The sequence below is a fragment of the Nicotiana sylvestris genome, chromosome 2 (genome assembly GCF_000393655.2).
Source record: "Nicotiana sylvestris chromosome 2, ASM39365v2, whole genome shotgun sequence".
NCBI classification, from domain to species: domain Eukaryota; kingdom Viridiplantae; phylum Streptophyta; class Magnoliopsida; order Solanales; family Solanaceae; genus Nicotiana; species Nicotiana sylvestris.
This window is the reverse complement of record NC_091058.1, coordinates 99,518,330-99,590,418: the sequence shown is the minus strand read 5'-3', so window position 1 is coordinate 99,590,418 and position 72,089 is coordinate 99,518,330. Positions and strand designations below refer to the sequence as shown.

Below are 72,089 nucleotides of genomic sequence, written 5' to 3'. Positions count from 1 at the left end.
AGTAATCCTATTTCCACCAGTCAAACTATCCCGGTTATCGAGAACAGAAGAAGGCTAGGAGGGAAAACTTCACCACATTGAAAATGTTAATGCAGTTGAGAAGGATATGGATTGCAGTGCAATAATTGAGGAGGAGAAGGAAGAAGGCCTCACCATTCATACTGTGGAGAAGGGAGATGTTCTCAGGAATCGGACTGCCACACCATCCCGGGCCCACTGAGTCCCTTGTTTTGGATATTTTCAAAATTTAATCAATGCATTGCTATTTATTATTCATTATTATCTTTCACATTTTTTTTCTAAAGCATTATTATTACTTTTCCTAATGAACCGATGACTGTGACATGTAATAACAATAGTTATCAGTCTAAAATTCATATAGCACCGTATGAGGCTTTGTATGGTAGGCGATGTCGATCCTTAATGGGTTGGTTCGAGCAGTTCGAGGCCAGGTTATTGGATACAGACTTGGTTCAGGATCCCTTTGAAGTGTTGTGGCAACTTGGGGAGGTTGCTTATGAGCTTGTCTTACCTCCCATCCTAGTAGGAGTTCATCCAATATTTTATGTTTCAATTCTTTGGAGGTAATCATGATGATCCATCTCATGCGTTGGATTTCAGCTCAGTCCAGTTGGACAAGGATCTATCTTATGTTGAGGAGCTAGTGGCTATTTTGGATAGGCAGGTTCGAAAGCTGAGGTCAAAGAACATTGCATCAGTTAAGGTTCAGTGGCAGGGTCAGCCGGTCGAGGAGGTGACTTGGGAGACCAAGAAGGATATGTACAGCCGTTATCCTCATCTTTTCACCACTTCAGGTATGTCTCTATGCTCGTTCGAGGATGAACGATTGTTTTAAGATAGGGAGGATGTAATGACCCGGCCAGTCATTTTGAGAGTTAGTGCCCCGATCCCCTATTAACTGTTTCCCCCGTATCTATTTCTGCTGTTGTGACTTGCTAGGAGGTTTCGTTTTGGTTTCTAGAGTGTTTTGGGACACTTAGTCCCTAAATGGGAGTTTAAGCCTTAGAATTTAGACCGTAGTCGAAACTGTGGAAGAACGACTCCGGAATGGAGTTTCGACGGTTCCATTAGCTCTGTTTGGTGATTTTGGGTTTAGGGTCATGTCCGAGTTGTATTTTGGAGGCCCGTAGCTCATTTAGGCTTGAAATGGCGAAAGTCAAATTTTTAGAGTTTGGGCCGGTAGTGAAATTTTTTATATCAGGGTCGGAATCCGATTTTGGAAGTTGGAACAGGTCTATAGGGTTAAATATGACTTGTGTGCAAAATGTAAGGTCAAACGATTGTGGTTTGGTTGGTTTCGGCATCGGTTGTCGAATTTTGAAGTTTCAAGTTCATTATGTTTGGATTGGAGGGTGATATGTGTTTTTAGCGTTGTTTGATATGATTTGAGGGATCGACTAAGTTTATATGGTGTTTTAGGATTGGTTAATATGTTTGGGTGAGGTCCCGGGGGCCTCAGGTGTGTTTGGGATGCTCAACGGGTTGAAATTATGACTTAGGCTATTGCTGAAGTTTCAGGCATCTGGTGTTTTCGCACCTGCGGTGGGGAGACCGTAGGTACGGGCTCGCAAATGCAAAAAAACATGCGCAGAAGCGGATTTGGACAGCCCAGGCTGGGATCACAGGTGCGAGGATATTTTCGTATATGCGATGCCTGCAGATGCGCTAGGGTGTTCGCAGAAGCGGTCAAGGACCGCAGAAGCGGGGGACTTTCCACAGGTGCGCACGCGCAGGTGCGGCCACCTTATTACAGATACGGTCCTTTGAGGACTTAAGTGATTTTCGCACCTGCAATGGATTTTCCCCAGGTGCGGGACTGTAGATGCGGTTGAAGGCTCAGAGAAACGAGTTCGCTGGGCGGAAAAGAGAGAGCTTCAAGGCTTTGAATTCATTCTCCATTTTTGGACTTGGGAGCTCGCAAATTGGTGATTCTTTGAGGGATTTTCAGAGAGAGCTTTGGGGTAACGATTCCTAACTCGTTTTTAGTTGTATGTCATTAATCTAAAGTTGTTTTCTCCATTTAATTTCGGATTTGTGAAAAGTTGGGAAAATTGGGGAAAAGTTCCCCAATTGAATTTCTGAGTTTTGATTGTGATTTACACATTGGATTTGGATAATTTCTGTACGAGTGAAATCGTGAGTGAATGAGTATTCAAATTTGATAACTTTTACACGATTCTGAGACGTAGGCCCGGGGAGGCTTTTTGGGTGATATTTCCAATTTCTTGCCTTAGCTTTGATTTTATTAGTTAGATTAGTTTTTTGTAGCTATATTTATGTAATGTAATTTATTTGTCTAGATTTGGGTCATCCAGAGCCGGATATTCGTGGAAAGAGCATTATGATAGATTGATTTGAGCTTCGTTCGAGGTAAGTGACTTGCCTAACCTTTGTGGGGGAACTCCCCTCAGGATTTGATATTGTTTGATATGTGAGCGCCGCGTACGTGAGGTGACAAGTATGTACACATGCTATTTGTTGTAAATCTCCATTTTTTTCTCACTAAGTCATAACCTGTTTTTCTCCTTATTTGAACTATACTAGCATATGTTACTATCCTGTTTAGGTTAGAATAGCATGCCGACGTATTTTAACTGCTATTTAAATGCCGTGCAGCATGTTTAGTGAAGTTTCCTGCCTTCCTTGACTTGCACTTAGTCTAAACTGTAGGTTCTCTTACTGTAACTGTTCTTCCTATTGTTTGAACTGCATATTTACTTTGGGACTATGGAACGGTATTCAGAGAGATCCCTATGTACTGCATATTTACTTTGGGACTACGGAAAGGAGTTCTGGGAGATCCCCCTATATTGCATATTTACTTTGGGACTATTGAACGGTATTCCGGGAGATCCCCTGTTCTGCATATTTACTTTGGGACTACAGAACGGTATTCCGGGAGATCCCACTGCACATTTACGTTTGGGACTACAAGACGGTATCTCGGAAGATCCCCTATTGTTATCACTATATTATGAGCTGTTCTCTTTCATTGATTCTATCTCTATTAGATTTCCATATTTATTTTTACTCCGATATTTCATTCTGTCTTATTTCATTATATTTATACCAGTAGGGCCCTGATCTAATCTTGTTACTACTCGACCGAAGTTAGGCTTGGCCCTTACTGGGTACTGTTGTGGTGTACTCATGCCCTTTCCTGCACATGTTTTTTGTGTGCAGATCTAGGTTCATCTTACTAGCCTCATCACTAGTTGCAATCGTTGCTGCTTATTGGAGACTTCAAGGTACATCTGCCAGCGCCCGCAGATCATTGAAGTCCCCTTCTATCCCCCTAGGTTCATTTTTTCCTTCTTTCTGTAGAGATAATGTATAGAATAATTAAGACTTCCTAATATCTTGTGACTTACGGCATTCCGGGTTTTGGAAAATTGTTTGGTACATTTCATAGGTGATAATTGTATATGCTGACTGGCATTCAATTGCTTATTAGATATTTGTTATTGTTAGTAGTTAATGTTCATGCTTTTATTTAATTTCCACAAAGTATTAGGCTTACCTAATCTTAGAGACTAGGTGTCGTCACGATAACTCGCGGAAGGAGAAATTGGGTCGTGACAATAATGACCTAAATTGAATCTTTTGCAATCATGGGTAATTCATAAGGCTTATTTTGAATTATTTAGTTGGTAATTTGCTAGATATTGTTGGTTCGGAGGCTTGTTTGAAAGGCAAAGTTGTGGTTGAGCTTTGAGTGATCTTTGGAGCAAGGTAAGTATTGAGTCTAACCTTGACTTGAGGGAATTGGGAACTCTCGAACTATGTGCTATGTGAATTTCATGTGAGCGCCATATATGCGAGGTGACGAGTGCTTATACGTCGCCGAATTACTTGTTTTCCCTGATTTTCCTCCATTCTTTAATTATCTCCTTCCCTATCTTAAATGTTATATGCCCTAAATGCTTTTCATGCTTATTTGCTACCTGTTAATCAATGTCCTCTCCTGTTAATGATGTTAGATCTCTTCATAGTTTCATGATTCCCTGCTATTTGCTTAAACCGACTTACTTGCATCTTCTAATTGTCAATTTCTGAACTGGTCTCGCTGTGTAGTATTACTCATATAGATTCCTATGTGTATAAGGTTTCCCTTTTAGGTTCAGTTTGGTATTATTGTTCGTAAAGGTTTTCGTGGTTTGAATTGTTAATTTGATTGTGCACATTGAGTATTTGGTACTGATATGGTAGGATCGGGTTGCACACTGCAACAGATGAAATAAGGGTGGATTGATAGAATAAGGGTGAATTTGTACTGTACGGTAGGATCGGGTTGCACGCTGCAACAGGTGGAATAAGGGTGGATTGATATAGTGAAATAAGGGTGAATATATGATACTGATATTGATATATGGTGAGATCGGATTGATACTGTTATTGATGTTATTATGGTAAAATAATGAAGGATTTGTGTTGTACGGTGGGATCGGGTTGCGCGCCGAAACAACCTATGTGTTTTTATTCCTTCAGCTGTGTTGGTTTTCGGTATTTTCATTTGTAACTCTAAGAATTGGTAATTCTGAATGACATTGGATTATTTCTTGAGGCTGTAGCTATTATTTTCAGTTGACTATTTTATGTTATTCCGTATTTCCATTTCTGTCTTTATTATATACCGCGTACAGGTTGTAGTGTAGGTCACTTGCCTTAGCCTCGTCATTACTTCGTCGAGGTTAGGCTTGGGACATACAAAGTACATGGGGTCAATTGTACGCATACTACACTCTGTATTTCTTATGCAGATTTTGGAGTCGTCCCAACGGCGGTTATTAGCGAACTCGAGTCGGACTGTTTGTGGAAATTTGAGGTACAACTGCTCATTGCCCCCAGCTCCTGGAGTCCCCTTCTCTTTTTTATTTAGTTGTGTACTTTCTTTCGGACAACTTTATGTTATTTCAGACCCTTGTATGTACTATTCTAGTAGCTCGTGCACTTGTGATACAGGGTTCAGGGATTTTAGTAGATGTTTGGTTGTTTTAGCTTCCGCATTTTACTTTGGATTTCTCCAATCTTTTTCAGTTCTTCTCTTTATTTAATTTACATTGTTAAAAATGGATAAACTGTTCTAACGTTGTCTTGCCTAGCAAGTGAAATGTTAGGCTCCATCACGATCCTGATAGTGGGAATCCGGGTCGTGACAACAATATACTTACAAAATTATAGTAAAGTTATAGTATAATTGTATGTAAATTGTATTCTGTTGTAGTTATATATATATATATATATATATATATATATATATATATGAAAGTTTGAAAAATAGTTATGTAATGTATGAATCATTGTATGAAATTTGTAGTTAAGTTAAAAATACTATCTTTTTACATAAAGTTGTTGTTATGTATCAAAATTATATTAAGAGAGGAAATTTTGATTGGAACTTCAGAGAGGAAGAAGAACACACCACTTACAAAATATATAGAAATCATATACAAAAGACATATTGTATAAAAATTATATTTAAGTTATATGATGTTGTAGTTGTATTTAACCATGTAGAAATAATGTAAGAAAGTTGTTTACTATATAATTTGTTGTATGAATTTTCTTTTACTATGTATGTTGTTCTAGATGTTCAGATTTGAATTAAATTTGTATCAAATTTGTTCTTTATCTGTATGTTGATGTACCCTACATTGTTCTTTTCTCAATTTATTTACTAAGGAAAGAAAGGTAGATAATTAATTCCAAATCGCCTTATGTGCACTAATTCATATTTGTTTGAACTGAAAAACTTGAATATTGATAGGACCTGAATGATTGGGTGGAGAAATTTCGAGTTTCACATTAAAAGGGCCATCATCGCACTTTGGAAAAACTAAGTTTTATGTGAGATTTGAATTTTGTGTGAGAAATTAACTAGATAGCTTAGATTCTTGTTAGAAATACTAATACAAAATTGAATCTTAAGTTTGGAGGCAATTAAATTTAATTTGACTTATGGAGCTACATCAACATGCTCACTTACGAGCTTCTGCCAAGGATGGTTAGAGGATTGCTTCAGCTAGATAGAATGGAGATGGCTTCTTTCAGATGTAGACAACTAAAGGCCTCATAGATTCAATTTGATCCCCCCCCCCCCCACCAATTAGTTTCTTTGAAGAGATAGTTTACTCTCATATTACTACTACTTCTATAGATAATAAAGTATAGTAGAGATTGGCATGTCAGTCTCTAAAAACTAATAGGGGAGTTTTGCCCAACTCTGTCATGATTTTGGCAAAGACATCACTAAAACCACCGCCTTTTGATAAAATAAAAATAAAACCATTTGAGTTGCAACAAAATTATAATCTTCATCACAATTTCTCAAGACTCAATATGTTCGGCATCAAATGTACAAGGTGGTGGGGATGTTAAACAACTGGAAGGAGTTTTATTAAAAGAGGAGTGGAGAGAAAATAGGAAAAAAATATAACTAAATACCCTAATGTAATGCCCTAATAATAGATTGTATATAGTTTGTAAGTAATCCTTGTTTAGAGTAGGTAATATATAAAATTAGAATAAATTTGGTAATAAAGTTTTAAATATGTATAGGAAAGAAAAAATCCCTTTCCAAAAAACAGAAATATGCAAAAGGGAAATTTTGAGCTCTTGAAAATTTCAAAATTTGATTTTGAAAATTTTCAAAAAGTTGAAATATTTTTGTAACAATGTCTCAAACAAATATTTTTAAAAAAGTCACTTAGTTAGAATTAAACATTTGTAAAAATCTACTTTTGGCCTAAGTTCAAACTATTATTTGCTCAATGCTAGCTGCCGATTATTAATTATACTGGCTTGATTAATTTATGACAATAATTATAAATTGTTAAATATATAAGTTAATTTGTGCCAATAATTATTAGTTTGTAAAATTTGTGAAAAAATAGGTGGAAAATTTGCGAAGAGAACTCGAATTATGTTTGGAAAGATCTTGTCACACCCCTTTTTTAACAAACCTCGCTAAACTCTCTTAAAATAATAAAAGATTTAGTAAAAGCTTGAAAAAGGTTTTCAATTTGGAAAGTGATAAAATTGTGTGTTCAAAAGGATTAACTCAGAGTCGCCACCTAACATTTGATTTCGGTGTGTCAGGTCACTGTTTTTTCCAAAAGTAATACTTTTCCTTTCAAAACACTTTGAACTCTAAAACTAAGTCTACACCAGAGATTTGGGTAAGAGGATTCATTTGACTCGGGGAGAAGGTGTTAGGCACTCCCCGAATCCCGTGAAGATCACGGTTGCGTACTCGATCTAGTTGGCTTTTAAAATGTTCGAATTGAGGCGAAATAACAAAAAATGGAAAATAAACACAAAAGAGGCTCGAGATCGTCCCCACCTAAAATAAAAAAAAGAAAATGAAAATAAAATAAAATACTACAAGTTTCTACTTTTGGCCTCCATTTACATTCACTTTGGGGCATACCCCGGATAAAAATATATACAAAGTCAATGGGGCATTCCCCAGATAAATTTAACTAAGGGAATGACCTCTCGCTTCAAAACTACAAAATCCTAAGGCTTCCCTACCCAAGTGTTGCCGGTCTAAACATACCACTAGCGGATAATAGAATGAAATAATGTAACAAATGTACTACTAAAATCTCAATTCTGTTACTTTTAACTTCCAACTCTAGATCCCATATTCATTTCACTATTCTTGGCCAATATTTCTTTTCCAGAGTTTACCAATCCACTGCCCATTAATCCAACTTAAACCAATAGTTCATGAGTTGATTCACTTATCATAAATTATACTCTATTCACAGTAATTAATTAAAATGAATAATTTGACTAAACTTATATCAACCGAGAACATTACGCCATCATCATGCAATTAGCATAGCACATGAAAAATAATAGCACACACAATAAAAAGAAGGAAACGAGAGGAACCTCAAAAGGAGTTAGGAAATTTTCTTCGACACTTGAAAATGGTACAAAACCTTTAAGCCAAAATCGAGCGAATCGCATCACGAACAAGATGAAAACAACAATAGGAACTCGGACAGTAACCTTGACGTACGACTGAACGGAACTCCAATCGGACTTCGAACTACCTCAAACAAATTTCATTTTTGGAAAGCGAAGTCTGGAATCTGGCTATTCTCTGCTATCCGATTTCTGGAGAGGAAGGAGTCTTAGGGTGGACTTAGAGGTTCAGGGGATGGAGGCCATCTTTTCCGACGAGGTTTTGGAGAGATTGGCGGGCGATGGCTGGTTGATTCCGGCTGGTTCGATGAGGAACGACTGCTGGTGCTGGAGGAGTTAGGGTCATTGGGTTAGGTCTTGGTCGTGTTCTAAGGTTGAAGAAGGAGACGGGCATTGATGGAGTTTCTCTTGTAGTCTTGTCTAGTTGAAGAAGAAGAAGAAGCAAGCAGCCATGGATGTCCTCCAAGTTCTGCCGCTGCTGCTGGTTGCTCAAAATAAAAGGGGTCGTTTTTTTGCTGGAAAAAAAAAAGAACGATGGGGTCCAAGATGAAGGCTATGGTTTCTATAATTGGGTATTTTTATATGAAGGTGGGAAGGGATGATGGACATTGGATTAGAAGGAAATAGATGGCTAGGATTAAATCTTGCACATAAATGAGCTAATGGGTTGGGAAGAATGGGCTAAGAATAATTGGGTTTAAGTTAAAAGAAATGGACTCACAACCTTTGGGCCTACAAATTTTCTTGTTGGACAAAGACAAACTCAAAAATTCTACCAAAATATTAATTAAACTTAGTTAAGTAAATAAACAAATTTTTAAAATGAAACTACTTTTTTTGTATTTTTAAATGTTATAATAATAAAGTAAAAAGTAAAGAAAATAGGCTAATGTCATGATAAAATTAAGATACCATGAATAAAAATATACTAATTGATCTTAAACTAAAGATAAAAATATAAAAAAGCGATAAACACGATAAATAAACTATTTTATGTTTTTTATGTCTTAGGACTAAAAGTAAAAAGATTAAAATTATATTAAAATAAAGTCAAGTAAATATTTTTAAAATATTAAAATACTAAAACTAACTTTAAAATTTGCGCAGGTCAAAAATTACGTGCTTACAGTTGCCCCTCTTTGCTTGGAAACACGAAGAGTTTTCGGAGCAAAGAACAATAAGCAACGTAATCGATTTATGACCCGACGCTTATTCAAAAGAAAATAAAGGTGGCTAAAAAGATTGTGACCGAGCCCTGGTATCTGAGCTGCCTACATATCCTTGGCTATAAAGGAATCAGGCCACGTGTAGTTCAGAAGTGAGAAGGATGATGGAGTACCGAGGTGGAGAGTCGAGTGAAGTGCCGTCGAGGTTCCGGTCCGCGGTTCCTGCCATTACATCAAAAATTAAAGGAAAAATTACAGCAAAGTGAAAGAAAAATACAAGATCCTATCTACTTCTTGTATTGAATCTTCCTTGAATCTCTATTTGATCTTCAACATGAGACTGAAAAGTGGACCCTGTTCTTCAGGCGGGCTCCTGATGCTTCTTAAATTTGTGAATTGAAGTAAGTTTGAAATGAATTCTCTTGTTCTCCAGGTGGGCGCCTGATTACCAACAACTTGAACTGTATTTCCTCGTTATCCAGGTGGGTGCCTGATTACCAACAACTTGAACTGTATTCCCTCGTTATCCAGGTGGGCGCCTGACTACCAAAAACTTGAATTGTATTCCCTCGTTATCCAGGTGGGTGCCTGATTACCAACAACTTGAACTGTATTCCCTCGTTATCCAGGTAGGCGCTTGACTACCAAAAACTTGAATTGTATTCCCTCGTTATCCAGGTGGGCGCCTGATTGCTAAAACTTGAAACTATGTTCCCTTGTTATCCAGGTGGGCGCCTGATTGCCAAAACAGTCAAAACAAAAGAAATTTTCTACCCCAGTTTGGGATCTGGGCATATTTATGATTGTTAATCGGATCATGTTACCTACAGAGCTCTAAGAATTTAAAAGCTAAATCCCATTATCCAGGAGGGCCCTGAAAACTTCGAATTAAATCTCATCTTAAGAGTGATAACTTTAAAGCTAAATTATATTTTCTAAAGGGAGAAGTTACGCTATAATTTAAAATTAAATCTCATTATCCAGGAGGGTCCTGAAAGTTTTAAATTAAATCACATTATCCAGGAGGTCCTGAGAATTTAAAAACTAAATTCTATTATCCAGGAGGCTCATGAAATTTTAAAAACTAAATCCCATTATCCAGGAGGGTCTTGAGAATTTAAAACTAAATCCCATTATCTAGGAGGGTCCTGAAAATTTAAAAACTAAATCCCATTATCCATGAGGGTCCTGAAAATTTAAAAACTAAATCACATTATCCAGGAAGGTCCTGAGAATTTTAAAAACTAAATCCCATTATCTAGGAGGGTCCTGAGAATTTAAAACAAAATCTCATTGTCCAGGAGGGTCCTGAAAATTTTAATATTAAATCTCATTATCTAGGAGGGTCCTAAAAATTTTAAAAACTAAATCCCATTATCCAGGAGGGTCCTGAAAATTTTAAATTAAATCCCATTATCCAGGAGGGTCCTGAGAATTTAAAAACTAAATTCCATTGTCTGAGGGTCCTGAAAATTTAAAAATTAAATCTCATTATCTAGGAGGGTCCTGAGACTTTAAAAACTAAATCTCATTATCCAGGAGGGTCCTGAAAATTTAAAAACTAAATCCCATTATCAAGGAGGGTCCTGAAAATTTAAAAACTAAATCCTATTATCCAGGAGGGTCCTGAAAATTTTAAATTAAATCTCATTATCCAGGAGGGTCCTGAGAATTTAAAAACTAAATCTCATTGTCCAGGAGAGTCCTAAAACTTTAAAAACTAAATCCCATTATCCAGGAGGGTCCTGAGAATTTAAAAACTAAATCTCATTGTCACACCTCCTTTTTCCGCGCCCGAGGGGCGCAGGGGAGTTTTTTTCCAATTAAAGGACAATCGAAACGGGATTTGTTTGTTTATTTCAGAGTCGCCACTTGGGAGATTTACGGTGTCCCAAGTCACCAATTTTAATCCCAAATCGAGGAAAATAATGACTCTATATTACAGTCTGCGTACCAGAAATCTAGATAAGGAATTCTGTTAACCCGGGAGAAGGTGTTAGGCATTCCCGAGTTCCGTGGTTCTAGCACGGTCGCTCAACTGTTATATTTGGCTTATTTATCTGATTTTTAATACACTATGAACTTATGTGCAAATTTATCTTTTAACCGCTTTACTATTATTGTTTTTAGGAGAATGTGAACATCGCTTAAAACACGTCTTTGGACTGCGTCACATGAAATGCACCCACAATCCGGAACGCATTTTATTTGATGTTTTGAGATTTGGATTTGGGTCGCATGAAATGCACACCCGAGCTTAAGAAAGTAAATTATTAAACACGCGCCTAAAGAGACTATCGCGTTATTATTTTTTGCGGAGGCCGCGAAATTCGCTAAACGACCCTCCTGAATTCTAAGTAATTTTAAACAAGTATTTACTGAGGGCCCCGCAATTTGTATTTTTATTCGGCGAGGCTCATCTCATTCTTATTTTTTAAAGAATTTGCAACGTCATGGAAATGCATCTCGGGCCACGCCACAATCAATGCGCCCGTGACTAGAGACATATTTCGACTCCGTTGAGATTTGGATTTGGGTCACATAAATGTGCACCCGAGTTTAGGGAGATAACATTATTAAAGGCGCGCCTAAAGCAACTAGCGCATTATTATTTTGGGGTAGGGCCGTGAAATTTACTAAACGGCCCGTCCCGGAATCTAAGTATTTAATACATATATTTTGCGAGGGCTCCCGCAATTTATCCGTTTTATTTGGCGAGGCTCGTCTCATTTTATTTTTTTTTATTATTTATTTATTTATTTTTTTTAAAAAAAGGACAAGGCTAAAATGACTACATTTCTTTGCTACTTCGCGAGGCCATGGGTTGTAGGTTAAACTTATTTGATGAAACGAATATCTTTCCGCGGGATTAGATTACTACTATGATTTTAACATTACTACTACACGTACAAACAACTATTAAGACAAACATTTAGATAACAATAATCTGAGCGTGAAGAAACAAAATGCCGAATAACTACTAAACATGACGAAACAAAGGAAATGCATTCACGACCAAATTTCAATATCATACGGAGTTAATTAACAAGAAATAGTGATTTACAAACATCATATGAATATGTCTCGCTCATTTGCATACTATTCGCATGAACTAGGATTGTATTTCAACAAACACATGTATATATTACTAACATAAAACATGAGGGACACGGGCAGGGATACCTACTTGCGATCGACGTCCGGTGCGTTGGACCTACGACGAAATCTCGGACAACAACCTCGACGTACCGAACCTCGACGGAAAACAGAAAACTCGGCAAGGCGGGATCGCAGCGACCCACAACTGCTCGCGAAACGCAGTTACGACTGCTTGGAGGTTGATGACCTTGGACTGAAAATGGCGGACTGAAAATGGCGGACTTGACGACGGGGGAAAACTGTTGGTCGTGGTGTTGGGTTGTGGTGAGGAGCTGGTGGGTTCGGACGTGTGGGCGTAGGGTTTTTGTTCTACTTTCTTCAGGAAGAAGAAGCAGGAACAGTGGCCGACGATGAGGAGTGGTCGTGGTCGACGGAACTGGGCAGCAAGTTATGGAGGTCGACGGACTGGAGGAGTGGTCGTTTGGATGATGGGGTGTGGTGGTGCGACTGGTTCGGACGTGAGGGAAGCTGGGGAAGGTGATGGTTTGTAGGTGGTCGTCCTTGCTGCGACAGTAGGGGTCGTTAATGGTGGTTTACCGGAGGTTTTGGACGCGAGGGTTTTGGGGTCGTTGGTTATGGCGTTTGGACGGTGGGGTTGCGGGCAGCATGGTGGTGGTGTTGAGGCGGAGAGGAGGATGACGGGGTGGTGTTTGGTGATGGTTTTGTGGTGGTCGTGCTTGGTGTTGATGGAGGAGCTGCTAGGGCTTCTTCTTCTTCTTCTTCAGGAAGAAGAAAAATGAACAGTGCCCCTCTTTCAAAAAATTTCCAAAAGTCTCCCAAGTCCTTTTCGTTGGTCCCAGTAGGTTTTTTCTTTTTTTTTTTCTCTGTAGGTTTCTTTCTTTCTTCTCTTTTGAAGAAGAAAGAGGAACAGTAGTTTTTCCCTTCAATTTTCCAAAGTCCCCGTTTTTCAACTTTTCCCAAAAAAGTCCTCCTTTTTGTTGGCTTTTTCCTCCTTTTAAAATTTCCCAAGTCCCTTTTCGTTGGTCCCCCCTCTCTTTTCAAATTCTGTCCGTGTTTTTGTAATGCAATGCCCATGAAAATGAGCCCCACGCGTGGTGGGGTTCGAGGCATATGTCCCCCACGCGTGGTGGGGTTCCCCACGTGTCCTGGACACGGTTTATTATGGGCTAGGTCCGAAAATTAGGCCTAAAACCGGGTAGTTTGAACCCGAATATTATTCTTTTGCCCGGACCCGAGAAATAGGAATACGTTGCTTAACTAGTCCTATGTAAGCAAAATAACTACCAAAAATAAGACTAGTATTTAAACAAAACTATATCTTTTTGAATATTTTTTCAAGATTTAAAATAGCTACAAAATATTAATAAAACTATATTTTTTGTAATTTTCGTTTTTAAATATTAAGATAAAATATGAGATAATATTTTTGTATTTTTCAAAGTTAAAAATGACTATAGAATATTAATAAAACTATATTTTTTTTGTAATTTTCGAAATTATATAAAGTACAAAATAAAGTGCAATTTTTGTATTTTTCAAGTTTATGAGAGATACATAAACTAAGATTTATATATATATATTTTTGAAATTTTTCTTTTTGCAACGAAATAAAGTAAAAATAGCTAAAATAGCTATACTAGACCCAATTTCACATATTCACGCTAAAAATGTGAAAATTCTCGGGGAGGGTCAAAAATCACGTGCTTACACTCATTATCCAAGAGGGTCCTGAAAATTTAAAAACTAAATCCCATTATCCAGGAGGGTCCTGAAAAGTTTAAATTAAATCTCATTATCAAGGAGGGTCCTGAAAATTTAAAAACTAAATCCCATTATCTAGGAGGGTCCTGAAAATTTTAAATTAAATCCCATTATCCAGGAGGATCCTGAAAATTTAAAAATTAAATCTTATTATCCAGGAGGGTCCTGAGAATTTAAAAACTAAATCTCATTATCCAGGAAGGTCCTGAAAATTTAAAAACTAAATCTCATTATCCAGGAGGGTCCTGAAAATTTAAAATTAAATACCATTATCCAGGAGGATCCTGAAAATTTAAAAACTAAATCCCATTATCCAGGAGGGTCCTGAGAATTTAAAACTAAATCCCATTATCCAGGAGGATCTTGAAAATTTAAAAACTAAATCTCATTATCCAGGAGGGTCCTGAGAATTTAAAATTAAATTCTATTATCCAGGAGGGTCCTGAGAATTTAAAATTAAATCTCATTATCCAGGAGGGTCCTGAAAACTGAGAATGAACTTACCTGAGCCATGCTATCATCTTTGAGGATTCTGAACATAATTTCTTGCTCCCTGAACCATGCCTTTTCATAGGAGGTCCCTGTGGATTTAAATTTTTCTTGCCCCTGTTTTAGATAAATAAAAGCTTGTTAGTTTGAAAACGTGGTGGTTAGTTTGTGGCATCCTTGCTGAGTGTCTGCTTCCGCCACTGCCATGCTTCATTCTGATTAGCTGCTTCGGGCTAGCAAGAAGTTGTTTGACCTTTTGATTGGAACTGTACCACAAAACCTCTGCATGACCTGAATCTCTCACACTCACTTGTTGCATTGTGTTTTCATTTTGAAAGTTGTTGAATCCTTGTATTTTCTCAAAATTCAAGGTTCACTTGATTGCCTGAACCTCAGTTATCACCATATTGCTTATTCTAAATCAAGTCAATTGTGATGTGCCTGGCCGGACTCCGCTTTGTGCAATTTAGAAGCTAGTAGTAGGCTTTGAAATCCTTTCCTGCTTGTTCAACAAGGACTAATTCGAAAGAGACTCATAAAGATAGACTCAAAAAGCAAGGTGAAAATGATTTTTGACAAAAGGAACAAATGAAAATTTTGAACACAGATGACTATGTGAAGAAGAATGAGAAAAAGAATACTTATCTGAGGGAAGCAGCCAGCTCCAATGATCATGACATGCATTTCGGACTGATTAGCCTAATCTGCCCAACCAATCATATTTTCAGTTTATATCATGTCTTCATACTTCAAAAACCGGGCTTTCACTGATCCAATTCCCCTGTGAAGTCACAAGCCTCATTCGACTTGCAGTGTCCCGAAGGGTTTTCACCTACAAGCCTCTCTCATTTGTTCATCTCTCAAGTCACCATCGCCTTACGGTGCCCGCGAGGGTTTTCCCCAATAAGACTCTCTCATTTTATATTTTCTCTCAACTCACCATCGCCTTACGGTGCCCGTGAGGGTTTTCACCAATAAGACTCTCTCATTTTAAATTTTCTCTCTTGCGCCCGTAAACAAAGTGTTACCCATGATGTAAATCATACCTCTATCTCGCTTGACCTGGCATCCTCAAAGATTGATCGGAAGGTCTTTCTTTGGACTGTAATGTAGGCTTTTGGACAGGGTTAGAAAGAAAGGGTGGCATGAAGGCTCAAACTAACTTAAGATGAAAAGGGGTCAAAATTACAACTTTTGGCGTCAGATCTTTTCAAAACCAAAACTTTTGCCCCAGTTTCTTTGGGTCCGGGGAGTTTTAATTTTTATTTTGATGGGACCGAACCGTGAGGCTGCCTACGTATCCTTAAAAGGAATCAGGTCGAACGTAGTTCAAAAGGAAGTTGTTTGTTTTTGTTGCTTTTCTTTCCTTTTCTTTTTTCTTTTTTTCCTCTTTTTTTTTCCTTTTTTCTTTTCTTTTTTTTCTTCTTTCTTTTTTCTTTTTTTTTTCTTTTTTTCCTTATTTCTTTCTTTTTCTTTTTTTCTTTTCTCTTTTTTTTCTTTCTTTTTCATTCTTCTTATTTTCATTCATTCATTCATCATCATTTTTTTCGTTCTCTAATTCTGTTACTGATTCCAAAAGAGGGGTATGAAAGAAAATAAATAAAGCTGAAAAGGGGTAACAAAGGATGAAAGTGTTTGGGTAACAAAACAAAATGCCCTCGTCATCTCAACTTTGAACATGCCAAGTACAAAATACAACTGAAGGTAAGCAAAGAAATCATACATAGTACTTCTTAACTGCATCAGAATTGATAGTCATATCTACACATTTGCCTTATATGTCTGTTAAATACAAAGCACCATTGGGCAACACTCGTGTCACAACGAATGGCCCCTGCCAGTTTGGGGCGAACTTGCCTTTGGCTTCCACCTGATGAGGAAGGATGCGTTTCAATACCATCTGGCCCACTTCAAATTTTTGAGGACACACCTTTTTGTTGTATGCTCTTGTCATTCTCTTCTGATACAATTGACCATGACATACTGCAGCCAATCTTTTCTCATCAATCAAACTCAACTGCTCTAGCCGAGTTTTGACCCACTCATCATCATCAATTTCAGCTTCTGTAACGATCCGAAGTTATGAAATCTCAACTTCTGCAGGTATAATTGCCTCAGTTCCATATACCAGCAGATAAGGAATTGCACCTACTGAAGTGCGAACAGTAGTGCGATAACTCAGTAAGGCAAAAGACAACTTTTCATGCCATTGCCTAGAACCTTGAACCATCTTACGAAGTATCTTCTTTATGTTCTTGTAGCAGCCTCAACAGCTCCATTTTCCTTGGGGCGATACGGGGTGGAGTTACGATGCATGATCTTGAACTGTTGGCATACCTCTTTCATCAAATGACTGTTGAGATTAGCAGCATTGTCTGTGATGATCACCTTGGGAATTTCGAACCAACAAATGATATTTGAATGACAAAAAATCCACTACTGCCTTCTTGGTCACGGACTTGAAAGTTACAGCTTCGACCCATTTGGTAAAGCAATCAATGGCCACCAGAATAAACCTATGCCCATTTGACGCTACCTGCTCAACTGGTCCAATAACATCCATGCCCCAAGCAACAAAGGGCCAAGGTGTAAACATTGTGTGTAACTCAGATGGGGGAGAATGAATCAAATTACCGTGTACTTGATGACACTTGCGAACAAAACTGATACAATCTCGTTCCATGGTGAGCCAATAATAACCTGCTTGAAGTATCTTCTTTGCCAAAACATACTCGTTCATATGCGGCCCACAAACTCCAGAATGCACTTCGGCCATGATAGTTGAAGCTTCATTAGCATCTATGCACCTCAGCAGCCCTAAATCCGAAATCCTCTTGTACAAGATTCCCCCACTCAAGAAAAATCCACTAGTCAGACGTCGAATGGTTCTCTTTTGGTCACCTGTAGCATGTACTGGATATACCCCCGACCTGATGTATTACTTGATATCGTGGAACCAAGGTTCGCCATCAATTTCCTCTTCCACCACATTACAATAAGCATGTTGATCATGAACTTGGATATGCACGGGGTCGATATAAGCCTTGTCCGGATGATGTAACATTGACGCCAGAGTAGCCAAGGCATCAACAATCTCATTATGAATCCTGGGAATATGTCTAAATTCAACCGACCTGAATTGTTGACAAAGATCATGCAAGCATTGTCAGTACGGTATGAGCTTCAAATCTCGAGTCTCCCATTCTCCTTGAATCTAGTGAACCAACAAATCTGAATCTCCCAGAATAAGTATTTCCTGGACTCCCATTTCTATAGCTAACCTCAAACCCAGAATGCATGCTTCGTACTCAGCCATGTTGTTGGTGCAATAAAATCGAAGCTGGGCTGTTACAGGGTAGTGTTGCCCTGTTTCAGAGATAAGTACAGCCCCTATTCCGACCCCTTTCATGTTAGCAACTCTACCAAAGAAGAGTTTCCAACCTGGCTTTTCATCATGGTCAACCTCGTCAACACACATGACCTCTTCATCAGGAAAATAAGTCTTTAGTGGATCATATTCATCATCCACCGGATTCTCAGCCAAGTGGTCGGCCAAGGCTTGGGCTTTCATCGTGATCTGAGTCACATAGATGATGTCAAACTCTGTAAGTAGAATCTGCCACTTTGAAAGTCTTCCTGTGGGCATAGGCTTCTGAAAGATATACTTTAGAGGATCCATGCAAGAAATGAGGTAAATAGTGTAGGAAGATAAATAATGCTTCAACTTTTGCGCCACCCAAGTCAGGGCGCAACATGTCCTCTCAAGCAGAGTGTACTTAACCTCAAAGGGAGTGAACTTCTTACTGAGGTAATAGATTGCTTGCTCCTTCTTTCCCGTGATGTCATGTTAACCCAATACACAGCCAAAAGAATTATCCAAGACTGTAAAATAGAGAATTAAAGGTCTTCCAAGCTCTGGTGGGACCAGCACAGGTGGATTCGACAGGTACCTCTTAATCTTATCAAATGCTTCTAGATATTCGTCAGTCCACTTGACCGCAACATTCTTCTTCAGCAGCTTAAAGATGGGCTCACAGGTTATCGTGAGCTGAGCAATGAACCTGCTGATGTAATTTAACCTTCCAAGCAAACTCACCACCTCTGTTTTGTTCTTTGGCGGTGGTAACTCTTGGATGGCTTTGATCTTCGACGGGTCTAACTCAATACCGCGTCGACTGACCACGAATCCTAGTAGTTTCCCAAACGGGACACCAAATGCACATTTCGCTGGATTGAGCTTGAGGTTGTACCTGCAGAGCCTTTGGAAAAACTTCCTTAGGTCCTTGACATAGTCAGACTGCTTCTTTGACTTTATGATCACATCATCTACATAAACCTCAATCTCCCTATATATCATATTATGAAATATGGTGGTCATTGCCCTCATGTAAGTTGCCCCAGTATTCTTCAAACCAAATGGCATTACACGATAATAGTATGTTCCCCATGGCGTGATGAATGCTGTCTTTTCTGCATCTTCCTCATCCATCAAGATCTGGTGATATCCCGCGTAACAATCCACAAAAGACCCAATCTCATATTTGACACAATTATCGATCAGAATGTGAATGTTCGGTAATGGAAAATCATCCTTTGGGCTTGCTTTGTTAAGATCACGGTAATCAACACAGACCCTGGTCTTACCATCCTTCTTTGGTACTGGTACAACATTAGCTAACGAAGTGGGATATCGAGTGACTCGAATGACCTTTGCAGTAAGCTGCTTTGTGATTTCTTCTTTGATCTTCACACTCATATCAGTCTTGAACTTTCGCAACTTTTGCTTGACATGAGGGAATGCTGGATTAGTTGGCAATTTATGAACTACCAGATCAGTGCTCAGGCCCGGCATATCATCATATGACCATGCAAAGACATCTTTGTACTCAAACAATATTTTGATTATTTCCTCCTTAACTTGCGGTTCTAAATGCACACTTATCTTGGTTTCCCTAACATCATCCTGGTCCCCTAAATTAATTGCTTCGGTCTCACTCAAATTAGGCTTTGGTTTTTCTTCAAATTGTTTTAGCTCTTTACTGATTTGCTCAAATGCTGCTTCTTCATAATATTCTATTTCATCATCATATTCTACTTCTTGGATTGTTATTTCAGAATTAGATTGGCTTTTAAGACCCGGCTGAAAACTCTTCATGCATGTCATGTCACTGCAACCAGCATAAAAAGAACTTTACAAAAGAAAAAAGAACAAAATAAAACACTATTAAGATTAACGAGAAACGGAAAATTGCATTTCATTGAAAATAAAAGGATAGAAGGGTTTGAACATCAAAACAAGCAAAAACTAAAAATTTGGATTACAACCCTGGAATAACCCAGATAACAGAAAAGAAAACAAAGCAAACTAGCAAAACTCCTTCCTGGTGGGGAGAGGAGTAGCTACCCAATTGCTAAGTTTCATGTTTGGGCCAACGAGCTGCACATCTACTTTACTAGAGCCTTCACCAACTTCTACCATATTGACCTCTTTGAACAGACTCTGGAACCTCTTCATCAGCTCTTCATCAACATTGACCACAGGTTTTGGGATTGAGGAGGTTGGAGGTTTTTCGGTCCCTGGCTTGACAAAAGACTTAGAGATGTGTGGGAAGGGCTTGGGGAGCGACCATACCTTCTGTTTCAGATTTTTAACCCTTTTCATGTCCTTCTCTATGGGCATGAATCCCAAACCAAATGTACCAGGATTCCCACTGGGGCGCACTAGATGCACAATACCCTGCAGAGATGAGCCCAAACCCTTGCCCGACATAAAACCATTCTTCAACATTTCATTCGCAACCATGACGGACGCGGAGGATAACTTAGGACCCAGAATGCATTTTCCTTCAGGAATTTTCTCAACAGACACTGTTTCGAAAGTCTAATAGACCCAAGGTCCCTTATCATCTTCAGCTTCGATGAACGAAACGATTGTATCATTACAAGCTGACAAGTCCTCGTCACTGTGCACAACTATTTCCTGTCTGTCCCATTCAAACTTCACCATTTGGTGCAGAGAAGATGGGACCGCCTTAGCAGCATGTATCCAGGGCCTGCCTAACAACAGATTGTAGGAGACAGCCACATCTAACACTTGGAATTCCATGGTAAACTCAACAGTCCCTATCGACAATTCGAGCATTATATCTCCAACAGAATCTTTACCTCCCCCATCAAAGCCTCAAACACACACACTGTTCAAGTGGATTCTTTCGGTGCCAATCTTCAGTTTTTGCAGAGTAGACAGGGGACAAATATTCGCACTAGAGCCATTATCAACCAAAACCCTTGAGACAACAGAATCTTCACACTTCACTATGAGATAAAGAGCTCGGTTGTGTTCTATACCCTCCATAGGAAGTTCATTGTCCGAGAAAGTGATCCTATTTGCTTCGAAGATCTTGTCAGCTATCTTTTCCAAGTGGTTCACTATGATCTTATCAGGAACATGTGTCTCATTCAAAATCTTCATCAAGACCTTGCGATGTTCATCTGAATGTATCAACAAAGACAAAAGAGAAATCTGAGCTGGTGTTTTCCTTAACTACTCCACAATGGAATAATCCTGCACTTTCATCTTTTTCAGGAACTCCTCAGCCTCTTCGTCAGTGACTGATTTCTTTACTAGCATTGGGCTATCCTTGAATGGCTTGGCTTTCCTTAATTCTTCTGGGGTGAAACATCTCCCAGAACGAGTCAATCCTCCAGTTTCATTAACTTCTTCCTATATTTCTTTTCCTTTATATATCACTATCACTTGTTTATAATTCCATGGAACAGTCTTGGAATCCACCACTGGCAGTTGGGTTACTAGTTTAATGATGATAGTAGGAGCCCTCTTCACAACTATGACAGGCTTACTTGGAATCCCTGGTACTACCACTTTTGAACTTTCCAGACTTGCCCCGATATCTTTCGATAGCCCTTTCACGACCAACACTGGTGGTTTCGAATTGAGTGAGCTCGGCTTTTCTGTCATCCCTTCAACTGTCAAGGGCGTTGCTTTGGTAGAGTTTAGAGCTTTAACCAAATTGCTTTCACTGGCCCGAATCATCATGACGGACTTAGAAGACTTCTTGGGCTCCCCATCCTTGTGAACTATTTCAATCATGTGCGTCTCTGCATGGGCTGGCAAAGGGTTTTGGTTGATATTTGGCGCATCTGGGCTTTGGACTACAATTTGGTTTGTATCAATGAGCTCCTAGATTGCCCGTTTCAAATGTCAACACTTCTCTATGTCATGCCCTAGAGCATAAGAACAATAGGCGCATCTTAGGGAATAATCGAGGTTCTTTGGAAGGGAATTTGGTATCTTTGACTCAATCGGCCTCAAGACGTCCAACTGCATTAACCTTTGAAATAGACTAGCATAGGACTCTCCAAGCGGGGTAAAAGTTTGTTTCTGATGCTGCCTCTCTCTCCTATACTCTGGTCTTGATCGAAAATTTGAATCAGTGGTTTGATAGGGTTGTGGGGGTGGATAGGTATTTTGTGGAACTGGGTAGATATTCTACGGAGCTGGAGCATGCCATTGCGGGTAAGAAGGGGGTTGAGCATATGACTGTGCGTGGTGAACAAGGTATTGGGATGGCCTAGCTGAGTATTGAGGGTTTTGCGGGGAAAAGTAATGTTGAGGTGGATTATATGGAGCTTGGGCGTAGGCTTGAGGTCGGGGTCGAGGATGTGTGTATTGATGAGGTGAACCCCTCTGGCCATGACTTGATCTGGAGACAACCATAGAGACATCTTCCTTCTTCTTCTTGCCTAGCAAACTTCTAGTACCACTCTGGATTGCCTGGGTAGTTGCTTTTATAGCAGAATAGCTCATGATCTTACTCGACTTGAGCCCCTCTTCCACTATTTCTCCCATCTTCACCACATCATTGAAAGACTTACCAATGGCTGAGATCAAATGGCCATAGTAAGTGGGCTCCAGGGCTTGAATAAAGTATTTAACCATCTCGTCCTTTTCCATTGGAGGATTGACTCGTGCAGCTTGCTCCCTCCATCGGAACCCATATTCTCTAAAGCTTTCACTAGATTTATTTTCCACCTTGGTCAGAGATAGGCGGTCTGGAACAATGTCTATATTGTACTGAAAGTGCCGGGCAAAGGCTTGAGCCATATCATCCTAGGTGTACCACCTGCTGGCGTCCTGGCGGGTGTACCATTCTAAAGCTGCCCCACTCAGACTTTGGCTGAAGTATGCCATCAGTAATTTGTCTTTTCCCCTGGCACCTCTCATTTTACTGCAATAACCTCTCAGATGAGCTACAGGATCCCCATGTCCGTCATACAAGTCAAACTTGGGCATCTTGAACCCGGTAGGCAATTGGACATCGGGGAACAAACACAAATCCTTATAGGCCACACTCACTTGGTTTCCGAACCCTTGCATATTTCTCAATGATTGCTCCAGAATCTGTACCTTCCTAAACATCTCTTCTTGCTCTGCGTTCTTGGGTGGTTTGTCAGTTTCAACATAAGGCTCAAATTTGGGAGTGTAAGAGTAAGGATCTGGGACTTTGAAGGTGGGCTTCGGTGCATAGTAGTGGGCATCTGTAGCGGGGAATGCGGGCTCACTAGAGGATTGGTGGAGGGTAGCTTGTGGAGGGGGTACAAAAATAGGAGCAGATGTCGGAGCAGGGTACGAGGTTGTTTTGGCTAGCGGAGCATGAATAGTTTGGGCTGAAGTGTCGGGGTAGTTGTGGTAAGGGTAAAGCCAGGTGCATGTTGTAGGGAAAGATCAATGGTATTGGGCATCTGGGATTGAGAGAGTGGTGGAATGGAAGCATGGTTTTCTGTGTAGTTGGTAGGGAACGAGGGTGTCCCTTAATCCAGGCTTGATACATTTCTGCATCTGATGTTTCAACCTCCGGACCTCCTCTTGTAGTTCCGATTTCGACTCAACAATCTCCCTTGGTGGGTCTACAACTCCAGTGTCTGTTTCCTTGCTAGCCATGACTGTTTGACGATTTGATCGGGTGTTGTATGGATGACTTGCCAGGATGCCAACAAACTAACCACCTTCCTGAAACTTAATAGAGATAACAGAGGACAACAACACAAAACCACCATATTAGCGTTAGAGCATTTATCAAATAATAATATCACATTACGTTCAATGCACCTAGCAACAATTAACGGTTCTAAAATGGCTTTGAGGGTCGCAGGGTCATATGGCATCATCCCGATTTGCTCATTTCAATCCTTCCTTCTCTTTCTTTTCCAACACCTCTTATCACTCTTTTTTTTTCTTTCTCTTTTTATTTTGAACCAAAAATGCTTTGATCGAACCCGATGTAGATTGCCTACGTATCATGTCCCTCATGAATCAGACCAAGCGTAGTTCTGGAGAAGGGGTGGAAAATAAACTGAAAACAAAATCTTTTTGGGATTTTTCATTTAAAACTTTTCGATATTAAAATACAAAGGGAAATATGATAATGAAAGACATGACAGACTCAACTACACTACGACAGACTCTGACACTACCTAAAGGACTCGGTACTTCTAGACAAGACAGGAAAGTAAAAGACAACATAAGACAATCTCAAAACACCTAAATAGAATGACTCCTCAAGCTGCTCCTGAATGCGACTGTCCTGACCGGGATGGTCCTGGGCTGTCCATCATGCTCAAACTCTGTAACATGCCTCGTAAAGAAACACTGATGCTGGGAATAACGGCCCTGGCGTGTGCCCCCGCATCCTGAAGGCCGACCCTAAACAAATATTGGCTATGCTGCTCCACGTTTGCTGCCAATCCCGCTAACTGAGACTTTATCAACTCAAGCTTATTCCAGGGATCTTGGTCCGATGCCTCCTCAAAATCATCTGTCTGAACTACCCGACCCCTAAGTTGTGCTGGCAATGAGGTGTTGAACCCTGGCGGGATGGACTGTAACCAAATCAAGTACTCCTGAGTACACTCGGGCCTGCCAACGTCCTCTACTATTGTATTTTTCTTCATCCTCTTTGCATTGTTCCAGTATTGCACATACTTGATTTCATCAGCCGCCTTTTTGCTAAAATTTATGATGTACCTCCGAAGATTCAAAGGCGGAGGCTCCTCTTGTCTTCTGACCAATTGCCGCATTACCCTAACGGGAGTGTACGACCTAACACACTTGAGTCCTATCAGCATCAGGAAAGGCTGCATGAGGCACTCTACCAAGATATCATCCAAAGGTAAGCCCACAAAACATTCCCATTTGTCCTCAAACCAAGGGACTCAATCCAAGCCGTGACGCCTACTGGGTACGTAAACTTAGGAGATTTCATCCTACGTTCGATGCATACCACCCGATCCCTCAAGGCATGGTCGATGGGACAAAGTAAGGAAGCGGTGTGCAAATGCTCCATCATCCACATCTGTAGCAAAAGGTTACTTCCCTCAAAATATCTGACACCTCCCATAACCTCACTCAGGGCTCGGTACAACTCTGCTAAGATCATCGGCACAGCGGTAACGGTTTTGCGTTGCTTCTCATGAAATAGTGTCATTACCATTGACTGAAGACGGGTGCTAATGTGCCTCTCATCTAATGGAAAAACCAATAATCCCAACAAAGCAAGGCTGAAAGCTTCGAGGTGACATCTTTGCCACTTTGCCTTGGTTGTGTAGAACTCATCCCAAAAGACGTCAAAACTATCTTGTGGTCCGAATCTAGCAAACAAATAATCCAAGGATATCCAGGACTGCTCGAGACATTTTAAATGCTTATTATCTTTCAGGCCCAGGTCGCTGAGAAATCTTGTCCTAGAGTGGTCTCGGGGAAGTATCATGTCCTTGCCTATATAGCTTAAACGAGTGAGACCAGACATTTCCGCTAAGGTAGGAGTCATCTCACACTCTCCAAATCTGAAAATCAAATTTTGCGGATCCCAATAAGTCAGCATCGCCTCCACTAAGTCTGGGCGGGGTGTGATATCAAGAAGGGAAGTTAGGGTGCCCAATTTTTGCATTAACTCATGTTGCTCTAACGATGAAAACATTTTCCACCACTTGATCAACTTCCTAGGAATCTTTACTACCATCAACACTTTGGATCGAATCAGCGGGTCCATACCTGAATGAAGCAAACATGGTTAGCGACTCGGGACACTACGTGACCCCACCACATTTCCTAGTGGACAAATGCGGACACAACTTGGCTATATTTGCAAAATGGCCTAAGTGGATGAAAGTGGCTATTAGCGCAAACTTGACAAAGTTGACCCCTAATGCATGAGAAATACTCCATTTAAAGCTTACATGACTCTAATATCCCGACAATCATGGTCTTAAAAATTACTTTGTGGAAATGGACCTTTTTTGCAAAAATGGCCGATATGGCTAGGGACGCAAACACAACATGGATGGAACTTAAAGTGATTTGACACTGAGTTATAAACTCAAGATCCCAAGACATGGGTAATTGAGCCACTCTTGCGAAAATAACCCTATTTTGCAAGAATGGCCGATGTAGCCAAAAGTGGCTAGACATGCAAATTTGACAGGAATGAATCTTAGAATTAAGAGGACACTTTATTGTAGACTCAAGATCCTAAGACAAGAGATAACAAACTACTTTGAGAAAATACTTCTATTTTTGCAAAAAACGGCCAATGTGGCCAAATATGGCTATACATGCAAGATTTGGCTACGACCCCGGAAGCCAAGAACATAAGACCTACTAGGAAGACCGGACTCTATATGGGTTTCCTACGTATCACGTCTCAAAAGATGAGAATCAGGTTCGCGTAGTGCGGGAAGATTAAACATGGGAGTAAGCCTTTAAAAAAATACAACTAATTTGGAAAAATCATTTTTTTTTTGTATTTTTGATGAAAATTGAAAAATATAATTTTTTTGGATTTTTATTTTTCTCCCTTTTTTGAATTTTTGGGAAAATGATGGAAAATGTAAAATCTTTTTGGATTTTCTTTTTTTGAATTTTGAATTTTTGGAAAATGTAAAATCTTTTTGGATTTTCTATTTTCAATTTTTTTTTGGGAAAATAATGGAAAAGTGTAAAATCTTTTTTTTGGATTTTTCATTTTCATTTTGATTTTTGGAAAACTATGAAAAAATGTGAGTGGGCCCTACTTTCTTCATTTTCACCCTTCTTTCCCAAGCACCGGTCCGCCAAATGACCTTTTTACCCTTACAGATGCAACATTTAGCACATAGGATGATTAAATGTCATTTTGGGCCACGAGCCCATTTTGACAAAATTTGGACAGGCTTCCTACAAAGGGACATGGTACCTGGGACCGAGCCCTACTAGGTCTAAATGACATGATGCAAATAAAAATGACCTAAAGACTGACCTAAGTTTGGGGTTCACTAACAAGGCAATTCGGGGGAGCGTATGGTCGATGGTGGCTGCTCAAGCTTTCCACCCACTCCATACATCCAACGGCTCCCCCTCCTAAATCAAGGGTGACTCAACAAAGAGTTCGTGCACGCGACGCGTGCTCCGAGACTTGTTGCAGAAAGAAGTGACTAGGTAATGCATATGATGACAGTTATAAAGCAGTAAACACGTAAAGCAAAAACTGTAAACACGTAAACAACTAGCAAATAACAAGATATAAAAACATAATAAAAATTAAGTAAAGCTAATGACAAAGCATAAAAACCTCAACCAAAATATTCTAAAAGCCAACAAAATCAAGTACTAGCTCGAACCTGCAAGATTCCCTAGCAGAGTCGCCAGAGATGTCACACCCCTTTTTTAACAAACCTCGCTAAACCCTCTAAAAATAATAAAAGATTTAGTAAAAGAGAAAACGGTTTTCAATTTGAAAAGTGACAAAATTGTGTGTTCAAAAGGATTAACTCAGAGTCGCCACCTGACATTTGATTTCGGTGTGTCAGGTCACCGTTTTTCCAAAAGTAATACTTTTCCTTTCAAAACACTTTGAACTCTAAAACTAAGTCTACACTAGAGATTTGAGTAAGAGAGTTCATTTGACTCGGGGAGAAGGTGTTAAGCACTCCCCGAGTCCCGTGAAGGTCACGGTTGCGTACTCGATCTAGTTGGCTTTTAAAATGTTCGAATTGAGGCGAAATCACAAAAAAATGGAAAATAAACACAAAAGAAGCTCGAGGTTGTCCCCACCTAAAAAAAAAAAGAAAAATGAAAATAAAATAAAATACTACAAGTTTCTACTTTTGGCCTCCATTTACATTCACTTCGGGGCATACCCTGGATAAAAATATATACAAAGTCAACGGGGCATTCCCCGGATAAATTTAACTAAGGGAACGACCTCTCGCCTCAAAACTATAAAATCCTAAGGCTTGCCTACCCAAGTGTTGCCAGTCTAAACATACCACTAGCGGATAATAGAATGAAATAAAGTAACAAATGTAGTACTAAAATCTCAATTCTGTTACTTTTAACTTCCAACTCTAGATCCCATATCCATTTCACTATTCTTGGCCATTATTTCTTTTCCAGAGTTTACCAATCCACTGCCCATTAATCCAACTTAAACCAATAGTTAATGAGTTGATTCACTTATCATAAATTATGCTCTATTCACAGTAATTAATTAAAATGAGCAATTTAACTAAACTTATATCAACCGAGAACATTACGCCATCATCATGCAATTAGCATAGCACATGAAAAATAATAGCACATATTATAAAGAGAAGGAAACGAGAGGAACCTCAAAAGGAGTTAGGAAATTTTCTTCGACACTTGAAAATGATAAAAGACCTTTAAGCCAAAATCGAGCGAATCGATGGCTAGGATGAAGAAGGAGACGGGCGCTGATGGGGTTTCTCTTGTAGTCTTCTCTAGTTGAAGAAGAAGAAGCAAGCAGCCATGGATGTCCTCCAAGTTCTGCCGCTGCTGCTGGTTGCTCAAAATAAAAGGGGTCATTTTTTTGCTGGAAAAAAAAGAACGATGGGGTCCAAGATGAAGGCTAGGGTTTGTATAATTGGGTATTTTTATGAAGGTGGGAAGGGATGATGGTCATTGGATTAGAAGGAAAGAGATGGCTAGGATTAAATCTTGCACATAAATGGGCTAATGGGTTGGGAAGAATGGGCTAAGAATAATTGGGTTTAAGTTAAAAGAAATGGATTCACACCTTTGGGCCTACAAATTTTCTTGTTGGACAAAGACAAACTCAAAAATCCTACCAAAATATTAATTAAACTTAGTTAAGTAAATAAACAAAATTTTAAAATGAAACTACTTTTTTTTGTATTTTTAAATGTTATAACAATAAAGTAAAAAGTAAAGAAAATAGGCTAAAGTTATGATAAAATTAAGATACCATGAATAAAAATATACTAATTGATCTTAAACTAAAGATAAAAATATAGAAAAGCGATAAACACGATAAATAAAACTATTTTATATTTTTTTTATGTCTTAGGACTAAAAGTAAAAAGATTAAAATTATATTAAAATAAAGTCAAGTAAATATTTTTAAAATATTAAAATACTAAAACTAACTTTAAAATTTGCGCGGGTCAAAAATTACGTGCTTACAGATCTTTAAAAAATATTTATGGCGGATGCGTATTGTTTTAGCGCCTATTTAAAGGTTATTTTACATGTGTAGGCCCAGTTTTTACAAGTTAGAGTGTATAATAGCTATTTTATTTTTGGTCAATCAAAGATGTATATATTATATATTAAGGAGTAGTACAAGGAGCGAGCTGTGGTACAGAGTTACAAAAATATCATTGTGCACTAATGCTAACTTCTAGCGGAGTTGCCAAGTTCATATAAACAAAATGATGTGTGTTCCAACGTGTTGTTTGCAGTTGTGGAACGTTAGTGCAGTCTTCCATGTTGATCATCAAGGTACTTGTGCAAGACCAAATGAGGTGCTTCCAAAAATTCAGTAGTTGTGGTTTGCATGGAGAGAGTTGCCCCTTGTTTGGCCATTTGATCTGCCATTTGATTCTGCTCCCTGTATACATGTGTCACCAAAGGACTACCCAGAAGGTGTAGGAGATATTTGCATTCATCAATCAAAGATGAGTAATGTGAATTGTGTGAATGAAGGAATGAGATTATCTCTGTTGAATCCACATTGACCTCCAATGGTGTGAAATTATGTTGTAGGGCAAATCGTAGCCCTTCCTGTAAGGCCGTAAGTTCCATGTAGATTGTATTTCCCATAGGTCTGGAACCCATGTATCCTAGTAACCATCTACCTGTGGAGTCTCGAATCACTCCACCAAAATCATGTTTTTGATGTGATAGGCTACATGCACCACCCGAATTAAGTTTAAATGAGCCATTATTAGGAGGGTTCCATTTAACGTGCATGTGTAATTTTGTGAGATGGTGTTAGGATTATTCATGCCTATATAAAAAAAATCTGCAGCTTAGCTTATGATTTGATTGTGGTCTGGTTGTATATATTTTCCTTCAAAGAGAGTACGATTCCTAGTTTTCCATAAATTCCAAAGAGTGTAAGGAATTAAGATCTGAGGAGAGATTTGAGTGCTATGAGTAGTTGTTCGTAGAATAAATTGAGATATTTTGTATGAAGTATTGTCATGCAATCTATCTAAGTTTGCATTGGATAAGTTAATATCTAAGCGTTGCCAAAGTATTTTTGCATGGTGGCATTGGAAGAATAGATGGGTTATGGATTCCTCATGTAGATGGCAAATGGGGCATTGTGCATGTTGGGTAATATGTATATTATGGAGATGACTGGATGTGGGCAGTCGATGATGGCTCATAAGCCATATGAAATATTTGATTTTGTGGGATAAGTGTAGTTTCCATAACCAATGGAAGGATGTGGTTGGTTCGTAAGAGTGTAATATGTGATAGAGTGATTTAACTGTGAAGAGGCCACTGGATGTGATTCCCCAATAAATATGGTTATATGTGTTAGGGTTTGTGATGGTAGGTACGTAGTGATGGGTAATTAACTCCTTTATAGTCGTTGGTAGCTCAAAGTATATTTTTTGTGTATTTATGTAGTTCCCTGTTATATAATGGAAAAGTGATGAAGATTGATCATTCTGGGCTAGGGGACCTTCAATTATTTTTCTTAGAGTTAAGTTAGTGTCTAGCCAAGGATCATTCCAGAAACTAATGTATTTTTCATTAATGGGATGCCACTTTATGCCGAATTGACATGAGGAACAACCATGATTGATTGCTTTCCAGTTGGAGGACATATTTTTTGAATTAGTAATTGTTAAGTATTTGGAAAGGATTACTCTAGCCCAGTGTGAGGAAGGTGATTGAAAAAGTCTCCAAGCTAGGGAGCCCAATAATACATAATTTTTATCTTTGAGGTTTTGTATACCCAAACTACCATTTTCCTTTGGTAATTGGACTATTTCCCATTTAATAAGGTGTAATTTGCATTTCTGAGGAGTAGTGCCTCACAAAAAGTTTTTTTGATATCGTTTGAGCTTGTTAATGACACTATGAGGTATTTTGATTAATTGCATAACATTATTAGGCAGACAATTGAGTGTAGCTTTTATTAAAGTAGTGCGTCCTGCCATCGATAGGAAGTTCGTTTTCCATCCTGCTAATTTATTTCTAAAATTATCTATTAAGTATTAGAAGTGGGATGGGGTTTGTTTTGTGGTGAAAATAGGTTATCCAAGATATTTTCCAAAGGTTATGCCCTCCTTCATATGGAAACTTGAGTAACACTGTCTCGAGCTTCCTTAGAAGTGTTCTTTGAGAAGAATATTTTGGATTTTGTATAATTAATAGTTAGCCCTGACAGTCTAGTAAAAAGATTTAGAGTGTCTATAATTGAGTTTATGCTCTTAGTAGTCAATTTAGAGGTTATGGTAATATCATCTACAAAGAGCAGATGTGATAGAGGTGGTCCATGTCTGGATAACTTAATAGGGTGTCATTGTAGATATCTACATCTATGTGGATTTTTCTGGATAGCATTTCCATGCAGAGGATAAAGATGTAAGGAGATAGCGGATCTCCTTGACGAATGCCTCTTGAAGGAGAAAAAAAGGAGTTGGTTGGCCATTAATTAAAATGGAAATTGAAGTGGTAGTGATGCATGACATTATGAGCTTTATAAGCTTTGGAGGTAATTGAAAATATTGAAGCGTGTCATGTATAAAACCCCACTCAAGCTTATTAAAAGCCTTTTCTAAGTTCAATTTTAGCAAGAAAGCTGTCCGGGTTCCTTGTTTTTTTTCTAAACTGATGCATAATTTTTTGCACTATTATGGTATTGTCTGAGGCTCTTTTATAAGGTAAGAAAGTTGATTGCTCAGGACTAATAATATTGATTAGGAAAGGTTTGATGCGTTTGACAATTATTTTAGTGATTAATTTATAAAGGTTGTTACAATGACTGATTGGTCTGTATTGAGTGATTAATGAAGGTTGTTGCATTTTAGGTATTAGACATAAATAAGTTTTATTAATGTCCGAGGGAATTTGTTGTGTGTTAAAAATTTCTTCACAAAAAGTAATGACTTGGGATTTGACTTGTGATAACAATTAGGTCGGGAATCCAAATTAGAGTAAGAATTTGAGAAGTAAATGCGGAAGCAATAACAACAAGGAATTGAGCCATACAATAGTGTTCTCTCAACCCACTCCCTCCTTGAACACACAGATGTTTCTGTCTTGCTTGATAATGAGGCAATTTAGGACATTTGTCGTTGCTCCCTTGACATTGAACGGCCCCACCTACACCAACTTGAACCGACTCGTCTCTCAGGTATTGGCCCTTTCTCATTCTGTTTCTCTTATATAGGATTCCACATTGGAAATTTATAAGAAAAATAATCATATAAGGTGTAAGGATAGACCATACCATGTTATGAGTGTTTTGGGACTGGATTAGCCGAATATCATATAAATGAAGTGAATTTTCTATCTTGTTGTTTTTTTAACAGGTGATTTCATCCCCGACTGCTTCTTTACGGTTTGATGGAGCTTTGAATGTTGATGTGAATGAATTTCAGACTAACCTGGTCCCATACAATTCATTTCATGCTTTCATCTTATGCCCCGGTTATATCAGCTGAGAAAGCTCACCACGAACAACATTCCGTGGCAGAAATCACCACTACTGCTTTTGAACCAGCTTCTATGATGGCCAGTGTGATCCACGTCGTGGCAAGTACATGGTTTTGCGGAAGCCAAATGTATATATTGTGAATAAGTCACAACTACTATACCAAAAATTATGACAGCCACCAAATAATAAATAAGATAATAACGCAACAATAAAAGGAACACCAGAATTTACGAGGTTGGGCTAATTTTGCTTACTTCTCGGACACAACCAATATTTTATTTCACTCCAAAAATACAAGTGAAATAATATTAAAGAGAGAAGATACAAATGCCTTAAGAAGATAAGAAGACAAATGAGAGGTGTGGTTAAATCCTAAACATTAGGCCTCCTTTTATAGGAAAAAATTCCCACCAAGTTTACTTCCCAACCGATGTGGGATATTGTCATATTCAACAAATCTCCACCTTGGCAAAATTCCACATCTTCAATTCTCTCTCAATAACAAATTTTGGTTGTGTCTTCATCTTCAATCTTCAGTGTTCAACAATGTTGATCAAATCCAAACAATGTTGAAACTTGACCGCAGTCACCACTTTTGTCAGCATATCAGCAGGATTCTCTGTAGTATGAATTTTCTTCATCGTGACTCCACCTTCTTCTATGATTTCTCGTACAAAATGATACCGAACATCAATGTGCTTCGTCCTTGCATGATAAACTTGGTTCTTCGCTAATTGAATAGCACTTTGACTATCACAAAAAATTGTGATACCTTTTTGTTCAACACCAAGCTCCTTTAGCAATCCTTGAAGCCAAATTGCCTCCTTCACAGCCTCTGTAATAGCCATATACTCTGCCTCTGTTGTAGACAAAACAACTGTTGACTGTAAAGTAGACTTCCAACTAACTGGTGCCTTTGCAAAAGTAAACACATAACCAGTAGTTGATCTTCGTTTGTCCCGATCACCCGCAAAATCTGAGTCACAATATCCAACTACAGACTGATTGTCTTCCTGCTCAAAAACTAACCCAACATCTACAATATTGTGAATATACCGTAGAATCCACTTCACAGCTTGCCAGTGCTCCTTTCCTGGATTATGCATATATCTGCTAATAACTCCAACAGCTTGTGAAATGTCAGGTCTCGTACAGACCATTGCATACATCAAGCTACCAACAACATTTGCATATGGTACCCTTGACATATACTCCTGTTCAGCTTCATCATTTGGCGACATAGTAGTACTTAGCTTAAAATGGGGAGCAAGTGGAGTACTAACTGGCTTAGTCTTTTCATCTATGCCAAAACGTTGTAGTACTCTTTTCAAATATTCTTTCTGAGATAAACAGAGTTTCTTTGAACGTCTATCTCTTATTATCTCCATGCCAAGAATTTTCTTTGCCTCACCCAGATCCTTCATCTCAAACTCCTTCTTCAGTTGAATCTTCAACTTATCAATTTCTTCCGAATTCTTGGAAGCTATCAACATATCATCAACATATAGGAGAAGATATATAAAGGAACCATCTTTAAGCTTGCGCAAATACACACAATGATCGTATTTGCTCCTCTTGTACCCTTGCCGCAACATAAACTCGTCAAATCACTTGTACCATTGTCTAGAAGATTGTTTCAATCCGTACAACAATTTTTCAAGTTTGCACACCATATTTTCTTTTCCAACAACTTTGAATCCTTCTGGCTGAGTCATGTAGATTTCCTCCTCCAAGTTTCCATGTAAAAACACAGTTTTTACATCCATCTGAACTAGTTCCAAATCCAATTGTGCTACCAAAGCCAACATAATTCTAATGGAGGAATGTTTTACAACTGGAGAAAACACTTCATTGTAATCAATTCCCTCCTTTTGAGCATATCCTTTGGCCACCAATCTTGCTTTGTAGCGAACATCTACTTGGTTAGGAAATCCTTCCTTCTTTGCAAATACCCATTTGCACCCAATTGCTTTCTTTCCCTTCGGGAGATTGGCCAATCTCCATGTATGATTCTGATGAAGGGACTGTATTTCATCATTCATGGCAATCCTCCACTTATCTTCTTCTGAACTTTGGACTGCGTCTTTATAAGTGGTAGGAACATCATCAGCTACAATTGAGGTTGCACAAGCAACTGTCTCTATGAGACGAACAGGTTTCGTTATTGTTCTTTTTGGCCTGCTGGTTGCTATTGATTCAAGTTGTTGTTGAGGTTCCTGAGTTGGAATCTCCTCTACTGGCTCTCCTTCCAGAGGGTAATCTTCATTTGTTTCCTCCTCTGCTTCTTGTGTAGGAAAAATAAATTTTCCCTCAAACTCCACCTGCTTAGAAGCACCTTTATTTTGTTTGGTATCTTCTGTTACCTTATTTACCATAGCAGATTCATCAAAGGTAACATCCCTGCTGAATATTACTTTCTTTGTCATAGGACACCATAAGCGATATCCTTTGACTCCAGAAGTAATTCCCATAAAAATAGCCTTCTTTGCCCTTGGATCCAATTTTGACTCTGTCACATGATAATATGCAGTTGAGCCAAACACGTGCAAAGAGTCATAATCTACAGCAGGCTTTCCGTACCATTTTTCAAATGGTGTCTTGCCATCAACAGCAGCAGATGGTAAGCGATTAATGAGGTGGCATGCATATGTAACTGCCTCAGCCCAAAATTCTTTGCCCAAGCCAGCATTGGACAACATACACCGTACCTTCTCCAGCAAGGTCCGGTTCATACGTTCTGCCACTCCATTCTGTTGTGGTGTATGTCTAACAGTGAAGTGTCGGACGATGCCATCATTTTCACAGACCTTATTGAAATGATCATTTTTGTATTCACCTCCATTGTCTGTGCGAATACACTTGATCCTCTTGCCTGTTTGATTCTCCACCATCGTCTTCCATTTGAGAAAAATTCCCAACACTTCATCTTTGCTCTTCATTGTATACACCCATACTCTTCGGGAAAAATCATCAACAAAGGTTACAAAATAGTGCTTCCCACCCAATGAAGGTGTTTTGGAAGGACCCCAAACATCAGAGTGTACATAATCCAAAATGCCTTTAGTATTATGGATCGCTGTACCAAATTTAACCCTTGTCTGTTTCCCTTTGACACAATGCTCACAAAACTCCAAGTTGCAAGCCTTTACTCCTTTTAACAATCCTTGATCTGATAGAGTTTTCAAGGATTTTCCTCCAGCATGTCCCAAGCGCATGTGCCATAGCTTGGTTGCTTCTGCCTCTTTGTCGTCACTGGATGTCACTGTCGCTGTCCCAATAACTGTACTGCCACGATAGCGGTACATATTATTATTCTTCCGATTAGCCTTCATTACCACTAGTGCACCGGAGCATACTCTCATCACTCCATTTTCTGCAATGATTTTGAACCCTTTTGATTCTAGGGCTCCCACAGAGATGAGATTCTTCTTCAAATCCGGTACATATCGAACATCTATCAATGTTCTGATCATTCCATCATGGTTCCTTAATCGTATTGAACCAATGCCATATGAGGTAAGAGGGCTGTTATCCGCTGTGTGGATGACTCCATATTCTCCTTCTTGAAATTCCATGAACCAGTCCCTGTTGGGACACATATGATAGCTACAAGCCGAGTCCATCAACCATATGTCTGATGATGTTGATGACTCTGTTGTAACTAATGAGAAGTCTGAATCATCACAATCAGCTACATTTGAATCCATAATGGCCTTTCCATTGTTATGTTTGGCCTTATTCTTCAACTTCGGACAGTCTTTCTTCCAGTGCCCTTTTTCTCGACAAAAGGCACATTCATCTTTGCTGGGTCTGGATCTTGACTTGGATCTTCCCTTCTTTGTCCTCGTTTGATTTTGAGGACGACCCCTCACAAATAGTGCTTCTCCTTCTCCGCCCTTCTGTTTTTCTCGCTTTCTTTGTTCATAGCTGTACAAAGCCGAACAAACTTCTCTGAGAGAAACTTCGTCATTTCCATGGAGTAGAGTAGTTTCAAGGTGCTCGTACTCATCAGGAAGTGACGCCAACAACATCAAGGCCAAGTCACCATCATCATAAGTTGTATCCATATTTTGCAAATCTGTGACCAACTTATTGAAACTGGTGATATGTTCATTCATCGTGGTACCAGGAACATAGGTGAAGTGAAACAATCTCTTCTTCATGTACAATTTATTTTGACTATTTTTCTTCAAAAATTTATCCTCCAGTGCTTTCCATAATTTACAACACGGTTGATAATTCTCCAATCTTCTTCTCCAATAACATCTGGTTTCTTTTCTTCAATGGCCAGATCTAGCCCTTGTTGAAAAAGGACATCTAGAACCTCGCCTTGCCACATCCCAAAATGTCCGGACCCGTCAAATATTTCGACCGCAAATTTCGCATTTGACACAATTCTTGTCATAAGCGAAGATGCCAATGATGACGTATTGTTGACACTTGATGTAGATTCTTCTTGTTTATTGTCTCCCATCTTTGACACAAATATTATTTAATAGCTGACGACACAAATCAAGATTATTTCCTTTCTGGTGTGGAAGATCAGACTAAGCTGCAACCACAGAGCATACTCAGACAGAACCTTGACTCAGTTACCAAGATAAATCTTTTCTGATGTGGAAGATCAGACTATGCTGCAACCACAGAGCATACTTAGACAGTACCTTGGCTCTGATACCAATTGTTGCGGAAGCCAAATGTATATAGTGTGAATAAGTCACAACTACTATACCAAAAATTATGACAGCCACCAAATAATAAATAAGACAATAAAGCAACAATAAAAGGAACACCAGAATTTACGAGGTTCGGCTAATTTTGCCTACTCCTCGGACACAACCAATATTTTATTCCACTCCAAAAATACAAGTGAAATAATACTAAAGAGAGAAGATACAAATGCCTTAAGAAGATAAGAAGGCAAATGAGAGGTGTGTTTAAATCCTAAACATTAGGCCTCCTTTTATAGGAAAAAATTCCCACCAAATTTACTTCCCAACCGATGTGGGATATTGTCATATTCAACACATGGCATGTTGCCTGATGTATCGCGGACATGTAGTACCCAAGGACGTGAATGCTGATGTATACATTATTAAAACCAATTAGTGGAGCATTCAGTTTGTTGATTGGTGTCCCACAGGCTTGAAGTGTGGTATCAATTACCAGACTCCAACTGTTGTTCCCGTAGGCGATTTGGCCAAGGTACAGAGAGCAATGTGTATGATATCCAATTCCACCAGTGTTGTAGAGGTTTTCTCAAGAATCGACCACAAGTTCGATCTAATGTATGCTAAGAAAGCCTTTGTTCATTGGTATGTTGGTGGAGGTATGGAGGGTCAATTTTCTGAAGCACGTGAGGATCTTGCTGCACTTGAGAAAGATTATGAGGAGGTGGGTGCTGAGTATGGGCAGGGTGAAGAGGGTAGTGAAGGAGAAAAGTACTGACTGAGAGGAGAGAGTATGTGTGATAGATCATTAGTAGTTTTTCTTATTGCCTTTTCTTTATTTCAGTATATGTGCTGATTTAGCATTGTCCCGGTATTTGTGAAAGGATATCTTAACTATGTACATGTATTTTATCACTGCTAAAACTTTTCCTGGTTTAATTTATGGCATCTTTTGAATGATTATGTCCTTGGATATTGAAAAGATTTAGACAAAATGAATAGGCATACAATCTTTATCCAGTTATCAGTTTCTTTCCTCTGCCCCCTACTTCTACATTCATGCTGTTTAATTTACTCACCCAAGTCCGTTATCTATGATAATTAGGGGTGTCAATGGATATTTAAAAACTGATTAAATCGATCAAACCGTACCATGTTGAACCGATTTTTAGATTTCTTTTAATAAAACCGTAGGCTTTTATATAAATCTATAACCATACCGATAATTAGGGTAGGTTTTTTATTTTACAAAAATAAACCGAAAAAATGCCGAACCGTACCGAATAAATTTATATGTGAAAACTATATTTATATATTATGTTTAAAAATAATAAAATATTAAATTTTTCTTGTGTCTTGGAATTATGAAAACAATTACAAGACAAAAAGTAATAAACTCAAAATCATAATTCTCAAACCTATTATGCTACTCCCATTGAAACTAAATTATTTCCAGCATCTTCACTAGTAAGACACAAGGTATTGTAGCGGTTATGAGTAGCAAACTACAATGTATTTATTATGTTTTCTTTCTTATGATTTAGTATTATTTTTTTTTGAATATTTAATCTTCTATAGACTTTATTCTTGAGTCTCAGTCTCAGCTTGGTTAATACCTTTCCACTCGAGTGATTTATATTTTCTTTATATTAGTTTGTTTAATTTCTTTTACATTGTTGTAGAGTAGTTGATGGATCTATACTCTAGTCATCTTTCATATTTTCTTAATTCATCACCCTTTAAAATGTAAAAATGTCTAGAGAGTTTTGCTAGGTCCTATAAAAGTATGTATATTATTTCATTCTACTTCTACTAGTGACTTTTACATAACATATAAAAAAAATGCCGAAAATTAGCCGAACCGTACCAATGTCGAAGAGAAACCGATATGATTGGGACGGTTTCGAAAAGTCTAATTTATGTTATACATAATAGAATAACCAAAAAATTGGTATGATACAAAATTTACAATAACCGTCTGAACCGAACCATTGACACCCCTAATGATAACCATGATGTTCTTGTTTTGGTTGTTATATATTGGGTGTACGAATAAAGTCTCACATTAGTTGGTGAAAAGATTGGCAGGCTATATATAAGGTGTGGAGATCTCTTAATTGTCTGAGAACTTTTGCCGTGCAGGTTCACTATAAGGTTAAGAGTGACTTGCTTACGCTGCTAAATAATCTTCACTTTAGTGAGCCCGTAATAGCCTTGGAGTTAGGTTATGATGATCGTAATGAGCTCTACTATAAAGAAAAATCTCCTTTATTCAAAGATGAAGTCCTATCTAAGGGCCTTCGTTGCAAATTCTGACATCACCACAGAAAAGCTTTTATATCTTCGTAAAAAGGGGAATCATGCGTTTCGACACATAGACTTGTAAGACCTCCGCGAGAGCGGCTATGTATTTTTTCAAAAATTTCTAGTTTTTTCGACTGAAAAATTTTCAACCGCTTGTTATCAGTAAGGCAGTTTTGTCAAAATTTTCCTAGATGTCGACAATTTGGGTATTTCCAGTCGTATAAGTGCATTATTTATTACTCATTTAACTCTTGAATGTAAATAAAGAAAATTTTGTTTGTATGCAACGATGAAGAGTTCATGTTTTGAAATTGAGGCTTGTGAGCTCTAAAGTTTTTTCTTCACAGTTCTTCTGCGCTTAAGTTATCTATTGAAGAATTTGTTTCTAGAAGTTCCAAAATACAATAGTATTTTCTGCATGCCCTTTGATGGACAAAATAGTTTTCCTTGTCTGAGATGAATGAGGAGCATTCTGCATTGATATTTGGCACATGCTTAGAACTAAGAATAATTGGTTAAGCCACCAGGCGTTGTCAATCTAAAGATTAGTATTGAATTGGATCAGGTGTTAAATCATACCTTTTGTATTTTGAATAGAATAAATAAATATAGAGGTCTGTTGCTAGGGAGCACAATGTTATGTAAGTTGTAATATATGCATCCTGTTGATTTAGTGTTTAATTACTTGCCATAAAATTGCCAACATGACTTAAAATTGAATATGAAGTAACATTAACAAACTTAAAAAGAAATTTCTTGGCATATTTTTTATTCATAGTAAGTATAGCATTAACATTAATTATGTAATAAATAGATCAATATTTTTCATTATCTTGAGGATCAGTTCAGCTTTTGCAGTCTCAGCTGTATAATGGGAACACAATTTTGGACTTGGATTCTCTGTAATCCGAATATATGAATTACATCTAATCAAATTGACAATACATGTGACAGAGAAACCCACACACCAACTATAAATCATATAGGCGTTTCTCTCGAAATTGCTCAGGCTTATTCAGTCATCTTCTTAATATTCTTCTATATTTGCTTTTTGAAATGGTAAGGAGGACGAGTAGGGGTAGGCAAAAGATTGAATGAAGTATGTCGAGTCAAAAGAAGCACGCTATGTTACCTTCTCAAAAAGGAAAGCGGGCTTGTTCAGGAAAGCGGAGGAGTTTTCCACTGTGACGGGAGCAGATGTTGGTGTTCTGTTCTTTTCACCAAGTGGAAAACCATGTTCCTATACCTCCACTAGTGTTGAAAAAATAATAGGAAAATTTCGTGAATGGAAACAACAGAATACTGATGAAGGAAAATCAAGTGTCTTTGAGGCATTTGATGATCTCTGCAAATATAAACAAGATGAGAACGAGAAGGGAAAAAGTCGGGAATTAAGGTATAAGGTAATGTACCCTGGCGTTGAAATACCGCCCGATAAAGAGAGGTTGGAGAAGCTGGTGGAAATGAAGCTACGGTTGGACAAAATTAATGAAGCAGCAAAAAATCACATTCAAGCCGAGCGACTCAAGTTTGATTTAAATATTGTCCCTGAATATGAAGTGGGGGAGAGTTCGGGAACTCATCATTAATAAACGTGGCTGTGGAAATTGAAGTCCTTGAATTTGGTACTAGTGTTTAGAGGAGAGTTTAGTCACCAGTTATCGAATCTTTCATTTGGTCAATTGTTGTCTTTGTTATTGAGTCAGTCATTGTTTGTCTTTCAGTTGTCAAATTATCTGAGGTTTTAGGGTGCCCAAAACTGAAATGACTTATTTTTTGACACAAAATACATTTATACAGTTAAAAAAAGTTATATTTTTACATAAAATGCAGTATGATACTGCCTTTTACTTTAACGGAAAGTTAGCCGTTAAAGTTAAACGCAGTATTATACTGCATTTTATTAAAAAATTAATTATTTTTATAGAAAAACGCATTATAATACTGCGTTTAAGGAAAATGCAGTATTATACTGCGTTTCCCTATAATAAAATATAGGGCAGTCCTTTTTCTTCCTCAACTCCACCACAGACTCCATTTTTAAAAATACCCAACCCCACCACTGCTGGTCCTCCCTCCCCCCGCCCCTCGCGATTAAAAAAAAAATTCTTGTGCCCCACCCATCACACAAAAAGTGAAGAGCGTAGGTCCCGCATACAACCCAAGCTTTGGATTCCTTCTTTCGGGGTCAAAATTTCGAATTTCCGATATTTCAAAAAACTTAAATCGAAGTATTTCGATTTAGTTTATGTCGAAACTCGTAGAGCATATGCATATTTGTTTTATTGAATGTGTTTCTACGTTGATTTGTGTTATGTTTGCGATTAAATTTGTATGTTATTTTTACCCGGATTGAATTATTAGCCTTGGGACAAAAAATAGTTAAAACTTGATAAATAATTTTTATTGTTAATGAAATTGTTCACAAATATCTTTTACTGTTTTATATGTAATTTTGTGAATGTTATGTTTATATGTTTGTTGTTTTTATTTAGTTTAGATTATTTATTTACTTAAAGAATAGTGGCCTTTTAGCGTAGTAAAATATAGAGGTTTTTAGCGTAGTAAAATATAGAGCCTTATAGCGTAGTAAAATATATAGCCTTTTAGCGTAGTAAAATTAATTATCCAATTACACTTTACAAAATTAATTATTTAATTTATAAAATAAACTTACAAAACTAACAAATTAATATATGTTGTCAAATTAACTCAAATATCGAGCCTGAAACCCATAGATAATTACACTATCCAATTAAATAATTAATTATTTTATTTATAAGACTAACAAAATTCTAAAAATGTTGAAATTGACACACATAATAATTAATGATAGTTTGGTGCTACTGGGCCTCAAATATCGAGCCTGGAACCCATAGATAATTACTCTGCCCAATTTTAAAATTAATTATTTTGTTTATAAAACTAACAAAATTCTAAAAATGTTGAAATTGACACACATAATAATTAAGGATAACTTGGTGCTACTGGGCCTCAAATATCGAGCCTGGAACCCATAGATAATTACTCTGTCCAATTTTAAAATTAATTATTTAATTTATTATAACACAAATACACAATTAATATTGTTTAAATTACAGTAGACGACATGAACTTGCCGCCTATGCATCCTGGACCAGCGGCGGATCAGGTATTAGTGTTACAGGGTGAGCATAGGTCCTTCTATGTATGAGAGGGACATCTATTGGATCAGACTCTCCGTGCCAGGAAACCGGACGACTTGTGAGACTTTTTGAGGGAGAGAGTTTTCCATGCCCGTGTAGTCCATCGCCTGCGTGCTACGGGCTTCCTTAGGATTTTTGAGATTGGGCGGATGCAGCTTGACTGGTCTCTCATCACGGCGTTGATATAGCGGTGGCGACCGGAGACGCACATTTTTCACTTGCTCACTGGAGAGGCCATCATCACGCTTTAGGATGTTTAAATTTTGTATGGGATGCATGTAGATGGACTGGTCGTTGCACTGCCCCGGTATATGAGAGCTATGACGCGTCCCCAGTATTTGGATTTGCTGGGGCAGTATACTGGTTTCAGACCACAGGGTGAGGCTGCACTTAGAGGGGGCAGTCGCATTTCTGTGACAGCTATCAGAGAGCATATGAAGGTATTGCACCCCGATATTACTGGCGAGATAGAGGATATCCATATTAACCGGTACATGAGATTGGCGTTGTTTCTTCTTTTTGGGGGTGTCTTGTTCCCAAACCCTTCGAAAAATCTCGTGCGTATGCGCTTTCTCCATCATCTGCAGTAGCTAGATGAGTTACCCCAGTACAGTTGGGGTGCTGCTGTTCTATCATACCTGTACAGGAGTATGTGCCGGGTGAGCATGGGCACCCAGGTGGACATATATGGTTTTCTGCCGCTTCTACAGGTGACAACATTTTCGAATACTCTGTTCATTACTCTGAATTCTATATAGTCAAAATGACTCTTAAATTTTATGTCAACCTTTTATCTTAGGTTTGGGTCTGGCAGCGGATCCTACCGTTGCGGCCACCTCTACCACCACTAGAGCCGGGTGTAGCACCTCCGTCTCTCCCTCTAGCTACGAGGTGGCTTCTCCGGCGTGGGAACTACCGAGGGACTGATGCTCATCATAATCTCCCCCTTGTCAGGGATGTGTTAGATATGCTGGTGGCCAGACAGGTAAATATGTAACTAAACTTACTTGTTATAAATTCACTTGTGTTGCGCATACTCACTTTTATGTTATTATTTGATAGTTCATCTGGACGCCATACAGCGATGAGTTGCTAGCTCAGCTGCTCGATTATTGCTCAGTCGACCGACTGCTTTGGAGCACTTCCGTCCCGATGATCTTCTTCGATGTGGTGGAGCATCATGCTACATAGCATGTACTTCGCCAGTTTCACCATCCCCAGACTATACCGGGGGAGCCTGCATGGGTCCCTACACATTATCAGCGGGATGACCGTACCAGGGTGGATGATGAATTTGTAGGATGGCTAGAGCAGCAGGTCCATATTTGGGACCAGCGAGAGTACCGTATTCCGCTACCACCTTCACATATCCAGGAGGACACTATTGAGTTGTATACTTCATGGTACCGCCGTCACACCCGACTGATGATCGGGAACCCCATTCATATACTTGGCGATCGGTACAGACCATACGCCGGGAGGCACGAGGCACTGGTATATTTTTGTGGCTTATTAATATCTTATAATTTTGTTATAGCGTTATTTAATTAGTATTTTAAATATTCCGCGGGCTATTGGCATCACATGTTCTACCAGTTGGGACAGGAGATGCAGCAGCATGCGACAATGCTGCAGTCGTTGAGTATGGCCGGTGGGTAGAAGAGCTGGCTCGTCGGACCCTGTATCAAGCGAGAGATGGCGCGAGGTTGGATCACGAGGCTGAGTATGCGGCGCCAGAGGAGTACCATCGGAGTAGAGCTGTCACACGAGGCAGGGGTGCACCACGGGGTCACGGGGGACGGCGAGGAGGTGGTCCCCAGCAAGGGGGAGTTGAGGCACTTGTCGACCCACCTGTTGAGGCATATGATGAGGATCTTGGAGATGATCAGCTAGGTTATTTCCCTCAGCTAGATGAGCCTTCCAGCAGCATGCCATCGTACATCCTTTAGCTATCTCTACCAGCATCGGAGGTCACCCCGTCAGCTACATTGTTGATCACGGGTACATTCGACAGAGATATAGACCAGTTCTTTTCAGGCCCATCTACCGCAGCTGAGGATCGGCCGACCTGGGACGGGGATGGCAGGCATAGGTTGAGTTATGCCTCATCCCCGACGGTTGATGCGGATCTACCACAGGCGCAGGTATGTTTGTATTACTGTAAAATTTCATTTTGTTTTCTTTTCCTTAATGATTTGCCATAAATTAATTTTTAATTTTCTTATTAAGGCTTCGTCCCAGCCCATCACGGAGGCCACTGTATGCGTTGATGAGGACACCACGGATGCATATACTTAGGAGGCCGACGAGACCATGGTGAGAAAATGTTTTTGACTTAACACATACAATACTAATATATATTTTTACATGCTAAGCTTAGTACTTGTTTTGTAGGTTGCTGACGGCCCGACGGCCTCTTCTACCGATCCTGCCAGTTGTACTATCGATGCTGCTGCGCATCCTCACATAAAGAGGTGACTTGATGATGATGATCCCGATAGTGTACCCGGGTGACATGGGATGCGACTCAGGCCAGCAACAGCACTAAAACACACAGGCTGCGGGACTCATTGATTTACTTTTGTTTGTACTTTGTGTAAATAATGGCAACAATTCTATTTTAACAATAATTTTATTTTAACTGCGGTTGAACAACAATTTTATTTTAACAGTACAACACAAACACAAACATAGCAAACCTAACACAACACAAACAGTACAACTAATGAAAACACTTGACAAGGGAAACATAAAGATGCACTACTACGCTCAACACATACATGCCATTGTTTAATCACGACCGCCTAGTATTCTCTGCTCCAACCACTTGAGCTGGTCTTCTAGCTTTTTTTTCTCTTCTTCCACCTCCTTGAGTTTCGCCTTCAACTCCGCAATTTCTTGCTTGGATTGGCGCTCTCTGTCCCACTTCCTCGTACACACATTATGAAGATGATACAACTTGTCTTTGTAGTATTCCTGCTCACATGGTTCATCAATCCATACCTCAAAATTGCATGTAGGTACATCGGGTTGTCTATAAAGCTTGTTCATACACGCCCAGTAGCACTGTCCAGCTTCTTCCCAATAATCGTACATCATGCTTTTGTTTCCGCAGTCGCACCTTGGGACATAAAGGGGTTGTTGAGACATTTCTTAAAGAGAAACTTTGGTTTTATGAAAATATTTGCTATAGGTTGTTGTTAAGCGCAGAAAATAACCAGAATGCGCCGTTATTTATAGGCAAGATTTCACATAAAACGTAGTATTATACATGCTTTATATATTAAAGTTTTTCTGAAATGAATGGCTTTTTCGCAGTCGTTTCAGCTATTTTCAGAACGACAAGACAACTAATAAAACGTAGTATTGTACCATGCTTTACATATTAAAGTTTTTCTAAAATGAAACAGCTTTTTCGCAATCGTTTTGGCTTTTTCAGAATGACAAAACAACTCATAAAATAAGATGTATTATACCACGCCTTACATATTAAATTTTAAGAAGGATAATAAAGGATGTTTTGATTTTAAATTTTTATTTTTATTTTTAGATTGGTCTTCTTTACTAACACCAATAAGTTTAATATTTGAACAACCATATCAGCATCCCAATTCAAAAGGTCATGTTAAAAAATAAGATGTAACAAGATTGTAGAACATAATTTTATTTGATAGATATTGCAACATACACAAGTACAGACACGTATTACAAAAAATAATACGAAAACAAAAGACTAGATGTATTCTTGATAGTTGGGTACATTCGATGAACTTGCATCAGAAGATGGATTACCAGCGCCACGCACACCACCTGAAGGACATTTACGACGGTCGTGTCCTGTTTGCGAGCATATGCCACATTTACGCGCATAAATGGTGTCACCAACATCCATTTGGTTCCTTATATGCGTTCTCTTTTGCACTTGCAGCTTGCGCAAATAGTCCTTGTTACACACCATCTTAAAAGGTTCCGACGACCAATAATGCTCAACACCTAATGGCTGCAACTACCCACTATACGTGTCTACGTATGCAGTAACACTATATTGCCTATCAATATAGTTGGGTGCCCCTAAACCAACTTATTGAAAGCATTTCAAGGCATGCACGCAAGGGATGTGGTAGATGGTCCATTTCCCACATGAACACAACCTGCTGGCTTCATTCACCGTCTGTAGATTATTCCCTCGGTGTCCGCAGATAGCGGTCTTAACTTCAAAAACACCCCGGTTGTGATCGTACTGTAAAATGAATGCCAATATGCTCGCCTCCTGTACCTTTCAAATCTTCTCATCGGTATTGGCATAAATTGAACACCCCTGTCCATCAATGCCGATGCAGCTCCATGTCTTTCAACAAACCTCTCCGCACTCTATTTGAATGTCATGCGGACCATGGCAGTGACAGGCAATCCACGGGCAGACTTCAACAAGCCGTTGAATGACTCCGACACATTTGCAGTCAGGGCTCCCCATCGTCTGTCGCCATCAACATGCAATGTCCACATGTAAAGCTCATGTCCCATCAGCCAAGTATAGGCTCGTGGATCTAACTGCCTGATCGCTTCCATGCGCCTCATGAATTTGCACTCCTGGTGCTCAGTTGCAGCCATCCACATTAAATCATGCAAGGGCTTCTCAGGATATTTCTTCTGGAAATTGGCCTTCAGGTGCCTCACACAGTAGCAGTGGTATGCATAGGGTTCTGCCATTGAGGCAAGTGCCGTACAGAACTTAAAATACCACCATGTCGATCAGATATTAGACAAATACCTGAACGCTGTTTGACAACGTGCTGCTTCAAGTGGTTCAAAAAAAGCATCCACGCCTCTTCACTTTCGTTGGCACAAATGGCAAAAGCTAGTGGAAATATTTGTCTGTTGGCATCTACTGCAACTGCAATCAAAAGCTTAATATCATACTTTCCATAGACATGAGTACCATCTATGGAAATTACAGGACGACAATGCACAAAACCATCAATTGATGGTTTAAATAACCAGAACACATAGTTGAAAATATATTCGGGTCTGTCCGGACTCTGCTCACGCCTCCATTCAACAACAGTCCCGGGGTTAAAGTGTTGCAGTGCGGCCATATACCTGGGCATAGATGAAAAAGACTTATCCCAGTCGCCATAAATAAGTTCAAAGACACGCTTGCGACCGAGATATGCCTTTCTTTTGGTTATAGCACAACCATACTCCTGGTGGACGGCTGTAATACACTTTTTAATCTTAAACCTAATGGACACTTCCAAATATGGAATCAAAACAAGAGAAATCAAGTCTACATCCAGATTGTAGTGATTCTCATTGAATGTGTCCATTTCATATCTGTGGGTGCTAATAAATTTACCCATTTTCCATAAACCTAATTTCTTCTTGTTGGCACGCAACATCTAGTGACAACCCATAAAGTCTCTACGACATACAGCCTTGTATACCTCCGTAGTTGACTCCCTTACCGTCATCTCACGGCACTCTCTTACGTTGTAGATTTTTACAGCCTTGAATAGACGAGCTTTATCAGGGAAATACATGCCTTTTGCAAGCACCGCTGGTCTAGACTCATCCCACATCGCTGACCGAAATTCATCATCATCCCTTGTGAGGGCATCCACGTCCGACATACTTGGCAAATTATCAAGGTAGGGAATATTTCGCTCATGAAAGGGCACGTGAGACTCGTACACTCTTGGTCTAACGGGAGATGGAGGAGCATGCTCCCTCGTCAGCTCAGTTTCCGCATCCATTTCCTCCTCGTAATCATCATCATCATGGAAGGGTGTGTCATCTCCAGACTCATCGGCTTTGTTGTCATAATCACTATCATCTTCCTGACTCTGCGCATCTGCCAAATCACGAGTCAGTACGTCGTCTATGAGCAACTGTGTGAGGTCAGGAACATCAAGTTGCTTGTTTTCACTGCACAAAAAGAACAAAATGATAAGCTACCCAACTAGATAAATACTTTACATATAGCTCACTTTACTTACAAGTCGTACTGTGTTGACGTTCCATGATGGATATTTTCTTGTCGGTGATGACTCCCGAATGGACCACCGTGGTCCAATACGCCAGAACTATGCATATTCCAACTAGGGGCAGGGTCATAACTTGTAAAATTCATATCTGGACGGTACCCCCTATGAAAAATATGAGTGTTAATACAAATTCAATTAAAACATAAAATAAACATCGCTAAAGTGTAGAAAATTGAAGTTTACCTGTTGTCTTGTGGATTATATAAAGTCGAAAAATTATTTTGTGGTTGCTCATTCGCCGGTGGTGACAAGTTTAAATCAAGGCAAGTTCTTTCATCAGCAATCTGTCCGGCAAAAACTGCTCCAGAATAACCACCCGATGACTGGGGGTTATCCCTACTATGCACACCCTCATTATTAGGAACGTCTTCAACCTTGACGTATATTTCCAACAATTTTATTACAATAAATTCCCTGTATTCATCCGGAATTCGCAAAAAATCTCTAAGAGTTTCATCATCTTCGATGTTAAACTCAAAATAATAAGCAAAACCCTGTGGAGTCACTGAATACAGAAATCTACCAGTTACTTTAAGGTTCACCGAACGTTTCCTCACACTCATTTTTTTATGTAACAACGATACCAATTTATCGTACTCCATTGTAAGCGGTAATTTAATATGACACTGTGGAGGTGAGTTGTACCTCACAGAGTTATTCTCCATTACAGCCCCCTCCCCCCCCCCCCCCCAATATAATGAAACCCTTATTTTTGGTCTTCAGACATTATAAAAAAAATGCTTGATAAGAAAAAAAGAGAAGTATGAACGGAAGTTTGAAAGAAAGTTTTGAATGGATTTTCATAAAAACCAAATGCCTTTAAATAAGGCAAGTCCGAGCTTAGGGTGCAGAATTTTTTTTAAATGTAAAACGCAGTATAATACCATGTTTTATGTATTTGAATTATTGTTATGTCAGTTATCCGCAGAACACTTATTGGTGGGTCCAAATTTTAGTGTAAAACGCAATATAATACTACGTTTCAGTGTAAAATGTAGTATTATAATACGTTTTACACTAAAAAACAAATATTCTCTGCAGTCCTGCAGAACTCTTATATTGGTGGGCCCAATTTTATAGGGAAACGCAGTATAATACTGCATTTTCCTAAAACACAGTATTATACTGCGATTCCCTTAAAAAAAATATTTTTTTAAGAAAATACAGTATTATACTGCATTTAACTTTAACGGCTAAATTTCCGTTAATATAAAATACATTATAATACTATATTTTATTTAGAAATATAACTTTTTTTAAAACTGTATATAGGTGTTTTATGCCCAAAAAGGCCATCATTTCAGTTTCGGACTCGATTTTAGGCCACAGAAAAGAAGTTTATGAAGTGTTATTGGTCAGTTGTTGTCTTTGTTATTGTTGGTCTGAGGTCTTTTCATCATGCAAAATTAAATAAAATAAACTCTTCTCTTGTACCAAACATGCCATGGAATTTTGTGCCATCTTTAATCTACTATGATGCTTTGTGTTGTTTAGATTGGTAAAGCTATTGAAACCTTTTATTGAGCTAGTGAACAATGTGAACTGATATAAAGAAATAACCTCTACTACTCATTGGTGTCTTTTCATGGTTCCATCTCCCCCCAGTGAATTTGGCGCATTTACTCCAAGGCTTGCTTTATGTGAGATGGTGGAATCTTTTTAATAAATACAATGGAGTTGAGTTGGGTGTTTGGCAATCATGCTCCTTACTCATGGTAGAAAAATACTTGAGGGCCGTTTAGTTGATGAGATAGTTCAAGGTTAAAATACGGGATTATCTTATCTAGCGTTTGGTTGAATTTTGAGATTCCTTGATTAGTTATACCACACTTGTTGTATTATTTTTATTTCACATTGAGAATGAGATAACAATTTCGAAGTTACTAATCCCGGGATAAGTACCAAAATAACAAAGATGCCCTTCCCAAGGCTCTTTGCTCAAAGTCCTTTAAAATTCAAGGTTAAAATATTTATTTAACCCAACTTATTTGGTGTAAAATCAAACGCATATTTTATGTTATATATCGTATATTCATTTTTAATCGAATGAATCAAACATTTATCAATAAAAATATATCCACTAAATAATTATGATATTATTTATTTCTCTTATCATAATTTTGTTATTATAATCCCGATCAAACATCTCCTGCTTTACTTACGTTTGATCAAAATCTCTACTTGACCAAATTGGAAATCTACTTGTAATGTAGGTTTAAGAGCACAACAGAAGCGGGTAAAACGTTACGGAACTTAATCCGATACCTTACGACACGAGTTGGTCATGATAGCCACGCACCAACTGTGTCTGTGTTGCCGAAGGCACGTACCCCTTTCTTTCAAGCGGATTCACAGCATATCAAATAAATTTAACAAGATTAGAATTTGGTATAAATTTTCCAAATTTCACTCTAGTGCTAACGGTTAAAAAAATAATTCAAATATATGTTTGATATTGGTTGGTTTCTTCTTTTATTTTCTAGTTCTTTCGGAGAAAACTACAAGTTAATTAAATTAAATGATGCATAATGCAATATAAGTAACAACTTTCCAGATTCTACAAATAAACTGAAGTAACTACAATAGTAAGTTTCTGTATTCAAAAAAATAAGAGTTACTCTTTTCCTCGAAGAAAGTAGGTACTTTGGGAAAAGTTATTGGTTTGCTAGTAGATCATGCTCTTAACTTAATTTGCATTGTAAGGAGACAAAGTTTATTAGTTAGAAGTCTCCAATAGATCATGCTCTTAACTTTTCTGCACCATCTGGAGGAGAGGGGCCAGGGATAGGAAGACACTAAAGGAAAGAGTTAAAAACAAAGAGAGTATTGCAGTACAAGAACAATAGCTAAAAGGGTAGCTCACACTGAGAGACAAGCTTGTTGTGAATAGCCTAAGAAAGCTTGAGGATTCTTCCAGATTTCCAGAAGCATTCTTGTGTAAGGAATCTTAAAGAGCAACTTAAACTTTCCACCACTTCCTCCCTCAATACCATCAACTAAGGATCTTGAGCCAAGAGCCGCATGATCAAAGACAATTTTTAATTCTCTTGATATCCTATTAAAATTCCATACCATGCAACTTGGAAACAATGCCTATTTACAATCGTGTATCCGTCTTAGCAGATATTCCAACCACTTCGAGTATGATCTTGTCGTGCTCACTGTTCTGTACTATGGAAGCCTCAAAACCAGCATCTTCAACTACATACACTGTATTGTCCTTACTGATTATGGATGGACCGTATTCAACCTTTCCTAGTGATGTAGCCAAAGCAACTACTGCCTTTCTTACTCCTGGAAACAATTTAAGGATACATTCAACAGAATTTACACAAACTGCACATGTTATACAACCAATCGTGAACTGTCCTAATACAGTTCCAAAGAAAAATAACCTACAACTTCTCTCACGCCCTCTCTCTCACGTGAAAAATCTTGACAAAATATGATCTTACTTTGAAATTTTATTAGTTTATATTTGAAATGAAAAATTAAAAACCTTTTTAGAAATCGTACACACACATTTGAATCATTGAATGCGTTATGGTCGATGATTAAAAATAGCAAGAAGCTTACTTCTCCCACTATATCCATAATGAGTATTTCTAGAATACTTTACAATTAATGTATTCTAATCAAATACTCTTTGACTATTTATTATTAAAAAGGAAATATGCTTGTAATTCATACCTTACTATAAACTCTTCCAAACATGATATGTAATCTTCACCTAATTCAGTAAGATTAAGAGTTTTTGACCTTTTACTTTAGTATCAACTCTTTCACTATAATGGCATGCATATTCTCTTTTCAAGAAAACATATAGGTTTCTTAACGTCATAAACACAGAGAAGTTATAATGAAGAACCTAGCAGAATCCTATTTAGTTTATTCAGTTTAGTGTGCTTATAAGCACAATAAATGAGAGTTTCAGTAAATGATCAACTTTTTTCTGCTGAACTTATTATTTACTTAGAAGTCAGCTTTAGTTTATTGATGATGACCAAAAGAATACAAGAATAGTACTTTAGAGTTGACTAATTTTCATATGACAATCAACAAAGAAGCACGCTTTTACCTGCTTCAACCTAGCAATATATGTACTTAGAGTAGATAATAAGTTATTTATGACAAGTTAAAAAGGAAATAAAGTCTCAATGATTTCATATATACTACAGAGAACTAAAAACTAAAGCACAATATAAGGTAGACATTTTCTCATAATTACATTAGAACACCACTGGTTCATAACATATAATAACAAACAAGGTTGTATTAAACACCTCAAACGAAGAGAATGTTGTCTCACTGGCTAAAATGGTAAGATAAACTAAAACTCTGAATTTTTCAATCCAAAATCAATTGTCTTACTGTTATGGGGTTATGAAGGCCAAATGAACATGCAAATAAAATTAACACACTCATTACTAACTTCAAGAGAGCATCGTCTTTCACACTGACATTTCTTAGAAACCTGCGACATGCTAACACCACATCTTCTTCCTAGGGCCTAAATAGGAAGTTATAGAAACGCCTATATCAATATCCAACTTATCATAAATATAGTTATTGCAACTTCCACTGCTTTTAAGTTAAATCGATTATGTAAATCGAACATAAGGATTGGCAATAGAGAGCAAAGTGACGAATATCACTTCCTAAGGAATTTGGGTAATACTAAGTTTTTCGAGGAAGTCCCACATTATTTAACACAACACCATAGAGTAGCATTTATTAATTTATTAAAATCACAATATCAACACACATTAGAATCAAAGTATCAAAAAATTGCATTTTCTAGTTTTCCACGTGGAAAACACTAGCACCCAGCTGCTAGGTACAAATGTTAGATACCAACCTGCACCCTTTTAAAGGAAACTGACATCCACCCCCATCAACAAATTTTGTCGAGTGATTTTAGTTTTCTCAAAAAGCTCTTAGACTCCATGGCATATAATATACACATAATAAAAAATACAATATAAATTCAAAAATTAGCAAAGATCTTTCTAGGAACAAAATTGAGGATTTCGCCAACCATTCAAGAAAAAAAAAGCGAAGAACCTGAATTATAGACTACAATTACTTAGTTAGATCCTCAGTAGTACTTAGCAATTGGCTGGAACACCCATTAAATCAGTCAAACCCATCCTATTAAACTGCAGCCATTAGTCGAAGGTTATAACTTTGGACGAAAACATCAAATACATGAAACAACAATTTAGAATAATCTGGAAAGAAACAAAAAATTAACAACCTGACTAAAGAGTTACCTTCTGAGATCCTCATTCATGAGTCATTGTTGCAAACCGAAAGAGAGCAACGAATTACCGAATAGTCATAGGATAATCGATTGGAAGTGAAAACGCAAATTAGGGCTGTTCGGTCACCGCTTATGAAATTTAGATAAATGGGCCTAGAATAACACGGATAAATTGACAACTTAAGACCATAAAGTTAATTCTAAGCACCATTCTTTAACCTTGCATTTAAGGGTAATCATCCTATGTTTCCAAGCTTTCCCTCTGTTAAGGGGTACAACTAGCAACAACAGAAGCAGATAAGAACTTGATAGCACTTTAGAGAAGAAAAATTTGACGTCACTAAGCTTGCACGAGCTGATCTGTTGCTGATTGATGTCTCTTACATCGTCTTCGACCTCGTCACAAAAACGGAGAGAGACAGGGAGAGCTTGTCGTCCAAGAACAAGTAAATTACGTAAATGGGGCTAAGGAAATGTGCTCAATAAAAAAACTAAGGGCATAAATGTAATTACACCGTGAAAGCAGGACGACAATGAGCCCCAACTTCCGCTTCTAAATAAGTAAAATAGTTAAAAGCTTGACATAAATGACTTGAAAATATAAAAAGTAATTTATGTTAGTTACTCCAACTTTTCTGATCGACAATTTCATTCATATTTATTCATCATAATTCATAGACGACATGGAACTAGGATTGCTCCTGGGCCAGAGCAAATCGTACCGTTCTAGTTCCTACAATAATTCTTTGCAAATTGTTTTCGCAAATTCCGATAGTTCCAAAATAAGTCAATTATGTTGGGGCATATACTATTAACCATGCATTTGGATATTGTATATTCTAATAATTGTCATGGTTAAAAGTCTAAGTGAGAGATTGTTGGGATATATACTATTAACCATGTGTTTGGTTTAGATATAATATTTATTATGAAATAATTATTTATTCAGTTTTAATAAAATTTTAAATACATCATATATTAGTATGTATCCTTTGCTTATATAGTAGATGATTTAGTGTATAGAGTTTAGCTTATACAAGGAAGATTAAATCATCGGTTCTTATAAGTATAAAGTTTTTTCACAATCTAATGATGGAATTGGACAAACCATCAAGAATGATTGTAGCACAAGATTAAATATAATTATCTAGATTATGGGAATGGTTTAATTTCAACTTCTTGTGCTAGTACATTTTGTATGTATTGAATGAACCAAGTAGAGATAACTGTTTTATACTGACTTAATAAAATAAACTCTCTAGCCATTAAATGTACTTATACTCTTAATCTTGATATAATTATTATTAGTTGTGTACATTATTATTATTTTAATTTATTAAAAGGCGAGATTCTTTCGTGGGTCAATAGCCTAGTAAATTGGATAATAATAATGTACATTGGCGAAGTAATAGTTAGTTGATGGAATCCATGTCTCGGTTTAGAGATTGATGATACACCTTTATGAAATCTTATAAGTTTTCATGTGTAAACCCAGCCTGTGGATTTTGTATCCTACACATGAAATAAGTTAAGCGAAAGTCTAAAGGAAATAATCAATAAATTAAATCTTCAGTAATTTAATTTAATTGACTAGTATCTGTATCTTAACATGGGGAGTTAACTAAGATTTAATGGATTAATTTTGAAATTGAATAAGGAGTGCAATTACGATTTTTTGGTGGAATAATTTGTAATTAATTATGGTGGATATTAATTTCAAAAATTAGAAATTAATTTCATAATTGGAAGCCTTGTTAATTAAATTATGCGGTCCCTGCTGTGCCTAAATAATAGAAAATAAAGAAATCCTTTTTCTGGTGGAAAAGAAAATTCAACAGGTTTTGGAAAAGGGGTTTAACCCTTAAAACTTGTGCTATAAAGACATAAGGTTTTCCACCTAGAGGGATGAGGACAAGGTGGCCGAAAATGTCAGCCAAACTTTCCTAGAAATTTCGCCCACACGAAATTACTATTTCCGGATATTATTTGGGTAACACAGTAGAAGACCGTGGAACGTTCGAGGATCACGATTGTGCGGGCGATGGAGATTCCATTGAGAAGTTTTGTAACTAAAGGCTCACGTGATAGAAGAGATATGTTCACGCTTCAAGAGGTAACTCGTAAAACCACGTATACACTAACTGTCTAGATTACATGTGATTTTACACTGTAAAAGCAGGATGACAAAGAGCCCAAACTCTCGCTTCTAAATAAGTAGAATAGTTAAAAGCTTGACATAAATGACTTGAAAATATAAAAACTAATTTATGTTAGTTACTGTAACAACCCGGCCGACCGTTTCATGAGTTACCGCTCTGTTTTCCCCATTTTTGCTTTTTATTGTCTTGTTCAGCTGTATTATGTGTTATAGGGTTGGTTGGCTAGGGTTCGGAGAGGTTTTGGTAAGGTTTGAGACACTTAGTCTCTTTTAGTAAGCTTAAGTTGGAAAAGTCAACAGGATGTTGACTTATGTGAAAAAGGGACCGAATGTGAATTCTGATGGTTTGGATAGCTTCAGGAGGTGATTTGGGACTTAGGAGTTTGATCGAAATGTGTTTTGCAGGTTTGTAGTAGATTTAGGCTGGAATTGGCGAAATTTGGAATTTTGGCGTTCTCCGGTTGATAGGTGAGATTTTGATATAGGGGTCGTAATGGAATTCTGGGAGTTGCAATAGGTCCATTGTGTCATTTGGGATGTGTGTGCAAAATTTTAGGTCATTCGGTCGTGGTTTGATAGACTCTTTGATCAAAAGCGGAATTTGGAAGATTTTTGGAACCTTAAGCTTGAATCCGATGTTATTTGGTTGATTCGATGTTGTTAGAGGTGTTTTGAGATTGGTATAAATTTGGATAGTGGTATATGACTTGTTTGTGCTTTTGGTTGAGGTCATGGGGGCCTTAGGGTGATTTCGGATGGTTGATGGAAAGTTAGGAGTTTGGAATTTGCAGCTGAAGCTGAGTTTTCTGTCATAACCGCACCTACGGCTTGGGGACCGCATGTGCGAGCTCACAGAAGCGCCCAGAGGGTCGCAGATGCGTAATTAGCCATGGGGAGCTGGAACCGCAGAAGCGGCTATGTGAGCGCACCTGCAATAGCGCAGGTACGGGTGTTTTATCGCAGATGCGAAACTTTGATTTTTAAGTGAAAACCGCAGATGTGGTGCTTTGGCCGCAGATGCGGTATAGGGACAGCAGGTGCGAGAAGCCTGGGTCAGAAAGTATATATTTTATCCTTCGCAAATTTCAGCATTTCTTCACCATTTTTAAATCGATTTTGGAGCTTTTTGGGGGATTTCGAAGAGGGAATCCAAGGGAACTTCATTGAGGTAATATTTTTGATCATAAAACTCGTTCCTATGGTGTTATTTCATTGATTAGGCTTGAAATTTTTGAAAATTTGTGGGTAAATATTGAAGAAACTAGGGCTTGAGATTGGAGACTTTTGATTAAGGGGTTTGACGGGTCATTTGTGGTTGGATTTTTGTACTTTTGATATGAATGAACTCGTGGAGTGATAAGGATTCCATTGATGTAAATTTTGTTGGATTCCAAGATGTGGGTCCTGGGGTCGGGTTTGGTAAATTTCGGGATTCGTGTTGTAATTTGATTGCTTTCGAGTGAGCTTTGTTCCTTTAGCATATTTTAATGGTTATGTACTGATATTGGTTAGATTTGGAGCATTCGGGGGCCGATTCGAGAGGCAAGGGCATCGCGGGCTAGAGTTTGGACCGAATAGAGGTAAGTAATGATTTTAAATGTTGTCCTGAGGGTATCAACACTACTAGAAAATGGGTTTATGGCAACGGATGTTTTTGCAACTGTTCAAAAACCGTTCCTATAGATTGGTTATTGGAACGGTTTGAAACCATTGCAATATGACATGGGTGATACCAGCACACTTTAGCTATAAAACCGTTGCAATTACATAACAACCGTTCCCATAGTGTTTTATTTTTTGCAACGTTTATTTTAACCGTTCCAATAAATGTATCTATCGGAACAGATCTTGAAAAAAATTTAATGGGAACAGTTGTGATTTACCTCCTAAAATTTTGACCCCTCAATTTTCATAAACCCGTGCTACAACCCCTAATTTTTACATTGTTTTTTATTAATTAATATTATTTCATGAAATAACCCATTTGTTCTCCTAATTCCTTACCCTCTTTCCCCTTTGAGCGTACCCATCACCGAAGGCCAAAACCATACCTCTGTACAACCTCCATCGTCTCTACCACTATATCCCCATCAACCTTCGTCAACCAGCAGAACCTAAATTTTTTTTTTCCTTCACCTATAAACTTTATCTCCTCCACCAGAAACAATAACAATTCAATTAATCCAAGCTCCATGTTTTCAAATAGTCCCAAAATTCTAGGGTTTTTCTCGATTAAGCTCGATTGCCACTTCTTGTTCTCACTGAACCCTAATTCAAGGTTTTCACTCGACTCTCGCAAATTTCTGATTTGCATGATCTTCTTTTATACCTTTTCTAATATTTCAATAGTTGAGCCATAACTTGCATATATCATTAGCGAGGAAGGAATTGCAACTGATAGTTGTGGGATATATAATTGTAAGTTTTATTAAACTCTTTTTAATGTATATTTGGGATAACCACATTCGCTAGTTGTGATTTTGAATTAAAATTTCAGTTTTAATGTTACTTTTTACTCGATTCACTGATTTATATTTTTATTTTTAGGAGTAATTGAGCGATGTAGTGTGATTGAATGGAGATTCAAATCTACATGACACAAGCATGAAAACGTATTTATTGGGACTTTAAAATTACTGGAACTTGGGGTTTTGGTTTTTATTGATTTTCTTAGTTATCTTTATTCATGTAAAATTTCTGTTTTATAAGGCTTTTTTGGTTGCAAATTTATCTCTATGGCTATGATTTAAGAATAATCTTGTCTTTCTAATAGTTTGATGCTTGTGTTTGAAACTAATATAGAATTCGACTAATCTTGTGGAGTATTTTAATCCATCAGATCTTGAGTCTGTATTTATTATTCGCCATGCGGAGAGAGCCAATTATTAAACCAGAATTAGTAGAGGGCCAAAATATACCATTTTATGGAATTTGAAAGTGGCCCTTTTGCTCCTGTTCTATTTTTTCATAAGTTCGTCAGATTTTTCTAGTAGCTTAGGCTTTTGAGAATGAGATAAGGATTATGTAACATAAAAAAATTAGATATAGTCTCAGTAGATTAGCTAGTGTCGTTTAAAACTAAGTTCTCATTATTATAGATTAGCTAGTGTAGTTTGGTTCTATATATAAAACTAAGTTCTCGTTATAACTCTTGCCTTCTGAGTTCCAAGTTCTGACTTCTACAGAAAGGAGAGGGTTAACCACTTGCAAGATAACCGAGTGTGTAATGTGAGACGAATTGGGTTAGTATAGCAGCACTGAGTCATACTTAAGCTTTAAATTTTTTTAAAAGATGCACAATTGTTGTTTGGTGTAATTTACCCGATGTCGTTTTGATAATAAGATGACAACTCTCTGAACATATTAAAATTTTAACTCACGATGTTTTAATTAAAATTGGGTTAGTATAGCAGCACTGAGTCATACTTAAGCTTTCTAATAATGACTCCTCCGCAATAGTAAGTAGATTTCGAAGCCTGTTAAGTTTGATTAGAAATTGTATGACAGAGAAGAATTTAATGTGGACTGAAAAAGTTTTAATTAACACAAATTATCTCAGGAATCATGCTAAAGTCATGGATCATTTGAGTCAGTTAAGCATTTCATGATTTTTCCTAACCATTGGGTTACTGTTGCCACTAGACAGTGGAAGGGATAGAGAAGGATGGGTCTGTGAATTGTTTTAGTTTAGTCCTAATAGCCATATTGAGGGAGTAACAAAGAATGAAGGAAAATCTTAACTCGCAAAAGGATGCTATGGAACAAGAAATTGTAATGAACGTCGTCACACAACTTCAGCGTTTGAACTCAGAATTGCGACTTGATCCTAAGATGCTAAGGTTCAGTGCTCGTTCACCTGTAGAAGCGTCTTCTGCACAACAAGCTGCCATTCAGCTAATCAATCGACCATCTACTGGTAGTAACAATCAGTACGTACCAAATGTTATACCTCTTCTATTTCTTCTTCTTCTCCTCCTTCCTTGTGCCGCTTCTTCTACCACTGCTCTCTTTCTCTCTCTCGAAGAGTCAGATTAGTCTAGTAATTTGTTTACTTTGCCTATAGCACTTAGTCGCTGCGTAATTCTATTTCCTTGCTAGTGTCATTACTATGATGCATATTCTTTTATGTTGCCTTGCCGACTCTTTGTTGTTGCATAGCCACTGCATAATTCTGTGCTAATTGGTAAAGTTGTTGCATGAGGGAGAAGATAGTCTTAGATTACATAGTGAACAAATGAAAAGTTGGGCCTCTTTTTCTATGCCTTATGGAATTTTGTATGTGCGTTTTGCTCAAATTGTACCTGCACATCTTTTGTTATATTTATAAGTGCAACTACTACTGCTGCCCTTCACTGGTTTGCAACTTTTATTCCCAAGACCATTAAGTCGAGATGATGTCTTGGTTGGCAACTTTTACACCCAAGACCATTAAGTTTATATATATCAGGCCATTATGTTGGCAAAGTTGTACTTTTTTAAACATCACAATCACCACACAAATAAGACGTTACTTACACTTTGTGTGAATATATATTTTTTAAAATTTGGACCATTTGAGAAAATATTTAGCTAATGAATTGGGTTTAATTAACAATGTAAGTTTGGATTTTGCTTATTCCTCTTTAAACTACTGCTGGAAAGGGTCAGTAACTTCTTTCCCATGATTTTCATTGAGACAACTATCAGAATCCCTCTCTAATTTTGTAGTAGGATAGAGGACTAATTTAAACTTATCTGAATTTCAAACACTTCCTTGACATTCAGCTTTTCCGAGATCCCAAGAACCTATTTTCACCTGAATATTCATGGAAAGAAAATTATCATGTACAGAATGTATATGCTTGGGACCTTGAGACAAAAGCTAAATGAAATGCACTAATAAGTAATACATATAATCATTTTAGTGTTTTGTTCTACCAAGCTGAAGCTTTAATAGACCAAACACAACAACATTTGGCTGCATGCAATCTTGAGGTGTTTTGCAAGCATAAGAACTGAAATAATGAAACCTATTTATGAGAAGAGAGAAACATCCGAAGGGCATTACTTTGTTGGATTGTTAGAATTTGTTGAGTACATGGAATTCTATGTCTAGTATAAGGATTGCTGATAACCAGATATGTATGCAAGTTAGTTATCAGGAATTAGCTAGTGGTCACTGTCACACCTCCTTTTTGCGCGCCCCGCCCCGAAGGGTAAATGCGCGAGGGGAGTTTTTCCAATTTAAGTGACAATATTCGAAATGGGATTATTTATTTAATTCAGAGTCGCCACTTGGGAAAGGTTTGGTTTTTGGTGTCCCAAGTCACCGGTTTATCTTGAATCCCAAATCGAGGAAATTTTCGACTTTTCCAAATGAAGTCTGCGAACCAGAAATTCTAAGTAAGGAATTCTGTTGACCCGAGGGAAGGTGTTAGGCACCCTCGAATCCCGTGGTTCTAGCACGGTCGCTTAAATTGTTATAATGACTAAATATCTGATTTAAATACATGTTGTGACTTATGTGCTTTTATTAAGTTTAAACCGCTTTTATTATTATCATTTATTTTTATAGAATTGCAACGTCGTGAAAATGCATCTCGAACCACGTCACAATCAATGCACCCGTAGTTGTTAACACATTTCGACTCCGTTGAGATTTGAATTTGGGTCACATAAATGCGCACCCGAATTTAAGAATGTAATTTAATTAAATCGCGCCTAAAGAGTCTAACGCGTTATTATCTTTGGGGAAGGCCATGAAATTCACTAAACGGCCTGTCCTGAATTCTAAATATTTATTATGGTTAGTTATCGAGGGCCCCGCAATTTGCATTTTTATTTGGCGAGGCTCGTCTCCATTTTAGAAAGGATATCCTAAAGTGACTACATTTCTAATGCGTTTGTCTCTAAAAATAGAAGAAGAAAGATATATGCTAATTCAAGTATATGCTTTGGCCTAATCCGGATCCTTATCAATTTCTGATTAATTATTTATAAAATGAAGAAACGTCATACCTTATGAAAAATGCTTCAATTGGACAAAGAAGTTACATACGAGATTGACGAAATACAACACTTAATCCGAACAACATCCTTAAGTCGGATTTAAATTAACTTGCTTAAACAGGATTAATGGAATTCCTTATTAAAGGATGTTACCGATGATGTTCAAAACTCGTCCTATAAACTGCTTAAGGAAGTCGAAATTGGGTGTTTCAAAACTGTATTATATTTGGCTAGATTTAACAGCCATTCGCCCTTACCTATTCAAAGCATGCTAAAAGAGTGAGTTTAATTTTAACAATCGTATTAAATAGTTGCACATTCCATGAATTGTATTTACATCCTGTATACTTCTAAACGAGTCAAATGTCGTAGTTTCAGATCAGCATAAACTTTAATTAAGTACAAACTTACTAATGTATTCTCTATTAGACTAACAGACTAAAACTTACACAGCTTAACAACATTTATAAAAATTTGTAAGTGAAGCAACAGATGATTATAATTCCTTCGGATCTTTCGATTCAACTTTCATTGCGACATCAGTTACATCAGACAGATTCGAAATGTGTACCTGAGGAGATGCTTACAATGAAGAAAGCAGGGGAGTCAGTTGAGCAGCAGTGTAAACGAAACAGCAGCAGTAACAGATAAATAGCAGCAGGACAAATTCCAGTGCAAGATGCAATTATAGACGAGGGAAGAGGCAGCAAAATGACAGCAATAAGCAGGGGAGTAGAATCAAAATTCAGACAATCCAATTCCAAGAGAAACAACCAATACGAACCAAACAACAAACTTAGCTGATACTTGGGAGAAAAACAGAACTGATTTGAACAGGTTGAACCAACTAAGAGTCGAACAAACAGCAGGAAGAAAACAGTTTCTGATTTTGTATGTTTTTCTTTCTCGTATGTCTGTCTGTATAAGCCCCTCTATTTTTCCTCTCACTATCTCTTTTCTTTTCAAAATCCAGTGCCAATTTTCAGTTTCGAAATCTACTTGAGTTATCAAGAAGAAATCTTTTCCAGTTTTCTGTTTTTCAGAACTCAGCTCTCAATGTTCAATCTGAGTTCCCTCTGTGTGTCTGTGTGTCTATCTCAATGTGTATCCCCCCCTCTTATAAGCCTAAAACTCAACCCTTTAACAACATGTTTATCAATCAGAAAAACCCCTCCCATGTGCTGTCTTCTTTTCAGTTTCCACTTACTATTTAAATAAAAACACACCCCCATGATATTCCCTGGCAGACTTACCTTTTGAGTAAGGTTTATTATTTCTGAACTAAAGCAGAATATGGGCAGCAGAATGTAATCTGACAACATATGCTGTCAAACTATTTTAAACCAAAAATGGCCTTTATGCACATGTTGTGCACAAGTGCACATGCCCTCCAATTCAGATTGCAGCTAACAATCTAACCTTTTTATTTTCAGATTCAAATACAGCAACTATAAGTAGCCATACTTGATTCTTACTTTGATTCAAACAAAGTTGCAGCAAGCAACAGATTCAATTATTAACATTCTAACTACTGAGATTAATTGACGACATTTGTCGACTCGACTATACTAATTATAACATATACAATCAAAGACCATGATCAGAAATCTAACAGTATCAAACATGCGATTCAAATTACAATGTCAAAACAAAATGCCCTTGGGAACTAAATAATCGAACAATTTCGAATTCAACTGACTATACAGTTTAACCACACACACATTATTAGTGAATGAAGAAGGACTTGACCAAATGCAAGGGCCCGGGCAAGGTGGACAACAACAGTTGATGAAAATCCGAAACACAAATTAAACAAGACATTTCGGCCATACAAACGGACCTTTAACAAACACATGACATGAATAAAAACAAAGAGAAACAAGCTTACCTTAAAAATCCTTGGAAAAATCAGAAAAATCAGCTTGTGTTTGAACAGACCCTTCTCAAGGTTGAACGGACTTTAATCGAAGTGTTTCTCAAATGAGAAACACTTCGATTAAGGTCCATTAGACCCTAATCTCTTGGCTTAAACGGACACGGACCAGGCTTGGGGTTTCTAGGGTTCGTAGATGGTAGATTTGGGACTTGGGCTTCCATGGTTAGATTCGGACCAAACCAAGCATGGTTTGGTCACGAGGGAGGTCCGGGGACTATCTGGTATGAAACTGGGGTGCATCGGTGTAAGTTGAGGTTCTGCTCGAATCTTTAAATGAAGATTCGAGCAGCTAGGAACTGATTCGAGGGAAAAGGATAACAACTCTATGCTCAGGATAATGAGGTGGTCCTATGGTGTCAAAGAGGGGGTCACCGGCGTCCATGTCGCCGGCTTTCATGGTGAAGGTGTACAGGGGCGGCTAGGGTTTGGGGGACTGTGGTGAGGACGATGGAAGGTAGGGGTATTTGGATAGGGGGTGGGGTACGATGGAAGCTTATATATGGAGTGGGTGAATGGATCCTGGCCGTTGGATGAGACACGACGAAGGGCCAGGATCCTTCAGCTAACGGGAAACGGTGTCGTTTCAAGTGTAACGGGTTGAGGTCAGTCCGGGTGGAATGGGTCGGGTTCATCATGGGTTATGGGGAAGTGATTCTTGGCCGTTGATCAATCTGAGATCAACGGCCTAGATCAGAATCGATCACTACGACGTCGTTTGGACGCTCTGGATGTCAGCTGGTGTGGACCGGGTACACATGGGGTTTTGGGTTTGATTTTGGGCCTCGAATTAAAATGAAAACAGGCCCAAACTGATTTCAACCCAATTCTGCACTCTCTTTTTATTATATTTTTTATTTTAAAACAAAACCTAAGTAAATCAAATTAAAATTTATTACTTAAACATTTAATACAATTATTTGCACACATATATTAAAATATTTAAAGCAGGTAAAATCAAACAAAATAACAATCACGGACAAAGATGCATATTTATGATTTTTCTATTTAATAACCGAATTACGGTTCAAACTGCACATGACACACACATTTTTTGTATTTTGTTTTAATAATAATAAAAAATGGACAAAAATCATAGATAATTAACAAAATGCCACGTGAAAAATCCAAAAATTGTACAGCAAGACCGATCGCTATTATTTTTTGTTTCTTTTGGAGTGATTGTCGCGTAAAACAAAAATCACGTGCTCACAGTCACAAAACTAAAGTTGTGCAAACTGACTTCGTTTCCTTTTAAATCCTATAATGGGATTAAATTTGATATGTTCTTTTTTAGAATCTTGCATGCACATTTAATGTCCAAATTTGGGTCTACATAATGTGTTTATCTATAGAAGAGCTAGGCTCATGACTATCATCTTGTACGTCCAATCTTTTTTTTTTTGGTTCCATATATTTAGTCCAGGCATTCAATGTATTTGGGTGATATGATGGGTGCTATGAGCATTCTTTGACCAGATTCTCTTGAAGGGTAATGACTTTATTTATCCTCTTTTGTAGGTGAAGTAGATCAAGAAATGGAAGATGAAGGCAGTGAAGATCTAGACCTTACTTAAGATGAATTTTGAATTGCTACAGATGAATGTTCTAGGAATCTTTTGTTATCAACATTTTGAAACTTACTGTCTTGAAATATATTAAACTTATGAATTTAGGGTAGAACATTTTCTTTATGGATATTATTAGCTTGTTGGACAAATTTATATTATTAATAGTTTCATTTTGTGATTTATTTAAATTTTACTGTTATTATAATTTATTTTATACATAAATATTTATTTACAAAAGGGACTATAACTCAACTGTTACAATAGCTTACCAAAACCGTTGCAATAGGACACAAAGGACATTCCATTAGAGAATGTAAACCATTGCAATAAGTATGGTACACCGTTATAAAATGTCTTATAAACCATTTCAATAGGTAGTTAAAACCGATGCATTAGATACTATGGTAACAGTTATGAACCGTTGCATATACAATATAGTAATGGTTTTAAACCGTTCCAATTGGTAAGAATAATCATTCCAAGAGAAGAAGGGAAAATCTTGCGATAGATGTCTTTATAGCAACGGAGATGCAAACCGTTGCAAGAGTCGTTCCTGCTCTATTGGCACGCTGGCTGATGGAACGGTCTGTAAACCGTTCCAATATCTTTATGGCAACGATTTAACTATCTATTGGAATGGTATTCCATGCGTTACCATAGACCAATATTTTAGTAGTGAAAATCCCGGATTTCACATTGTTGTGCTGCTTTGAGGTGACACACACGCTAGATGATGAGCGTGGGGTCGTGCACTGTTGGGGATTATGACTTAGTCCATCCCTTATGACTATTTAACCGCGTATTTGATTGAAAACTGTTTGCTATCATCATGTTTTGGGCTAAATTGTCACGTCCCCGGTTCGCCCTCCGTGAACCATCGTGACGACACCTAGTCTCTACGACTAGATAACCTAACAATGTGGAATATAAACAATAATTGCAGAAGAAATAATTAAAAACCGAAATAGTAAAATAAAACAGTGTTTAAGGTTCCGCTCGGCACATACAATAACAACTCTCGAAGCTAACAACAATTCTCAAAACCCGGAATCTCATGAATCACAAGCTATACATAAGAAGCTCTAACTCCGAAAATGTCTAAACAAAGGAAAATTACTAAAGGGCTATACTTTTTATAGAAAGATAGAAAGGAGCCCAGTCTCTACAGAAGTGCCTCGCCTCAAGGATGATAAGACTGAGTGGAAGTACCTGGATCTGCACAACAAAAATATGCAGAAGAGTAGCATGAGCACTCCACAGCGTTGCCCAGTAAGTATCAAGACTAACCTCGGTGGAGTAGTGGCGGGGAACAGTCAGGACACCTATCAGTCTAATAAAATTGTGCAAATATAGGAACAACGGGACATGATGTATATATAAAGACTACACGAAATGGATAACAATACTACAATCACAATAAGGGAAGAAAACATCAAGTAACAATGAAAATACTAAGAATAATGACATAGAAGAGCGAGCAAAAACACTACCCAAATCCTAAAGTCACAATACAGTAAAGGTAAGCAATAACTCAGATCCTACGACAGTGTTCACATCAGGCCATTAAAGCTCACGAGTCCCAGTACCTGAAATCTAACACTTGGCATCCTGTGCCCCCATCAACCCCATGGTCATGCTGACAACTCACTTGTTAACTAGGGCCACTCTCACATATATAATAAGTAAATGAGGGTGTACATCTATACTCAGCAAAATCAGGAGGACTTCACGTCCAATAGGATTGTTCAACTACGTGTATGCTTGTGCAAGTGCTTTAACATAGTTCCTACCAGCTAATAAGCGTAAGGAAAAGAACGGACAACATGTAAGATGTTTCCTCATAACTTCCACGAGGTAAAGCTCATACAGGTAAGCGTACCACAACATAATATTAAACAACAAGAATACCCCCAGGCCATCACAAATCCTCACAATCAATCCCTGACATAGCCCACCTTGTCTCGCCACGTGTGCAAATAATAATATAATAAGTGCCCACCTTGTTTCGCTACCCGTGCATCATAATTTTCTCACCTTGTCTCGTCACATGCGCAACCCACATATAAGCATATATACATGTCACGCCGCATGTGCAATATATCAATAGTAACAATAGCATGGCAAAAACCTCGTGCAACCCCTCAACAACAACCGCATGGTAGAGACCTCGTGCACCAACACAATCAGCACAACAACAACAGTGACAGTAATACAAAATATAGCGAGTGAATCCACTTCAAAACTTCAAATTGCAAGGAATCGGTATAACCAGTTCACAAGAATAGCCACAGTAAGAAAAAGAAAGTCATAAAGGGAACAGTTCAACGAAAGGGGAAACTAACATGTAGTGACGATCCCAAAATAAACAAATCAGTACAAGGAAGACAACACGAGTCTAGTAGTCCCAAATAAAAGCAAGTCAACAAAGATATAGGTAATCTAAACTCCGTTTAAGGTTGGGAAGTTACGAGAATATTCGATAATTTCAATTAAGGGAATGTGATCTTAGCTGCACTTAAGACTAGGCAATTATAGGAGGGATGACAATAACCCTCAATAATACAGGCAGTTATGAAAAGGTAACATGATGATAAGAGAGACGAAATGCTTCGGTAAATCAAATAGGATGACAATTAGGCAATAAGAGTAAATCATAAAGCAAATAATTCCAACTAAGCATGTAGAGACGAAACTAATAAGCACGAACTCAGTCATATCAAGAATAACTCCATACATAGTGAATATAAGAACCTAAGAACCCTAAAAGGCCAACTATCTACAATTAAGTCCGAGTACATACTTGTCACCTCGCGTACACGGATTACAATCAACATAGAAGACACAATCCTAAGGGGAAGTCCCCCACACAAGGTTAGGCAAGATACTTACCTCAAAGATGACAACTCGGTACTCTAAAATAGACTTCTCGGGTGAAAAGACCTCCGGACAGCTCAAATCCAACTATAACAACTCCAAAACACACATAAATCGAATAAGGAACTATTCCGAATAATAAAGTTTCAATCTGTACAAAAATATAAAAATCGACCCCCGGGCCCGCACCTCAGAACCCATCAAATTTTACAAAATCCAATCACCCATTCCAAAATGAGTTCAACCATACAAAATTTATCGAATTCCGATACCATTTGGTCCCTCAAATCATGATTTTTCATTTTGAAATTTTTCTTCAAAAACCAACTCTTTTCCCAACCCAAAACACAATTTAAATGATAAAAATAAAGACAAATTCATGGAATATATTTAATTCTAGTTGAAGAACACTTACCCAATCGAATTTCGTGAAAACCCCACCAAAAATCGCTAAGAACCGAGCTCTAGAAGTCAAAATATGATGAAAATAGTGTAACCTTCGATTTTGGAATATATTCTGTCTGACCAGGTGTTTGTTCATTGCGATCGCGGGAGAAGTGATGTGATCGCATAGAAGAAAATAGCTACTGGCCCAAAATGTCCTATGCGATCGCGGGCAAATCAATGAAATCACATAGAAGAAAAATGATGCTGTCCAAATTTGTGCTATGCTATCGCGAACAAATCAATGAATCGCATAGAAGGAAAATGCTGCTGTCCAAATTTGTGCTATGCTATCACGGAAAAATCAGTGCAATCGCATAGAAGGAAAATGTTGTTGTCCAAATTTGTGCTATGCGATCGCGAACGAATCAATGCGATCGCATAGAAGGAAAATATGGTAGGTTAACATTGTACTACGCGATCGCGGATATGCCTATGCGATCGCATAGAAGGAAATACCAGATAGCAGAACAAAAGTTCAAACATGGGGAAAAATGACCTGTAGCCCATCCGAAACACACCCGAGGCTCCCGGGACCCCGTCTATTCACACAAACAAGTCATATAACCTAACACGGACTCGCTCAAGCTTTTAAATCACACAGAACAACACCAAAACAACTAATCAAGCCAAAAATCAAACTTATGAATTTCCAAATCTTCAAATATCAAATCTCATGCCGAAACCTATCAATTCAACTCGGAATAACGCCAAATTTTGCAGACAAGTCCAAAATGACATAACGGAGCTGCTCCAACTCTCGGAATCACATTCTAACCCCGATATCACAAAAGTCAACTATGAGTCAAACTTCTCCGTTTTCCAAACTTCAACTTTCTCCGAAATGCATCAATTTACCCTACGGATCTCGAAATACGAATCCGGATGTGAGCCTAAGTCCAAAATCACCATATGAAGCTGTTGGAATCATCAAAAATTCATTCTAGGGTCGTTTACTCAAAAGTCCAATTCCAGTCAAATTCTCACCGTTCAAACTTCCAAAACTAGATTCCTTCTTCCAATTTGACTCTGAATCATCCATTAACTGAATTCAACCATGCACGCAAGTCGATACTCATATTATGAAGTTGTTCAAGACCGTGCGCTGCCGAACGAAGCTTAAATTCTTGTAACGACCGACCAGGTCATTACATAAATGCCATATTTGGGGCTCGTGTCAACTGTTTTGGACCCTTAGAGGATTTTTACTACTATTGCTCACTGTTTTGACTTCATATTTGCACTGAGTCATGATATATTCTACTATTTTCACAACTCGGCCATCTTTACTTGTTTTGATATTTTAAATGATATTTTGGGCTGAGTATCATGTTTTACTAATACCCGAGTGGCTTCTAAGTTTCTGACTGAATAAGGCCGAGGGCATGTATTGTGAGGATATTATGGGATCAGGTTGCGCACTGCAGTGGTATTGCACTGATTCATGATTATGATGCCAAGGGCCTGAGTTGTTCTGCCACGAGGTGGCTTGATATGAGGTCGAGAGCCTATTTGATTATGCCACGAGATCGCTTGTTATTGCGCTCGGGCCGTAAGGGGACCCTCCTAGAATCTATACATCCCCAATAAGAGAGGGTACCTAGTGTGAGATGTGATATAGCCCGATGGGCTGATGTTGTTCCATGTTATTGCCCGAGGGGCTGATACGAGTGATTGTGAGATAGCCCGATGGGCTGATTCTATTGATATTTTGCCCGAGGGGATGATTTTATATGTCTATCTTTTTTCACTGCTTTTCATTCACTCGTTTAACCACTAAAAGATGTTTTAAAGAGGTTTTTACTGAACGTGTTTCTACGAGTTTTTACTGATTATTGCCTTGCTCTGGTTTTACACTCCCTCCTTGTAGCATTTTGCTGTGTTTTACATGTTTTCTTATCGCTCAGTTGCCTTTACTTTTATTACTTACTAAGCTGGCCTACTCACATTACTCCTTGCACCTTGTGTGCAGATTCAGGAGCCTCGGGTCACACTATTGAGGGTTGATTGCTTCTAGCAGGCTGTTCGGAGTTCACTAGGGAGTTGCTCGGCATTCGCAGCCCAGCGCTTCTCCCTCTTATATTTACTTTCCTTTGTACTAGCTCTGTCATAGACTGTGTAGTCATTTTTATACTCTTAGATGGATGTTTAGATTCTCATGACTGGTGACACCCCGATGTCGGGATGTGTTGTTTCTGCAATTATTCTATTTCACTCTTTATTTGGGATTTATAGCATATTAATGACTTAAATTAAATTATTATAACTGTTTAATTGATATTGGGGATTTGTGTCGACTGGCCTTGTTTCACGATAGGTGCCATCATGACCAGGTCTGGTTTAGGGTCGTGACAAGTTGGTATCAGAGACTAGGTTACATAGGTCTCACGAGTCATGAGCAGGTTTAGTAAAGTCTCACGGATCGGTACAGAGACGTCTGTATTTATCCCCAGGAGGCTGCAGAACCTTTAGGAAAAACTTCATATTCTTGAAATCCTTGTCGTGCGAATTTGTTGATCCGAGTACTAAACTTCTATTATTCTAATCTCTCACAGATGGTGAGGACATGTGCTACCTGTCAGGATGGACGACCATCAGTACCACCAGTTGGGGCCACTAGAGGCCGAGGATGCAGTTGAGGCCGTGATAGGGGCAGGGGTGTAGTCCACACAGCAGCTAGGGCAACACTTGCAGATCCACCAGCCACCCCAGTTCATGATCAGGTCCCAGTTGTGGACGCTCTAGCAACACTAGCTGTGCCTATTGTGATTCCAGGTCTTCAGGAGGCTCTGGCTCAGATTCTATCAGTATGCACTGGCCTAGCTCAGGTGGTCTCAGTTACTACAACCGCAGCTACTTCTCAGGCCGGGGGAGGCACTCAAACTCCCGCTGCTCGCACACCTGAGCAGGTCGTGTAGGGACTTCAGACACTGGGGGCACCTCTAGCCCAGTCGGTTGTAGCTGCTCAAGACTATGTAGCTCCTGCTATGCCAGAGGACGAGCAGCGCTGGTTGGAGAGGTTTGGTAGACTTCAGCCTCCGACTTTCAGTGGTGTAGAGGGCAAGGATGCCCAGGGTTTCTTGGATAAGTGTCAAAGGATTCTTTGTATAGCAGGTATTCTGGAGACCAGCGGGGTCGCTTTCACTACTTTTCAATTTTCTGGAGCTGCC

General features: G+C 38.2%; 1 protein-coding gene, 1 long non-coding RNA gene and 1 pseudogene across 2 annotated transcripts; all 3 read left to right on the top strand.

The window, feature by feature from the left end:
- The first annotated feature begins 31,485 nt into the window (after positions 1-31,485).
- On the top strand, positions 31,486-38,118 carry LOC104222862 (tubulin alpha-1 chain-like; annotated as a pseudogene).
- A 2,435-nt stretch (positions 38,119-40,553) lies between these two features.
- Positions 40,554-41,048, top strand: LOC104222864 (agamous-like MADS-box protein AGL29). The gene has a single exon (XM_009774183.1). It carries the CDS (start codon positions 40,554-40,556, stop codon positions 41,046-41,048), a length of 495 nt encoding a protein of 164 aa, XP_009772485.1.
- A 17,040-nt stretch (positions 41,049-58,088) lies between these two features.
- LOC104222861 (uncharacterized) lies at positions 58,089-58,839 on the top strand. Its single transcript, XR_710011.1, has 2 exons — positions 58,089-58,527; positions 58,657-58,839. It is a non-coding gene; the product is annotated as an uncharacterized lncRNA (long non-coding RNA).
- The last annotated feature ends 13,250 nt before the right edge of the window (positions 58,840-72,089 follow it).

Excerpts from the sequence above, each read along its gene's own strand:
- LOC104222864 (XM_009774183.1), top strand. The coding sequence starts at position 40,554 with ATGAAGTATGTCGAGTCAAAAGAAGCACGCTATGTTACCTTCTCAAAA.